This window comes from Macaca mulatta, chromosome 5 (genome assembly GCF_049350105.2).
Source record: "Macaca mulatta isolate MMU2019108-1 chromosome 5, T2T-MMU8v2.0, whole genome shotgun sequence".
In the NCBI taxonomy this organism is placed as follows: Eukaryota; Metazoa; Chordata; class Mammalia; order Primates; family Cercopithecidae; genus Macaca; species Macaca mulatta.
In genome coordinates this window covers 82096118-82157065 of record NC_133410.1, presented here as the reverse complement: position 1 = coordinate 82157065, position 60948 = coordinate 82096118, and the positions used below count along the sequence as shown (strand labels likewise).

At 40.2% G+C, this 60948-nt stretch overlaps 1 pseudogene; it reads left to right on the top strand.

Annotated features, from left to right (window-relative positions):
* Positions 1-819: 819 nt before the first annotated feature.
* Positions 820-42948, top strand: LOC144340950 (uncharacterized; annotated as a pseudogene).
* Positions 42949-60948: the final 18000 nt, after the last annotated feature.

The following is a 60948-nucleotide window of genomic DNA, read 5'->3' as shown; positions in this document are numbered from 1 at the left end:
CTCAGGGAAAAACTGGAAAGAAGCTTTCTGAGAAACTGCTTAGTGACGTGTTACTTCCACTCACAGAGTTACATCCGTATTTCGGGAATCTGTTTGCTAGACTTATTTCTGTGGAATCTGAGAACTTATATTTCGGATCCCTTTGAAGACTATAGGGCCAAAGGGAATGTCCTCCGATAACAAAGAGAAAGAAGCTTTCTGAGAGATTTCTTTTTGTTCTGTGAAATCATCTCACAGAGTTACAGCTGTACCCTAAAGAAGCCTTTCGCTAAGCCTGTTCTTGTGGAATTGGCAAAGTGATATTTCGATGCCCAAAGAGGGCTCCGGTGAAAAAGGAAATATCCTAAGATGAAATCTGGAAAAAAGCTTTCTGAGAAACTGCTTAGTGTTCTGGGAAATCATCTCACAGAGTTACAGCTTTCCCCTCAAGAAGCCGTTCGGTAAGCCTATTCTTGTGGAATTGGCAAAGAGATATTTGGAAGCCCTTGGAGGGCTATGGTCAAAAAGAAAATATCCTCAGAGAAAAACTGGAAAGAAGCTTTCTGAGAAACTGCTTAGTGATGTGTGAGTTCCACTGACAGAGTTACATCGATATTTCGTGAATCTGTTTGCTAGACTTATTTCTGTGGAATCTGAGAACTGATATTTCGGATCCCTTTGAAGACTATAGGGCCAAAGGAAATGTCCTCCGATAAGAAAGAGAAAGAAGCTTTCTGAGAAACTTCTTTGTGTTCTGTGAAATCATCTCACAGAGTCACAGCTTTCCCCTCAAGAATCCTTTCTCTAAGCCTGTTCTTGTGGTGGCAAAGTGATGTTTCGATGCCCGTGGAGGAGTACGGTGAAAATGGAAATATCCTCAGATGAAATATGGAAAGAAGCTTTCTGAGAAACTGTTTCGTTTTACGTTAATTCATTTCACAGAGTTACAGCTTTCCAATCAAGAAGCCATTCTCCAAGCCTGTTCTTGTGGAATTGGCAAAGTGATATTTGGAAGCCCATAGAAGGCTAAGGTGAAAAAGAAAATATCCTCAGAGAAAAACTGGAAAGAAGTTTCCAGAGAAACTGCTTAGTGATGTGTTACGTCCACTCACAGACTTACATCCGTATTTCGAGGATCTGCTTGCTAGACTTATTTCTTTGGAATCTGAGAACTTATATTTAGGATCCCTTTGAAGACTATAGGGCCAAAGGAAATGTCCTCCGATAACAAAGAGAAGGAAGCTTTCTGAGAAATTTTTTTTTGTTCTCTGAAATCATCTCACAGAGTTACAGCTTGCCCCTCAAGAAGCCTTTCGCTAATCCTGTTCTTGTGGAATTGGCAAAGTGATATTTGGAAGCACATAGAGGGCTACGGTGGAAAATGAAATATTCTCTGATGAAAACTCGAAAGAAGCTTTCTGAGAAACTGCTTAGTGTTCTGTTAATTCATCTCACAGAGTTACAGATTTCCCCTCAAGAAGCAGTTCGCTAAGCCTGTTCTTGTGGAAATGGCAAAGTGATATTTGGAAGCCCATAGGGGGCTATTGTGAAAAAGAAAATATCCTCAGAGAAAAACTGGAAACAAGCTTTCTGAGAAAGTGCTTTGTGATGTGTGACCTCCACTCACAACGTCACATCTGTATTTCGTGGATCTGTTTGCTAGCCTTATTTCTTTGGAATCTGAGAAGTGATATTTCGGATCCCTTTGAAGACTACAGGGCCAAAGGAAATGTCCTCTGATAACAAAGAGAAAGAAGCTTTCTGAGAACCTTCTTTGTGTTCGGTGAAATCATCTCACAGAGTTTCAGCTTTCCCCTCAAGAAGCCTTTCACTAAGCCTGTTCTTGTTGAATTAGCAAAGTGATATTTCGATGCCCTTAGAGGGCTACGGTGAAGAAGGAAATATCCTCAGATGAAATCTGGAGAGAAGCTTTATGAGAAACTGCTTAGTGTTCTGTTAATTCACCTCACAGAGTAACAGCTTTACCCTCAAGAAGCCGATCGCTAAGCCTGTTCTTGTGGAATTGGCAAAGTGATATTTGGAAGCCCATAGAGAGCTATGGTGAGAAAGAAAACATCCTCAGAGAAAAACTGGAAAGAAACTTTCTGAGAAACTGCTTTGTGATTTGTGTCTTCCACTCATAGAATTACATCCATAATTCGTGGATCTGTTTCCTAGCCTCATTTCTGTGGAATCTGAGAACTGATATTTCGGATCCCTTTGAAGACTATACGGCCAAAGGAAATGTCCACCGATAACAAAGAGAAAGAAACTTTCTGAGAAACTTCTTTGTGTTCATTGAAACCATCTCACAGAGTTACAGCTTTCCCCTCAAGAAGCCTTTCGCTAAGCCTGTTCTTGTGGAATTGGCAACGTGATATTTCGATGCCCATAGAGGACTACGGTGAAAGAGGAAATATACTCAGATCAAATCTGGAAAGAAGCATTCTGAGAAACTGCTTAATGTTCTGTTAATTCACCTCACAGAGTTACAGCTTTCCCCTCAAGAAGCCGTTCGCTAAGCCTGTTCTTGTGGAATTGGCAAAGAGACATTTGGAAGCCCATAGAGGGCTATGGTGAAAAAGAAAATATCCTCAGAGAAAAACTGGAAAGAAGCTTTCTGAGAAACTGCTTAGTGATGTGTGACTTCCACTCACAGAGTTACATCCTTATTTCGTGGATCTGTTTGCTAGACTTTTTTCTGTGGAATCTGAGAACTGATATTTCGAATCACTTTGAAGACTATAGGGCCAAAGGAAATGTCCTCCGATACAAAAAGAAAGAAGCTTTCTGAGAAATAACTTTATGTTCTGTGAAATCATCTCACAGAGTTACAACATTCTGCTCAAGAAGCCTTTCGCTAAGCCTGTTCTTGTGGAATTGGCAAAGTGATATTTGGAAGCCCATAGAGGGCTATGCTGAAAAAGAAAATATCCTCAGAGAAAAACTGGAAAGAAGCTTTCTGATAAACTGCTTTGTGATGTGTGACTTCCACTCACAGAGTCACATCCGTATTTCGTGGAACTTTTGCTAGCCTTATTTCTGTGGAATCTGAGAACTGATATTTGGGATCCCTTTGAAGACGACGGGGCCTAAGGAAATGTCCTCTGATAACAAAGAGAAAAAACCTTTCTGAGAAACTTCTTTGTGTTCTGTGAAATCATCTCACAGAGTCACAGCATTCCCCTCAACAAGCGTTTCGCTAAGCCTGTTCTTGTGGAATTGGCAAAGTGATATTTCGACGCCCATAGAGGGCTATGGTGAAAAAGGAAATATCCTCAGATGAAATGTGGAAAGAAGCTTTCTGAGAAACTGCTTAGTGTTCGGTTAATTCATCTCACAGAGTTACATCTGTATTTCGTGGATCTCTTTGCTAGCCTTATTTCTGTGGAATCTGAGAACAGATATTTCGGATCCCATTGAAGACTATAGGGCCAAAGGAAATATCCTCCGATAACAAAGAGAAAGAAGCTTTCTGAGAAACTGCTTAGTGTACTGTTAATTCATCTCACAGAGTTACAGCTTTCCCCTCAAGAAGCCGTTCGCTAAGCCTGTTCCTCTGGAATTGGCAAAGTGATATTTGGAAGTACATAGACGGCTATGGTGAAAAAGAAAATATCCTCAGAGAAAAACTGGAAAGAAGCTTTCTGAGAAACTGCTTAGTGATGTGTGACTTCCACTCACCGAGTTACAACTGAATTTCGTGGATCTGTCTGCTAGCCTTATTTCTGTGGAATCTAAGAACTGATATTTCGGATGTCTTTAAAGTATATATAGCCAAAGGAATTGTCCTCCGATAACAAAGAGAAAGAAGCTTTCTGAGAAACTTCTTTGTGTTCTGTGAAATCATCTCACAGAATTACAGCTTTCCCCTCAAGAAGCCTTTCGCTAAGCCTGTTCTTGTGGAATTGACAAAGAGACATTTGAAAGCCCATAGAGGGCAATGGTGAAAAAAAATATCCTCAGAGAAAAACTGGAAAGAAGCTTTCTTAGAAACAGCTTTGTGATGTGTGACTTCCACTCACAGAGTTACATCTGTATTTCGTGGATCTGTTTGCTAGCCTTATTTCTGTGGAATCTGAGAACTGATATTTCGGAAACCTTTAAAGACTATGGGGTCAAAGGAAATGTCTTCCGATAACAAAGAGAAAGAAGCTTTCTGAGAAACTTCTTTTGGTTCTGTGAAATCATCTCACAGAGTTACAGCTTTCCCCTCAAGAAGCCTTTCGCTGAGCCTGTTCTTGTGGAATTGGCAAAGTGATATTTCGATGCCCTTAGAGGGCTACGTTGAAAAAGGAAATATCCTCAGATGATATCTGGAAAGAAGCTTTCTGAGAAACTGTTTGTGTTCTCTTAATTCATCTCACAGAGTTACAGCTTTCCAATCAAGAAGCCGTTCGCTAACACTGTTCATGTGGAATTGGCAAAGTGATATTTGGAAGCCCATGGAGGGCTATGGTGAAAAAGAAAATATCCTCAGAGAAAAACTGGAAAGAAGCTTTCTGAGAAACTGCTTAGTGATGTGTGACTTCCACTAACAGAGTTACATCCGTATTTCGTGGATCTGTTTGCTAGACTTATTTCTGTGGAATCTGAGAACTGATATTTCGGATCCCTTTGAAGACTATAGGGCCAAAGGAAATGTCCTCCGATAACAAAGAGAAAGAAGCTTTCTGAGAAACTTCTTTGTTTTCTGTGAAATCATCTCATAGAGTTACAGCTTTCCCCTCATGAAGCCTTTCGCTAAGCCTGTTCTTGTGGAATTGGCAAAGTGATATTTCGATGCCCTTAGAGGGCTACGGTGAAAATGGAAATATCCTCAGATGAAATCTGGAAAGAAGCTTTCTGAGAAACTGTTTAGTGTTCTGTTAATTCATCTCACAGAGTTACAGCATTCCAATCAAGAAGCCGATCGCTAAGCCTGTTCTTGTGGAATTGGCAAAGTGATATTTGGAAGCCCTTAGAAGGCTACGGTGAAAAAGAAAAAATCCTCAGAGAAAAACTGGAAAGAAGCTTTCTGATAAACTGCTTAGTGATGTGTGACTTCCACTCCAGAGTTACATCCGTATTTCATGGATCTGTTTGCTAGCCTTATTGCTGTGGAATTCTGAGAACTGATATTTCGGATTCCTTTGAAGACGAGAGGGCCTAAGGACGTGTGCTCCGATAACAAAGAGAAAGAAGCTTTCTGAGAAATTTCCTTGTGTTCTGTGAAATCATCTCACAGAGTTACAGCTTTCCCGTCAAGAAGCCTTTCGCTAAGCCTGTTCTTGTGGAATTGGCAAAGTGATATTTCCATTCCCGTAGAGATCTACGGTGAAAAAGGAAATATCCTCAGATGAAATCTGGAAAGAAGCTTTCTGAGAAACTGCTTAGTGTTGTGTTAATTGATCTCACAGAGTTACAGCTTTCGCCTCAAGAAGCCGTTCGCTAAGCCTGTTCTTGTGGAATTGGCAAAGTGATATTTGGAAGCCCATAGAGGGCTATGGTGTAAAAGAAAATATTCTCACAGAAAAACTGGAAAGAAGCTTTCTTAGAAAGAGTTTTGTGATGTGTGACTTCCACTCACAGAGTTACATCTGTATTTCGTGGATCTGTTTGCTAGCCTTATTTCTGTTGGATCTGAGAACTGATATTTCGGAAACCTTTAAAGACTATGGGGCCAAAGGAAATGTCTTCCGATAACAAAGAGAAAGAAGCTTTCTTGGAAACTTCTTTGTGTTCTGTGAAATCATCTCACAGAGTTACAACTTTCCGTTCAAGAAGCCTTTCGCTAAGCCTGTTCTTGTGGAATTGGCAAAGTGATATTTGGAAGCCCTTAGAGGGCTATGCTGAAAAAGAAAATATCCTCAGAGGAAAACTGGAAAGAAGCTTTCTGATAAACTGCTTTGTGATGTGTGACCCACTCACAGGGTCACATCCGTATTTCATGGATCTGTTTGCTAGCCTTATTTCTGTGGAATCTGAGAACTCATATTTGGGATCCCTTTGAAGACGACAGGGCCTAAGGAAATGTCCTTTGATAACAAAGAGAAAAAACCTTTCTGAGAAACTTCTTTGTGTTCTGTGAAATCATCTCACAGATTCACAGCATTCCCCTCAAGAAGCCTTTCGCTAAGCCTGTTCTTGTGGAATTGGCAAAGTGATATTTCGATGCCCATAGAGGGCTACGGGGAAAAAGGAAATATCCTCAGATGAAATCTGGAAAGAAGCTTTCTGAGAAACTGCTTAGTGTACTGTTAATTCATCTCACAGAGTTACAGCTTTCCCCTCAAGAAGCCGTTCGCTAAGCCTGTTCCTGTGGAATTGGCAAAGTGATATTTGGAAGCCCATAGACGGCTATGGTGAAAAAGAAAATATCCTCAAAGAAAAACTGGAAAGAAGCTTTCTGAGAAACTGCTTTGTGATGTGTGACTTCCACTCACAGAGTTACATCTGAATTTCGTGGATCTGTCTGCTAGCCTTATTTCTGTGGAATCTAAGACCTGATATTTCGGATGCCTTTAAAGTATATAGAGCCAAAGGAATTGTCCTCCGATAACAAAGAGAAAGAAGCTTTCTGAGAAACTTCTTTGTGTTCTGTGAAATCATCTCACAGAGTTACAGCTTTCCCCTCAAGAAGCCTTTCACTAAGCCTGTTCTTGTGGAATTGGCAAAGAGACATTTGGAAGCCCAGAGAGGGCTATGGTGAAAAAGAAAATATCCTCAGAGAAAAACTGGAAAGAAGCTTTCTTAGAAACAGCTTTGTGATGTGTGACTTCCACTCACAGAGTTACATCTGTATTTCGTGTATCTGTTTGCTAGCCTTATTTCTGTGGAATCTGAGAACTGATATTTCGGAAACCTTTAAAGACTATGGGGCCAAAGGAAATGTCTTCTGATAACAAAGAGAAAGAAGCTTTCTGAGAAACTACTTTGTGTCCTGTGAAATCATCTCACAGAGTTACAGCTTTCCTCTCAAGAAGCCGTTCGCTAAGCCTGTTCTTGTAGAATTGGCAAAGTGATATTTGGAAGCCCATAGAGGGCTATGGTGAAAAAGAAAATATCCTCAGAGAAAAACTGGAAAGAATCTTTCTGAGAAACAGCTTTGTGATGTGTGACTTCCACTCAGAGAGTTACAGCTGTATTTCGTGGATCTGTTTGCTAGCCCTATTTCTGTGGAATCTGAGAGAAGATATTACGGATCCCTTTGAAGACTATAGGGCCAAAGGAAATATCCTCCCATAAGAAAGAGAAAGAAGCTTTCTGAGAAACTCCTTTGTGTTCTGTTAAATCATCTCACACAGTTAGAGCATTCCCCTCAAGAAGCCGAAAGCTAAGACTGTTCTGGTGGAATTTGCAAAGTGATATATGGAAGCCCAAGGGGGGCTATGGTGAAAAAGGAAATATCCTTAGAAGAAAACTGTAAAGAAGCTTTCTGAGAAACTGTTTAGTGTTCTGTTCATTCATCTCACAGAGTTGCACGTTTCCCCTCAAAAAGCCGTTTGCTAACCCTGTTCCTGTGGGACTTGAAAAGTGATATTTGAAGCCCATAGAGGGCTATGGTGAAAAAGAAAATATCCTCAGAGAAAAACTGGAAAGTAGTTTTCTGAGAAACTGCTTTGTGATGTGTGACTTAAACTCACAGAGTTACAGCTGTATTTCGTGAATCTGTTTTCTAGCCTTATATCTGTGGAATCTGAGAACGGATGTTTCGGATTCCTTTTAAGACTGTAGGGCCAAAGGAAATCTCCTCCAATAACAAAGAGAAAGAAACTTTCTGAGAAACTCCTTTGTGTTCTGTGTAATCATCTCAGAGAATTACTGCTTTCCTCTGAAGAAGCCTTTCGCTAAGACTGTTCTTGTTGAATTTCCAAAGGGATATTTGGAAGCCCATGGAGGGCTATGGTGAAAAAGGAAATATCCTGAGAAGAAAACTGGAAAGAAGCTTTCTGAGAAACTGCTTTGTGTTCTGATAATTCATCTCACAGAGTTACATCTTTCCCATCAAGAAGCCGTTCGCAAAGCCTGTTCTTCTGGAATTTGCAAAGTGATATTTAGAAGCCCATAGAGGGCTATGGTGTAAAGGAAAATATCCTCAGAGAAAAACTGGAAAGAAGCTATCTGAGAAACTGTTTTATAATATGTGACTTCCTCTCACAGATTTACAGCTGTATTTCGTGGAGCTCTTTGCTAGGCTTATTTCTGTGGAATCTGAGAAAGGATATTTCGGATCCCTTTGAAGACTATAGGGCCATATTAAATATCCTCCCATAACAAAGAGAAAGAATCTTTCTGAGAAACTCCTTTGTGTTCTGTGTAATCATCTCACAGGGTTACAGCTTTCCCCTCTAGAAGACGTTCGCTAAGACTGTTCTTGTGGAATTTGCAAGGTGATATTTGGAAGCCCATGGAGGGCTATGGTGAAAAAGGAAATATTCTTATATGAGAACTGGAAAGAAGATTTCAGAGAAACTGCTTAGTGTTCTGTTAATTCATCTACAGATATACAGCTTTCCCATCAAGAAGCCGTTCGATAAGCCTGAACTTGTGGAATTTGCAAAGTGATATTTGGAAGCCAACATAGGGCTATGATGAAAAACAAAATATCCTCAGAGAAAAACTGGAAAGAAGCTTCCTGAGTAACTGCTTTGTGATGTGTGACTTCCACTCACAGAGTTACAGCTGTATTTCGTGGTTCTGTTCGCTAGCCTTATTTCGGTGGAATCTGAGAACGGATAATTCGGATCCCGTTGAAGACATTAGGGCCAAAGGTAATATCCTCCGATAACAAAGAGAAAGGAACGCTCTGAGAAACTCCGTTGTGTTCTGTGAAATCATCTCACAGAGTTACAGCTTTCCCTTCAAGAAGACTTTCGCGAAACCTGTTCTTGTGGAATTTTCAAAGTGATATTTGGAAGCCCATGGACGGATACGGTGAAAAAGGAAATATCCTCAGATGAAGACTGGAAGTTAGCTTTCTGAGAAACTGCTTAGTGTTCTGATAATTAATCTCACAGAGTTGCAGATTTCCCTCTAGTAGTCGTTTGCCAAGCCTGTTCTTGTGGAATCTTCAAAGTGATATTTGGAAGCCCAAATAGGGCTAGTGTGAAAAAGAAATTACCCTTAGACAACAACTGGAAAGAAGCTTTCTGATAAACTGCTTTGTGATCTGTGACTGCCACTCACAGAGTTACATCTGTATTTCGTGGAGCTGTTTGCTAGCCTCATTTCTGTGGAATCTGAGAAAGGATATTTCGGATCTCTTTGTAGACTATAGGGCCATAGGAAGTATCCTCCCATAACAAAGAGAAAGAAGCTTTATCAGAAATTACTTTGTGTTCTCTGAAATCATCTCACAGAGTTACAGCATTTCCTTCAAGAAGCCTTTCGCTATGACTGTTCTTGTGGAATTTGTAAAGTGATATTTGGAAGCCCATGGAACGTGAAGGTAAAAAAGGAAATATCTTCAGATGAAAACTGGAAAGAAGCTTTCTGAGAAACTGATAAGTGTTCTGATAATTCATCTCACAGAGTTACAGCTTGCCCCTCAAGAAGCCGTTTGCTAAGCCTGTTCTTGTGGAATTTGAAAGGCGATATTTGGAAGGCCATAGAGGGCTATGGTGAAAACGAAAATATCCTCAGAGAAAAACTGGAAAGAAGCTTTCTGAGAAACTGCTTTGTGATGTGTGACTTCCACTCACAGAGTTACAGCTGTATTTTGTGAATCTGTTTGTTACCCTTATTTCTGTAGAATCTGAGAAAGGATATTTCAGATTCCTTTGAAGACTATAGGGCCAAAGGAAATATCCTCCGATAACAAAGAGAAAGAAACTCTCGGAGAAACTCCTTTGTGTTCTGTGAAATCATCTCACGGACTTACAGATTTCCCCTCAAGAAGCCTTTTGCTAAGACTGTTTGTGGAATTTGCAAAGTGATATTTGGAAGCTCATGGAGGGCTATCGTGAAAAAGGAAATATCCTCAGATGAAAACTGGAAAGAAGCTTTCTGAGAAACTGCTTAGTGTTCTGTTAATTCATCTCACAGAGTTAGAGCTTTCCCCTCCAGAAGCCGCTCGCTAAGCCTGTTCTTGTGGAATTTGCAAAGCGATATTTGGAAGCCCATAGAGGGCTATGGTGAAAAAGGAAATATTCTCAGAATAAATCTGGAAAGAAGCTTTCTGAGAAACTGCTTTGTGATGTGTGACTTCCACTCACGGAGTTACAGCAGTATTTCGTGGAGCTGTTTGCTAGCCTTATTTCTGTGGAATGTGAGAACTGATATTTCGGATCCCTTTGAAGACTATAGGGCCAACGGAAATATCCTCCGACAACAAAGAGAAAGAAGCTTTCTGAGAAACTCTTCTGTGTTCTGTGAAATCATCTCACAGAGTTACAGCTTTCCCTTCAAGAAGCCTTTCGCTAACACTGTTCTTGTGGAATTTGCAAAGTGATATTTGGAAGACAATGAAGGGCTATGGAGAAAAAGAAAATGTCCTCAGATGAAAACCGGAAAGAAGCTTTCTGAGAAGCTGCTTAGTGTTCTCTTAATTCATGTCATATAGTTACAGGTTTCCCCTCAAGAAGCCTTTCGCTAAGACTATTTTTCTGGAATTGGCAAAGTGATATTTGGAAGCCCATAGAGGGTTATGGTGAAAAAGAAAATATCCTCAGAGAAAAACTGGAAAGAAGCTTTCTGAGAAACTGCTTTCTGATGTGTGACTTCCTCTCACACACTTACAGCTGTATTTCGTGGATCTGTTTTATAGCCTTATTTCTGTGGAATTTGAGAACGGATATTTCGGATCCCTTTTAAGGCTATAGGGCCAAAGGAAATACCCTCCGATAAAAAAGAAACAGACGCTTTCAGAGAAACTCCTTTGGGTTCTGTGAAATCATCTCACACAGTTACAGATTTCCCTTCAAAAAGCCTTTTACTAGGTCTGTTCTTGGGGAATTTGCAAAGTGATATTTGGAAACCCATGGAGGGCTATGGTGAAAAAGGAAATATCCTCAGATGAAAACTGGAAGGAAGCTTTCTGAGAAACTGCTTAGTGTTCCATTAACTCATCTCACAGAGTTACAGCTTTCCCCTCAAGAAGCCGTACGCTAAGCCTGTTCTTGTAGAATTAGCAAAGTGATATTTGGAAACCCATAGAGGGCTATGGTGAAAAAGAACATATCCTCAAAGAAAAACTGGAAAGAAGCTTTCTGAGAAACTGATTTGTGGTGTGTGACTGTCACTCACAGAGTTACAGCTGTATTTCTAGGGTCTGTTTGCTAGCCTTATTTCTGTGGAAACTGAGAAAGGATATTTCGGATCCCTTTGAAGACTATAGGGCCAAAGGAAATATCCTCCGATAACAAAGATAAAGCAGCTTTCTGAGAAATTCCTTTGGGTTTTGTGAAATCATCTCACTGAGTTACAGCTTTCCCCTGTAGAATCCGTTCGCTAAGACTGTTCTTGTGTAATTTGCAAAGTGATATTTGGAAGCCCATGGAGGGCTAGGGTGAAAAAGGAAATATCCTCAGATGAATACAGGAAAGAAGCTTTCTGAGAAAGTGCTTAGTGTTCTGTTAATTCATCTCACAGATTTAGAGTGTTCCCCTCAAGAAGCCGTTTGTTAAGCCTGTTCTTGTCGAATTTGCAAAGTGATATTTTTAAGCATATAGAGGGGTGTGGTGATAAAGAAAATATCCTCAGAGAAAAACTTGAAAGAAGCTTTCTGAGAAACTGCTTTGTGATGTGTGACTTCCACTCACAGAGTTACAACTGTATTTCGTGGATCTGTTTGCTCGCCCTATTTCTGTGGAGTCTGAGAACGGATATTTCAGATCCCTTTGAAGACTATAGGGCCATAGGAAATATCCAGACATAACAAAGAGAAAGAAGCTTTCTGAGAAACTCCCTTGTGTTTTCTGAAATCATCCGACAGAGTTACAGCTTTCCCCTCAAAAAGCCTTTCACGAAGACTATTCTTGTGCAATTAGCAAGGTGATATTTGAAAGCCCATGTAGGGCTACGGTGAAAAAGGAAGTATCCTCTGATAAAAACTGGAAAGAAGATCTCTGAGAAACTGCTTGGTGTTCTGTTAATTCATCTCGCAGAGTTGCAGGTTTCCCTCAAGAAGCCGTTCACTAAGACAGTCCTTGTGAAATATGCAAAGTGATATTTGTAAGCTAGTAGAGGGCTATGGTGAACAAGAAGAAATCCTCGGAGAAAAACTGGGAGGACGCTTTGCGAAAAACTGCTTTGTGATGTGGGACATCCACTCACAGAGTTACAGCTGTATTTCGAGGACCTGTTTGGTAGCATCATTTCTGTGCAATCTGAGAAGTGATATTTCGCATCCTTTGAACACTACAGGGCGAAAGGAAATATCCTCCGATAGTAAAGAGAAAGAAGTTTTCTGAGAGACTTCTTTGTTTTCTGTGAAATCATCTCACAGGGTTGCACCTTGTCCCTAAAGAAGCCTTTCGCTAAGACTGTTCTTGTGGAATTGGCAAAGTGATATTTGGAAGTCCACGGAGGGCTATGTTGAAAAAGGAAATATCCTCAGATGAAAACTGGAAAGAAGCTTTCTGAGAAACTGCTTAGTGTTCTCTTAATTCATCTCACAGACTTACAACTTTCCCCTCAAGAAGCCGTTCGCTAAGCCTGTTCTTGTGGAATTGGCAAAGTGATATTAGGAAGCCCTTAGAGGGCTATGGTAAAAAAGAAAACATCCTCAGAGAAAAACTGGAAAGAAGCATTCTGAGAAACTGCTTTGTGATGTGTGACTTCCACTCACAGAGATACAGCTGTATTTCATTGAGCTGTTTGCTAGACTTATTTCTGTGGAATCTGAGAACTGATATTTCGGTACCCTTGGAATATTATAGAGCCAATGGAAATAACCTCCGATAGAAAAGAGAAGGAAGCTTTCTGAGAAACTTCTTTATGTTCTGTGAAATCATCTCACAGAGTTACAGCTTGTCCCTCTAGAAGACTTTTGCTAAGAGTGTTCTAGAGAAAGTTGCAAAGTGATATTTGGAAGCCCATGGTGGGCTATGGTGAAAAAGAAAGTATCCTATGATAGAAACTGGAAAGAAGCTTTCTGAGAAACTGCTTAATGTTCTGTTAATTCATCTCACAGTGTTACAGCTTTCTCCTCTAGAACCCTTTCGCTAAGACTGTTCTTGTGGAATTTGCACAATGATATATGGAAGCCCTTAGAGAGCTATGGTGAAAAAGGAAATATCTTCAGATAGAAACTGAAGGAAGCTTTCAGAGAAACTGCTTAGTGTTCTGTTAATTCATCTCAGAAATTTACAGCTTTCCCCTCAAGAAGCCGTTCGCTAAGCCTGTTCTTGTGGAATCTGCAAAGCGATATTTGGAAGCCCGTAGAAGGCTATGGTGAAAAACAAAATATCCTCGCAGAAAAACTGGAAAGAAGCTTTCTGAGAAACTGCTTTGTGATGTGTGACTTCCTATCACAGAGTTACACCGGTATTTCATGGATCTGTTTGCTAGTCTTATTTCTGTGGAATCTGAGAACTGATATTTCGGATCCCTTTGAAGACTCTAGAGCCAAACGAAATATCCTCCGATAACAAAGAGAAAGAAGCTTTCTGAGAAACTTTTTTTGTGTTTTGCGAAATAATCTCACACAGTTACAGCTTTCCCCTCAAAACGGCGTTCACTAAGCCTGTTCCTGGAGAATTTACAAAGTGATATTTGGAACACATAGAGGGCTATGGTCAACAAGAAAATATTCTCAGAGATAAACTGGAAAGATGCTTTCTGATAAACTACATTGTGATGAGTGATTTCCACTCACAGATTTACAGCTGTATTTCGTGGATGTGTTTCCTAGCCTTATTTCTGTGGTATCTGAGAACGGATATTTCGGATCCCTTTGAAGACTATAGGGCCAAAGGAAATCTCCTCTGATAACAAAGAGAAAGAAGCTTTCTGAGAAACTCCTTTGGGTTCTGTGAAAACATCTCACAGAGTTACAGCTTTCCAGTCAAGAAACCGTTCGCTAAGACAGTTCTTGTGGAATTGACAAAGTGATATTTGGAAGCCCATGGAGGGCTATGGTGAAAAAGGAAAGATCCTCAGATGAAAACTGGAAAGAAGCTTTCGGAGAAACTGCTTAGTGTTCCGTTAACTCATCTCACAGAGTTACAGCGTTCCCCTCAAGAAGCCGATCGTGAAGCCTGTTCTTGTAGAAGTTGAAAAGTGATATTTGGAAACCCATAGAGGGCTATGTTGAAAAAGAACATATCCTCAAAGAAAAACTGGAAAGAAGCTTTCTGAGAAACTGATTTGTGGTGTGTGACTGTCACTCACAGAGTTACAGCTGTATTTCGTGGATCTGTTTGCTAGCCTTATTTCTGTGGAAACTGAGAACGGATATTTCGGATCCCTTGGAAGACTATAGGGCCAAAGGAAATATCCTCCCATAACAAATAGAAAGAAGCTTTCTGAGAAAGTACTTTGTGTTCTGTGAAATCATCTCACAGAGTTACAGCTTTCCCCTCAAGAAGCCTTTTGCTAAGACTGTTCTTGTGGAATTTGCAAAGAGATATTGGGAGCCCATGGAGGGCTATGATGAAAAACGAAATATCCTCAGATGAAAACTGAAAAGAAGATTTCTGAGAAACTGCTTAGTGTTCTGTTAATTCATGTCACAGAGTACAGATTTCCCCTAAAGAAGCCGTTCCCTAAGCCTGTTCCTGTCTAATTTTCAAAGTGATATTTGGAATCCCATAGAGGGCTATGGTGAAAAAGAAAATATCGTCAGAGAAAAAATATTAAGAAGTTTTCTGAGAAACTGCTTTGTGCTGTGCGACTTCCACTCACAGACTTACAGCTGTATTTCGTGGATCTGTTTGCTGGCCCTATTTCTGTGGAATCTGAGAACGGATATTTCGGATCCCTTTGAAGACTGTAGGGCCAAAGGAAATACGCTCCGATAACAAAGAGAAAGAAGCTTTCTGAGGAACTCCTTTGTGTTCTGTGAAATCATCTCACAGAGTTACAGCTCTCTCCTCAAGAAGCCTTTTGCTAAGACAGTTCTTCTGGAATTTGCAAAGAGATATTGGGAGCCCATTGAGGGCTATGATGAAAAAGGAAATATGTTCAGATGAAATGTGGAAAGAAGCTTTCTGAGAAACTGCTTTGTGATGTTTGATTTCCACTAACAGAGTTACATCTGTATTTCGTGGATCTCTTTGCTAGCCTTATTTCTGTGGAATCAGAGAACAGATATTTCGGATCCCTTTGAAGACTATAGGGCCAAAGGAAATATCCTCCGATAACAAAGAGAAGAAGCTTTCTGAGAAAATTCCTTGTGTTCTATGAAATCATCTCACAGAGTTGCAGCTTTCCCCTCAGGAAGCCTTTCGCTAAGACAGTTCTTGTGGAATTTGCAGGGTGATATTTGGTAACCCATAGAGGGCTATGGTGAAAAAGGAAATATCCTCAGATGAAACCTGGAAAGAAGCTTTCTGAGAAACTGCTTAGTGTTCTGTTAATTCATCTCACAGAGTTACAGCTTTCCCCTCAACAAGCCGCTCGGTAAGCCCGTTCTTGTGGAATTCGCAAAGTGTTATTTGGAAGCCCATAGAGGGCTACGGTGAAAAAGAAAATATCCTCAGAGAAAACCTGGAAAGAAGTTTTCTGAGAAACTGCTTTGTGATGTGTGGCTTCCTCTCACACACTTACAGCTGTATTTCGTGGATCTGTTTTATAGCCTTACTTCTGTGGAATTTCAGAACGGATAATTCTGATCCCTTTTAAGACTTTAGGGCCAAAGGAAATACCCTCCGATAAAAAAGAAACAGACGCTTTCAGAGAAACTCCTTTGGGTTCTGTGAAATCATCTCACAGAGTTACAGATTTCCCTCCAAAAAGCCTTTTGCTAGGTCTGTTCTTGGGGAATTTGCAAAGTGATATTTGGAAGCCCATGGAAGGCTATGGTGAAAAAGGAAATATCCTCAGATGAATACCGGAAGGAAGCTTTCTGAGAAACTGCTTAGTGTTCCGTTAACTCATCTCACAGAGTTACAGCTTTCCCCTCAAGAAGCCGTTGGCTAAGCCTGTTCTAGTAGAATTTGCAAAGTGATATTTGGAAACCCATAGAGGGCTATGGTGAAAAAGAACATATCCTCAAAGAAAAACTGGAAAGAAGCTTTCTGAGAAACTGATTTGTGGTGTGTGACTGTCACTCACAGAGTTACAGCTGTATTTCGTGGATCTGTTTGCTAGCCTTATTTCTGTGGAATCTGAGAACAGATATTTCCGATCCCTTTGAAGACTATAGGGCCAAAGGACATATCCTCCGATAACAAGGAGACAGAAGCTTTCTGAGAAACTCCTTTGTGTTCTGTGAAATCATCTCACAGAGTTACAGTTTTCCCCTCAAGGAGCCTTTCGCTAGGTCTGTTCTTGTTGAATTTGCAAAGTGATATTTTTAAGCCCATGGAGGGCTACGGTGAAAAAGGAAGTATCTTCGGAGTAAACTGGAAAGAAGCTTTCTGAAAAACTGCTTAGTGTTCTGTTAATTCATCTCACAGAGTTGGAGCTTTCCCCTTAAGATGCCGTTCGCTAAGCCTGTTCTTGTGGAATTAGCAAAGTGATAATGGAAGCCTATCGAGGACTCTGGTGAAAAACAAAATATCCTCAGAGAAAAACTGGAAAGAAGCTTTCTCAGAAACTGCCTTGTGATGTGTGACTTCGACTCACAGAGTTACAGCTGTATTTCGTGGACCTATTTGCAAGCCTTATTTATGTGGAATCTGAGAACGGATATTTCGGATCCCTTTGAAGACTATAGAGCCAAAGAAATATTCTCCGATAACAAAGAGAAAGAAGCTTTCTGAGAAACTCCTTTGTGTTCTGTGAAATCATCTTACAGAGTTACAGCTTTCCCCTCAAGAAGCATTCAGCTAGGTCTGTTCTTGTTGATTTTACAAAGTGATATTTGGAAGCCCATGAGGGCTATAGTGAAAAAGGAAATATCCTCAGATGAAAAGTGGAAAGAAGCTTTCAGAGAAACTGCTAAGTGTTCTGTTAATTCATCTCACAGAGTTACAGCTTTCCCCTCAAGGAGCCTTTCGCTAAGACTGTTTTTGTGGGATTTGCAAAGTGACATTTGGAAGCCCATGGAGGGCTATGGGGAAAAAGAAAATACCCTCATACAAAAACTGGAAAGAAATTTTCTGAGAAGCTGCTTTGTGTTCTGTGAATTCATCTGACGGAGTTACATCTTTCCCCTCAAGGAGCCTTTCGGTAAGACTGTTCTCCTTGGATTTGCAAAGTGATATTTGGAAGCCCATTTAGGACTATGGGGAAAAAGGAAAATATCCTCAGACAAAAACTGGAAAGAAGCTCTCTGAGAAACTTCTTTGTGTTCTGTGAATTCATCTCAGAGAGTTACATCTTTCCCCTAAAGGAGCCTTTTGATACGTCTGTTCTTGTCAATTTGCAAAGTGATATTTGGAAGCCCTTAGAGGGCTATGGGGAAAAAGGAAAATATCGTCAGATAAAAATTGGAAAGAAGCTTTCTGAGAAACTACTTTTTGTTTCGTGAATTCATCTCACAGAGTTACAGCTTTCGCCTCAAGAAGCCATTCGCTTAGACTGTTCTTGTGGAATTTGCAAAGTGATATTTGGAAGACCGTAGTGGACTATGGTTAGAAAGAAAATATCCTCAGATAAAAACTGGAAAGAAGCTTTCTGAGAAACTGCTTTGTGATGTGTGACTTCCACTCACTGACTTACCACTGTATTTCGTGAGCTGCTGGCTAGCCTTATTTCTGTGGAATCTGAGATCTGGTATTTCTCATCCCTTGAAAGACTATAGGGCCAAAGGAAATATCCTCCAATAGAAATGAGAAATAAGCTTTCTGAGAAACTTCTTTGTGATCTGTGAATTCATCTCACAGAGTTACAGCTTTCCCCTGAAGAAGTCTTTCGCTTAGACTGTTCTTGTGGAATTTGCAAAGTGATACTTGGAAGCCCATACATGTCTATGGGGATAAAGAAAATATCATCAGACAAAAACTGGAAAGAAGCTCTCTTAGAAACTGCTTTTTGTTCTGTGAATTCATCTCACAGAGTTCCATCTTTCCCCTCAAGGAGCCTTTCGCTAAGAATGTTCTTGTCGAATTTGCAAAGTGATATTTGGAAGCCCATATAGGGCTATGGTGAACACGAAAATATCCTCAGATAAAAACGGGAAAGAAGCTTTGTGATAAACTGCTTTGTGATGTGTGACTTCCACTCACTGAGTTATAGCTGTATTTCGTGGAGCTGTTTGCTAGCTTTATTTCTGTGGTATCTGAGAACTGATATTTCGGATCTCTTGGAAGTCTATAGGGCCAAAGGAAATATCCTCCGATAGAAATGAGAAAGAAGCTTTCTGTGAAACTGCTTTGTGTTATGTGAATTCATCTCACAGAGTTACATCTCTCCCCACAAGGAGCCTTTCGCTAAGACTTTTCTTGTGGAATTTGCAAAGTGATATTTGGAAGCCCATAGACGGCTATGGGGAAAAAGAAATAATCCACAGACAAAAACTGAAAAGAAGCTTCCTAAGAAATTGCTTTGTGTTCTGTGAATTCATCTCACAGAGTTTCAACTTTCCCCTCAAGAAGTCTTTCGCTAAGACTGTTCTTGTGCAATTTGCAAAGTGATATTTTGAAGCCCACTGAGGGCTATAGAAAAAGAAAATATCCTTAGACAAAAATTGGAAAGAAGCTCTCTGAGAAACTGCTTTGTGTTCTGTGAATTCATCTCACAGAGTTACATCTTTCCCTGCTAGAAGCCTTTCGCTAAGACTGTTCTTGTGGAGTTTGCAAAGTGATATTTGGAAGCACACGGAGGACTATGGGGAAAAAGGAAAATATCCTCAGATAATAACTAGAAAGAAGCTTTCTCACCAACTGCTTGGTGATGTGTGACTTCAACTAACTGAGTTAGAGCTGTATTTCTTGGAGCTGTGTGCCAGCCTTATTTCTGTGGAATCTGAAAACTGATGTTTCGGATCCCTTGGTCGACTATAGGACCAAAGGAAATATCCTCCGATAGAAATGAGAAAGAAGCTTTCAGAGAAACTTCTTTGTGGTCTGTGAATTCATCTCACAGAGTTACAGCTTTACATTCAAGATGCCTTTCGCTAAGACTGTTCTTGTGGATTTTGCAAAGTGATATTTGGAAGCCCATATAGGGCTACGGGGAAAAAGAAAATATCCTCAGACAAAAACTGGAAAGAAGCTTTCTGAGAAACTGTTTTGTGTTCTGTGAATTCATCTCACAGAGTTACGGCTTTCCCCTCAAGACGTCTTTCGCAAAGACTGTTCTTGTGGAATTTCCAAGTGATATTTGGAAGCCCATGGAGGCTATGGGGAAAAAGGAAAATATCCTCAGATAAAAAAGGGAAGAAGCTTTCTGAGAAACTGCTTTGTGTTCTGTGAATTCATCTTACAGAGTTACAGCTTTCCCCTCAGGGAGCCGTTCCCTAAGACTGTTCTTGTGGAATTTGCACAGTGATATTTGGAAGCCCATTGTGGGCTATGGATAAAAAGAAAATATCCTCAGAAAAAAACTAAAAAGAAGCTTTCTGAGAAACTGCTTTGTGATGTGTGACTTCCACTCACTGAGTTACAGCTGTATTTCGTGGAGTTGCTTGCTAGCCTTATTTTTGTGGAATCTGAGAACTGATATTTCGGATCCCTTGGAAGTCTATAGAGCCAAAGGAAATATCCTCTGATAGAAATGAGAAAGAAGCTTTCAGAGAAACTTCTTTGTGACCTGTGAATTCATCTCACAGAGTTACAGCTTCCCCCTCAAGAAGCCCTTCCCTAAGACTGTTCTTGTGGAATTTGCAAAGTGATATTTGGAAGCCCATAGAACGCTATGGTAAAAAAAGAAAATATCCTCAGATAAAAACTGGAAAGAAGCTTTCTGACAAACTGCTTTGTGATGTGTGACTTCCACTCACTGAGTTACAGCTGTAATTCCTGGAGCTGTTTGCTAGCCTAATTTGTGTGGAATCAGAGAACAGATATTTCGGATCCCTTGGAAGACTACAGGGCCAAAGGATATATCCTCCGACAGAAATGAGAAAGAAGCTTTCTGAGAAACTTCTTTGTGATCTGTGAAATCATCTCACAGAGTTACAGCTTTCCCCTCAAGAAGACCTTCGCTAAGACTGTTCTTATGGAATTTGTGAAGTGATAGTTGGAAGCCCGTAGAGAGCTATGGGGAAAAGGAAATTATCTTCAGACAAAAACTGGAAAGAAGCTTTCTGAGAAACTGCTTTGTGACATGTGACTTCCACTCACGAGTTAGTGCTGTATTTCGTGGAGCTTTTTACTAGTCTTATTTCTGAGGAATCTGAGAACTGGTGTTTCGAATCCCTTGGAGGGGTATAGGGCAAAATAAATATCCTCCGATGGAAATGAGAAAGAAGCTTTCCGAGAAACTTTTTGTGATCTGTGAATTCAGGTCACATATTTACAGACTTCCCCTGAAGAAGCTTTTTGCTAAGACTGTTCTTATAGAATTTGCAAAGTGATATTTGGAAGCCCAAGGAGGGCTATGGGGAAAAAGGGAAATATCCTCACATAAAAACTGGAAAGAAGCTTTCTGAGAATCTGCTTTGTGTTCTGGGAATTCATTTCACAAAGTTACAGCTTTCCCCTCAAGAAGCCGTTCGCTAAGACTCTTCTTGTGGAATTTGCAAAGTGATACTTGGAAGCCCATAGAGGGCTATGTTGAAAAAGAAAACATCCTCAGATAAAAACTGGAAGGAAGATTTCTGAGAAACTGCTTTGTGATGTGTGACTTCCACTCACTGAGTTACTGCTGTATTTCGTGGAGCTGTTTCCTAGCCTTATTTCTGTGGAATCACACAACTGATGTTTCGGATCTCTTGGAAGGCTATAGGGACAAAGGAAATATCCTCCCATAGAAATGAGAAATAAGCTTTCTGAGAAACTTCTTTGTGATCTGTGAATTCATCTCACAGAGTTACAGCTTTCCCCACAAGAAGCCTGTCGCTAAGACTGTTATTGTGGAATTTGCAAAGTGATATTTGGAAACCCATAGAGGGCTATGGGCAAAAAGAAAATATCCTCATACAAAAAGTGGAAAGAAGCTTTCTGAGAAACTCCTTTGTGTTCTGTGAATTTATCTCACAGAGTTACATCTTTCCCCTCAAGGAGCCTTCTGCCAAGACTGTTCTTGTGGAAATTGCAAAGTGATATTTGGAAGCCCATGGAGGGCTATGGGGAAAAAGGAAAATATCCTCAGATGAAAACTGGAAACAAGCTTTCTGAGAAACTGTTTTGTGTTCCATGAATTCAACTCACAGTGTTACAGCTTTCCCTTCAAGAAGCCGTTCGCTAAGACTCTTCTTGTGGAATTTGCAAAGTGATATTTGGAAGCCCATAGTGGGCTATGGTTAAAGAGAATATATCCTCAGATAAAAACTGGATAGAAGCTTTCTGAGAAACTTCCTTGTGATGTGTGACTTCCACTCACTGAGTTACAGCTGTATTTGGTGGAGCCTGTTGCTAGCCTTATTAATGTGGAATCTGAGAACTGATATTTCGGATCCCTTGGAAGACTATAGGTCGAAAGGAAATATCCTCCGATAGAAATGAGAAAGAAACTTTCTGAGAAACTTCTTTGTGATCTGGGGATATGGGGAAAAAGAAAATATGCTCTGAAAAAAACTGGAATGAAACTTTCTGAGAAACTACTTTGTGTTCTGTGAATTCATCTCACAGAGTTACATCTTTCCCCTCAAGGAGCCTTTCGCTAAGACTGTTCTTGTGGAAGTTGCAAAGTGATATTTGAAAGCCCATGGAGGGCTATGGGAAAAAGGAAAATATCCTAGGATAAGAAATGGAAAGAAGCTTTCTGAGAAACTGCTTTGTAAAGTGTGACTTCCAATCACTGAGTTACAGCTGTGTTTCTTGGAGCTGTTTGTTAGCCTTATTTTTGTGGAATCTGAGACCTGATGTTTCGGATCCCTTGGAAGACTACAATGCCAAAGGAAATATCCTCTGGTAAAAAGGAGAAAGAAGTTTTCTGAGAAACTTCCAGAATAAAACTGGAAAGAAGCTTTCTGAGAAAATTCTTCTTGATCTGTGAATTCATCTCACAGAGCTACAGCTTTCCCCTCAAGAAGCCTTTCGCTAAGACTGTTCTTGTGGAATTTGCAAAGTGATATTTGGAAGCCCATAGAGGGCTTTGGGGAGAAAGGAAAATATCCTAAGATATAAACTTTAAAGAAGCATTCAGAGAAACTGCTTTGTGTTCTGTGAATTCATCTCTCAGAGTTACAGCTTTCCCCTCAAGAAACTGTTCGCTAAGACTGTTCTTGTGGAATTTGCAAAGTGACATTTGGAAGCCCATGGAGGGCTATGGGGAAAAAGGAAAATATCCTCAGATTAAAACTAGAAAGCAGCTTGGTGACAAACTGCTTTGAGATGTTTGACATCCACTCACTGAGTTACAGCTGTATTTTATGGAGTTCTTTGCCAGCCTTATTTCTGTGGAATCTGAGCACTGATATTTCTTATCCCTTGGAAGACTATAGGGCCAAAGGGAATATCCTCCAATAGAAATGAGAAAGAAGCTTTCTGAGAAACTTCTTTGTGATCTGTGAATTCATCTCACAGAGTTACAGCTTTCCCTTCAAGAAGCCTTTCGCTAAGATTGTTCTGGTGGATTTGCACAATGATATTTGGAAGCCCATAGTGGGCTATGGGGAAAAAGAAAATATTCTCAGACAAAAACTGGAAAGAAGATCTATGAGAAACTGCTTTGTGTTCTGTGAATTCATCTCACAGAGTTAAATCTTTCCCCTCAAGGAGCCTTTCGCTAAGACTGTTCTTGTGGAATTAGCAAAGTGATATTTGGAAGCTTGTGGAGGGCAATGGGGAAAAACGAAAATATCCTCAGATAAAAACTGGAAAGACGGTTTCTGAGAAAGTGCTTTGCATTCTGTGAATTCATCTCACAGAGTTACAGCTTTCCCCTCAAGAAGCCGTTCGCTAAGCCTGTTCTTGTGGAATTTGCAGTGTGATATTTGTAAGCCCCTGCAGGTCTATGTGGAAAAAGGAAAATATCCTCAGATATAAACTGGAAAGAAGCTTTCTGAGAAGCTACTTTGTGTACCGTGAATTCGTCTCACAGAGGTACAGATTTCTCCTCAAGAAGCCATTCGCTAAGACTGTTCTTGTGGAATTTGCAGTCATATTTGGAAGCCCATAGAGGGCTATGGTGAAAAAGGAAATATCCTCAGATAAAAACTGGAAAGAAAGTTTTTGAGAAACTGCTTTGTGATATGTGACTTCCACTCACTGAGTTTCAGCTGTATATCGGGGAGATGTTTGCCAGCCTTATTTCTGTGGAATCTGAGAACTGATGCTTCGGATAGCTTGTAAGACTATAGGGCCAAAGGAAATATCCTCCGATAGAAATGAGAAAGAAGCTTCTTGAGAAACTGCTTTGTGTTCTGTCAATTCATCTCACAGAGTTACAGCTTTCCCCTCAGGAAGCCTTTCGCTAAGACTGTTCTTGTGGAATTTGCAAAGTGATATATTGAAGCCCATTGAGGGCTATGGAGAAAGAGAAAATATCCTCAGACAAAAACTGGAAAGAAGCTCTCTGAGAAACTGCTTCGTGTTCTGTGAATTCAACTCGCAGAGTTACATCTTTCCCCTCTAGGAGACTTTCGCTAATACTGTTCTTGTGGAATTTGCAATGTGTTATTTGGAAACCCATGGAGGGCTATGGAGAAAAAGGAAATAACCTCAGATAAAAACTGGAAAGAATCTTTCTGAGAAAATGCTTTGTGATGTGTGACTTCCATTCAATGAGTTACAGCTGTATTTCGGAGAGCTGTTTGCTAGCATTATTTCTAAGGAATCTGTAAACAGATGTTTCGGATCCCTTGGAAAAGTATAGGGCCAAAGAAATATTCTCCGATAGAAATGAGAAAGAAGCTTTTGGAGAAAATTCTTTGTGATCTGTGAATTCATCTCACAGAGTTACAGCTTTCCCCTCAAGAAGCTTTTCGCTAAGACTGTTCTTGTGGAATTTTCAAAGTGACATTAGGAAGCTAATAGAGGGCTATGGGGAAAAAGAAAATATGCTCATACAAAAACTGGAAAGAAACTTTCTGAGAAACTGCTTTGTGTTGTGTGAATTCATCTCACAGAGTTACATCTTTCCCCTCAAGGAGCCTTTCTCTAAGACTGTACTTGTGGAATTTGCAAAGTGATATTTCTAAGCCCATTTAGTTCTATGGGGAAAAAGGAAAATATCCTCAGACAAAAACTGGAAAGAACCTCTCTGAGAAACTGCTTCGTGTTTTGTCAATTTATCTCACAGAGTTATTTCTTTCCCCTGAAAGAACCTTTCGCTAAGCCTGTTCTTGTGGAATTTGCAAAGTGATATTTGGAAGCCCATGGAGGTCTATGGGGAAAAAGGTAAATATCCTCAGATAAAAATTGGAAAGAAGCTTTCTGAGAAACAGCTTTGTGATGTGTGGCTTCCACTCTGTGACTTACAGCTGCATTTCGGAGAGCTGTTGGCTAGCCTTATTTCTAAGGAATCTGAAAACTGATGTTTCGGATCCCTTGGAAGAATACAGGGCCAAAGGAAATATCCTCCGATAACAAAGAGAAAGAAGCTTTCTCAGAAACTCCTTTGTGTTCTGTGAAATCATCTCACAGAGTTACAGATTCCCCTCAAGAAGCCTTTCGCTAAGACTGTTCTTTTGGAATTTACAAAGTGATAGGAGAAGCCCATGGAGGGCTATGGTGAAAAAGGAAATATCCTCGGAGTAAAACTGGAAAGAAGCTTTCTTAGAAACTGCTTAGTGTTCTGTTAATTCATTTCACAGAGTTACAGCTTCCCCTCAAGGAGCCGTTCGCTAAGCCTGTTCTTGTGGAATATGCAAAGTAATATTTCAAAGCCCATTGAGGGCTACGGTGAAAAAGAAAATATCCTCAGAGAAAAACTGGATAGAAGCTTTTGGAGAAACTACTTTGTGATGTGTGACTTCCACTCACAGAGTTTCAGCTGTAGTTCGTGGAGGTGTTTGCTACTCTTATTTCTGTGGAATCTGAGAACGGATAATTAGGATGACTTTGAAGACTATAGGGCCAAAGGAAATATCTACCGATAACAAAGAGAAAGAAGCTTTCTGAAAAACTCGTTTGTGTTCTGTGAAATCATCTCACAGAGTTACAGGTTTTCCCTCAAGAAGCGTCTCGCTATGACTGTTCTTGTGGAATTTGCAAAGTGATATTTGGAAGCCCATGGAGGGCTACGGTGAAAAAGGAAATATCCTCAGATGAAAACTGGAAAGAGGCTTTCTGAGAAACTGCTTAGTGTTCTGTTAATTCATCGCACAGGGTTACACCTTTCGCCTCAAAAAGGCGTTCTCTAAGCCTGTTCTTGTGGAATTTGCAACGTGATACTTAGAAGTCCATGGAGGGCTATGGTGAAAAAGGAAATATCCTCAGATGAAAACTGGAAAGAAACTTTCTGAGAATCTGCTTAGTGTTCTGATAATTCATCTCACAGAGTTACAGCCTTCTCCTCAAGAAGCCGTTCACTAAGCCTGTTCTTGTGAAATTTACAAAGTGATATTTGGAAGCCATTTCAGGGCTATGGTGAAAAAAAAAATATCCTCAGAGAAAAACTGGAAAGAAGCTTTCTGAGAAACTGCTTTGTGATGTGCGACTTCCACTCACAGAGTTACAGCTGTATTTCGTGGAGCTGTTTCCTAGCCTTAATTCTGTGGAATCTGAGAACTGATATTTCAGATCCCTTTGAAGGCTATAGGGCCAAAGGAAATATCTTCCGATAACAAAGACAAAGAAGCTTTCGGAGAAACTCCTTTGTGTTCTGTGAAATCATCTCACAGAGTTACAGCTTTCCCCTCAAGAAGCCTTTCGCTAAGACTATTCTTGAGGAATTTGCAAAGTGATATTTGGAAGCCCTTGGAAGGCTATGGTGAAAAAGGAAATATCCTCGGAGTAAAACTGGGAAGAAGCTTTCTGAGAAACTGCTTAGTGTTCTGTTAATTCATCTCACAGAGTTACAGCTTCCCCTCAAGGAGCCGTACGGTAAGCCTGTTCTTGTGGAATATACAAAGTAATATATGGAAGCCCATTGAGGGCTCCGGTGAAAAAGAAAATATCCTCAGAGAAAAACTTGTTAGAAGCTTTGTGAGAAACTACTTTGTGATGTGTGACTTCCACTCACAGAGTTTCAGCTATAGTTCGTGGAGCTGTTTGCTAGTCTTATTTCTGTGGAATCTGAGAACGGACAATTCGGATGCCTTTGAAGACTATAGGGCCAAAGGAAATATCTTCCGATAACAAAGAGAAAGAAACTTTCTGAGAAACTCCTTTGTGTTCTGTGAAATCATCTCACTGAGTTACAGCTTTCCCCTCAAGAAGCGTCTCGCTATGACTGTTCTTATGGAATTTGCAAAGTGATCTTTGGAAGCCCATGGAGGGCTATGGTGAAAAAGGAAATATCCTCAGATGAAACCTGGAAAGAAGCTTTCTGAGAAACTGCTTAGTGTTCTCTTAATTCGTCTCACAGTGTTACAGGTTTCGCCTCAAGAAGGCCTTCTGTAAGCCTGTTCTTGTGGAATTGACAAAGTGATATTTGGAAGCACATGGAGGACTATGGTGAAAAAGGAAATATCCTCAGAGTAAAACTGGAAAAAAGCCCTCCAAGAGACTGCTTACTGTTCTGTTAATTCATCTCACAGAGTTACAGCTTTCCCCTCAAAAAGTAGTTTGCTAAGACTGTTCTTGTGGAATTTGCAAAGTGATATTTGGAAGCCCTTGGAAGGCTATGGTGAAAAAGGAAATATCCTCAGCTGAAAACTGGAAGGAAGCTTTCAGAGAAACTGCTTTGTGTTCTGTTAATTCATCCCACAGAGTTACAGCTTTCCCTTTAAGAAGCCATTCGTTAAGCCTGTTCTTGTGGAATTTGCAAAGAGATATTTGGAAGCCTTTAGAGGGCTAAGGTGAAAAAGAAAATAACCTCAGAGAAAAACTGGAAAGAAGCTTTCTGAGAAACTTCCTTGTGATGTGTGACTCCCACTCACCGAATTAAAGCTGTATTTCGAGGATCTGTTTGCTTGCCTTATTTCTGTGGAATCTGAGAACAAATATTTCGGATCCCTTGGAAGACTATAGTGCCAAAGTAAATATCCACCCACAACAAAGAGAAAGAAGCTTTCACAAAAAATCCTTTGGGTTCTGTGAAATCATCACACAGAGTTACAGCTGTATTTTGTGGAGCTGTTTGCTAGCCTTATTTCTGTTGAATCTGAGAACGCATATTTCGGATCCCTTTGAAGACTATAGGGCCAAAGGAAATATCCTCCCATAACAAAGAGAAAGAAGCTTTCTGAGAAACTCCTTTGTGTTCTGTGAAATCATCTCACAGAGTTACAGCTTTCCCCTCAAGAAGCCTTTCGCTAAGACTGTTCTTCTGGAAGGTGTAAAGTGATATTTGGAGGCCCATGGAGGGCTATGATGAAAAAGGAAATATCCTCAGATGAAAACTGGAAAGAAGCTTTGTGAGAAACTGCTTAGTGTTCGGTTAATTCATCTCACAGAGTTACAGCTTTCCCCTCAGGAAGACGTTAGCTAGGCCTCTTCTTGTGGAATTTGCAAAGTGATATTTGGAAGCCCATAGAGGGCTATGGTTAAAAAAGAAAATATCCTCAGAGAAAAACTGCAAAGAAGCTTTCTACGAAACTGCTTTGTGATGTGTGACTTCCACTCACATAATGACAGCTGTATTTCATGGATCTCTTTGCTAGCCTTATTTCTGTAGAATCTGCGAACGGATATTTCGGATCCCTTTGAAGGCTATAGGGCCAAAGGAAATATCCTCCGATAAAAAAGAGAAAGAAGCTTTCTGAGAAACTCCTTTGTGTTCTGTAAAATCATCTCACAGAGTTACAGCTTTCCCTCAAGAAGCCGTTCGCTAAGACTGTTCCTGTTTAATTTGCAAAGTGATATTTGGAAGCCCATAGGGGGCTACGGTGAAAAGGGAATATGCTCAGATGAAAACTGGAAAGAACCTTTCTGAGAAATTGCTTAGTGTTTTGTTAATTCATGTCACAGGGTTACAGCTTTCCCCTCAAGAAGCCGTTTGCTAAGCCTGTTCTTGTGGAATTTGCAAAGTGATATTTGGAAGCCCATAGGGGGCTACGGTGAAAAAGAAAATATCCTCGGAGAAAAACTGGAAAGAAGCTTTCTGAGAAACTGCTTTGAGATGTGTGACTTCCACTCACAGAGTTACAACTGTATTTCGTGGATCTGTTTGCTAGTCTTATTTCTTTGGAATCTGAGAACGGATATTTCGGATCCCTTTGAAGACTATAGGGCCAAAGGAAATATCCTCCCATAACAAAGAGAAAGAAGCTTACTGAGAAACTCCTTTGTGTTCTGTGAAATCATGTCACGGAGTTACAACTTTCCCCTCAAGAAGCCGTTGGTTAAGCCTGTTTATGTGGAATTTGCAAATTGATATTTGGAAGCCCATAGAGGGCTATCGTGAAGAAGGAAATATCTTCAGATGAAAACTGGAAAGAAGTTTTCTGAGAAAGTCCTTTGTCTTCTGTGAAATCATCTCACAGAGTTACAGCTTTCCCCTCAAGAAGCCTTTCGCTAAGACTGTTCTTGTTGAATTGGAAAGTGATATGTGTAAGCCCTTGGAGGGCTATGGTGGAAAAGTAATATCCTCACAAAAAAACTGGAAATAAGCATTCTGAGAAACCGCTTGGTGTTCTGTTAATTCATCTCACAGATTTACAGCTTTCCCCTCTAGAAGCCATTTGCTAAACCTGTTCTTGTGGAATTGGCAAAGTGATATTTGGAAGCCCATAGAGGGCTATGGTAAAAAAAAAAAAAAAAAAATCCTCACAGAAAAACTGGAAAGAAGTTTTTTGGGAAACTGTTTTGTGATGTGTGACTTCCACTCACAGAGTTACACTGTATTTCGTGGAGCTGTTTGCTAGCCTATATCTGTGTAGTCTGAGACGGGATATTTCTGATCGCTTTGAAGACTATAGGGCCAAAGGAAATATCCTCCAAAGAAGCCTTTCGCTTAGACTGTTCTTGTGGAATTTGAAAAGTGATACTTGGAAGCCCATGTAGGGCTATGTTGAAAAAGGAAATATCCTCAGATGAAAACTGGAAAGAAGCTCTCTGAGAAACTGCTTAGTGTTCTGTTTATTCATCTCAGAGAGATACAGCTTTCCCCTCAAGAAGCCGTTCGCTAAGACTGTTCTGGTGGCATTTGCAAAGTGATATTTAGAAGAACATAGAGATCTATGGTGAAAAAGAAATTATCCTCAGAGAAAAACTGGAGAGAAGCTTTCGGAGAAACTGCTTTGTGATGTGTGACTTCCATTCACAGATTTACATCTGTATTTCGTGGATCTCTTTGCTTGCCTTATTTCTGTGGAATCTGACAACGGATATTTTGGATCCCTTTGAAGAGTATAGGGCCAAAGGAAAAATCCTCCGATAACAAAGAGAAAGAAACTTTCTGAGAAACTGATTTGTGTAATGTGAAATCATCTCACAGAGCTACAGCTTTCCCCTCAAGAAGCCTTTCGCTAAGACTGTTCTTTTGGAATTTGCAAAGTGATATTTGGAAGCCCATGGAGGACTATGGTGAAAAAGACAATATCCTCAGATGAAAACTGGAAAGAAGCTTTCTGAAAAACTGCTTTGTGATGTGTGACTTGTACTCACAGTGTTACAGCTGTATTTCGTGGGTCTGTTGCCACCCTTATTTCTGTGAAATCTGAGAATAGATATTTCGGATCCCTTTGAGGACTAGAGGGCCAAAAGAAATATCCTCCGATAAAAAAGAGAAAGAAGCTTTCTGGGAAACTCCTTTGTGTTCTGTGAAATCATCTCAGAGAGTTACAGCTTTGACCTCAAGAAGCCGTTCGCTTAGTCTGTTCTTGTGGAATTTACAAACTGATATTTGAATCCCGTAGAGGGCTATGGTGAAAAAGAAAATATCCTCAGAGAAAAAGTGTAAAGAAACTTTCTGAGAAACTGCTTTGTGATGTGTCACTTCCATTCACAGAGTTACAGCTATATTTCGTGGAGCTGTTTGCTAGCCTTATTTCTGTGGAGTCTGAGAACGGATATTTCGGATTCCTATGAAGACCATAGGGCCCAAGGAAATATCCTCCGATAACAAAGAGAAAGAAGCTTTCTGAGAAACTCCTTTGTGTTCTGTGAAATCATCTCACAGAGTTACAGCTTTCCCGTCAAGAAGCCTTTCACTAAGACTGCTCTTCTGGAATTTACAAAGTGATATTTGGAAGCCCATGGAGGGCTATGATGAAAAAGGAAATATCCTCCGATGAAAACTGGAAAGAAGCTATCTGAGAAACTCCTTAGTGTTCTTTTAATTCATGTCACAGAGTTACAACTATCCCCTCAACAAGCCGTTTGCTAAACCTGTTCTTGTGGAATTTGCAAAGTGATATTTGGAAGCCCATAGAGGGCTATGGTGAAAAAGAAAATATCCTCAGAGATAAACTGCAAAGAAGCTTTCTGAGAAACTGCTTTTTGATGTGTGACTTCAACTCACAGAGTTACAGCTGTATTTCGTGGAGCTGTTTGCTAGCCTTATTTCTGTGGAATCTGAGAACAGATATTTCGGATCCCTTTGAAGACTACAGGGCCAAAGTAAATATCCTGCGATGACAAAGGGAAAGAAGCTTTCTGAGAACCTCCTTTGTGTTCTGTGAAATCATCTCACAGAGTTACAGCTTTACCCTCAAGTAGCATTTCCCTAAGACTGTTCTTGTGGAATTTGCAAAGTGATATTTTGAAGCCCATGGAGGGCTATGGCGAAAAAGGAAATATCCTCCGATGAAAACTGGAAAGAAGCTTTCTGAGAAACTACTTAGTGTTCTGTTAATTCATATCACAGAGTTACAGCTTTCCCCTCAAGAAGCCGTTTGCTAAGCCTGTTCTTGTGGAATTTGCAAAGTGATATTTGGAAGCCCAGAAAGGGCTATGGTGAAAAAGAAAATAACCTCGGAGAAAAACTGGAAAGAACCTTTCTGAGAAACTGCTTTGTGATGTGTGACTTCCACTCACAGTGTTACAGCTGTATTTCATGTATCAGTATCCTAGCCTTATTTCTGAGGAATCTGAGAACGGATATTTCGGATCCCTTTGAAGACTACAGGCTAAACGAAATATCCTCCGATCAGAAAGAGAAAGAAGCTTTCTGAGAAACTCCTTTGTGTTCTGTGAAATCATCTCACTGAGTTACAGGTTTCCCCCTCAAGAAGCCATTCGCTAAGACTCTTCTTGTGGAGTTTGCAAAGTGATACTTGGAAGCCCTTGGGAGGCTATGGTGAAAAAGTAAATATCCTCAGATGAAAACTGGAGAGAAGGTTTCTGAGAAACTGTTTAGTGTTTTGTTATTTCATCTCACAGAGTTACAGCTTTACTTCGTGGAGCTGTTGACTAGCCTTATTTCTGTGGTATCTGATAATGGATATTTCTGATCCCTTTGAAGACTATAGGGCCAAAGGAAATATCCTACCCTAAGAAAGAGAAAGAAGCTTTCAGAGAAACTGCGTTGTGTTATGTGAAATCATCTCACAGATTTACAGCTTTCCCCTCCAGACACCGTTCGCTAAGACTGTTCTAGTGGAATTTGCAAAATGACATTTGGAAGCCCAAGGAGGGCTATGATGAAAAAGGAAATATCCTCAGAGGAAAACTGAAAAGAAGCTTTCTGAATAACTGCTTAGTGTTCTGTTAATTCATCTCACAGAGTCACAGCTTTACCGTCAAGAAGCCATTCGCTAAGCCTGTTCTTGTGGAATTGGCAAAGTGATATTTGGAAGCCCATAGTGGGCTACGGTGAAAAAGAAGATATTCTCAGAGAAAAACTGGAAAGAAGGTTTCTGAGAAACTGCTTTGTGATGTGTTACTTCCCCTCACATAATGACAGCTGTATTTCGTGGATCTGTTTGCTAGCCTTATTTAAGTGGAATCTGAAAAGAGATATTTCTAATCCCTTTGAAGACTATAGAGCCTAAGGAAATACACTCTGATAACAAAGAGAAAGAAGCTTTCTGAGAAACTCCTTTGTGTTCTGTGAAGTCATCTCACAGAGTTACAGCTTTCCCCCCACAGAAGCCCTTCTTTAAGACTGTTCTTGTGGAATTTGCAAAGTGATATTTGGAAGCCCATGGAGGGTTATGGTGAAAAAGGAAATATCCTCAGATGAAAACTGGAAAGAAGCTTTCTGAGAAATTGCTTAGTGTTCTGTTAATTCGTCTCACAGAGTTTCACCTTTCCCCTCATGTAGCCGTTCGCTAAGCCTGTTCTTGTGGAATTTGTAAAGTGATATTTGGAAGCCCATAGAGGGCTAAGGTGAAAAAGAAAATATCGTCAGAGAAAAACTGGAAAGAAGCTTTCTGAAAAAATGCTTTTTGATGTGTGACTTTCACTCACAGAGTTACAGCTGTATTTCGTGGAGCTGTTTGATAGCCTTATTTCTGTGGAATCTGAGAACTGATTTTTAAGATCCCTTTGAAGACTATAGGGCCAAAGGAAATATCCTCCGAGAGCAAAGAGAAAGAGGCTTTCTGGGAAACTCCTTTGTGTTCTGTGAAATCATCTCACTAAGTTACAGCTTTCCCCTCAAGAGGCCTTTCGCTAAGTCTGTTCTTGTGGAAATTGCAAAGTGATATTTGGAAGCTCATGGAGGGCTATGGTGATAAAGGAAGTATCCTCAGATGCAAAACTGGAAAGAAGCTTTCTGAGAAACTGCTTAGTGTTCCATTAATTCATATCACAGTGTTTCAACTTTGGCCTCAAGAAGCCGTTGGCTAAGCCTGTTCTTGTGGAATTTGCAAAGTGATATTTGGAAGCCCTTGGAGGGCTATGGTGAAAAGGAAATATCCTGAGATGAAAACTGGAAAGAAGCTTTCTGAGAAACGGCTTAGTGTTCTGTTAATACATCTCACAGAGTTTTAGCTTTCGCCTCAAGAAGCCTTTTGCTAAAGCTGTTTTTGTGGAATTTGCAAAGTGATATTTGGAAGCCCATGGAGGGCTATGGTGAAAAAGAAAATATCCTCAGAGAAAAACTGGAAAGAATCTTTTTGAGAAACGTTTTCTGATGTGTGACTTCCACTCACAGAGTTACAGCTGTATTTCGTGGAGCTGTCTGCTAGCCTTATTTCTGTGGAATCTGAGAACGGATATTTCGTATCCCTTTGAAGACTATAGGGCCAAAGGAAATATCCTGCCATAAAAAAGAGAAAGAAGCTTTCTGAGAAACTCCTTTGTGTTCTGTGAAATCATCTCACAGAGTTACAACTATCCCCTCAAGAAGCAGTTCGCTAAACCTGTTCTTGTGGAATTTGCAAAGTGATATTTGAAGCCCATAGAGGGCTATGGTGAAAAAGAAAATATCCTCAGAGATAAACTGCAAAGAAGCTTTCTGAGAAACTGCTTTGTGATGTGTCACTTCCACTCACAGAGTTACAGTTGTATTTCGTGGAGCTGTTTGCTAGCCTTATTTCTGTGGAATCTGAGAACGGATATTTCGGATCCCTTTGAAGACTACAGGGCCAAATGAAATATCCTCCGATGACAAAGAGAAAGAAGCTTTCTGAGAAACTCCTTTGTGTTCTGTGAAATCATCTCGCAGAGTTACAACTTTACCCTCAAGTAGCCTTTCGCTAAGACTGTTCTTGTGGAATTTGCAAAGTGATATTTTGAAGCCCATGGAGGGCTATGGTGAAAAAGGAAATATCCTCAGATGAAAACTGGAAAGAAGCTCTCTGAGAAACTTCTTAGTCTTCTCATAATTCATCTCACAGAGTTACAGCTTTGCCCTCAAGAAGCCGTTCGCTAAGCCTGTTCTTGTGGAATTTGCAAAGTGATATTTGGAAGCCCTTAGAGGGCTATGGTGAAAAAGAAAATATAATCAGAGAAAAAATGGAAAGACGCTTTCTGAGAAACTGTTTTGTGATGTGTGACATCCACTCACAGAGTTACAGCTGTATTTCCTGTATCTGTTTGCTAGCCTTATTTCTGTGGAATCTGAGAACCGATATTTTGGATCACTTTGAAGACTATAGGGCCAAATTAAATATCCTCGGATAAGAAAGAGAAAGAAGCTTTCTGAGAAACTCCTTTGTGTTCTGTGAAATCATCTCACAGAGTTACAGCTTTCCCGTACAGAGGCCTTTCGCTAAGACTGTTCTTCTGGAATTTGCAAAGTGACATTTGGAAGCCCATGGAGGGCTATGGTGAAAAAGGAAAGATCCTCAGATGAAAACTGGAAAGGAGTTTTCTGAGAAATTGCTTAGTGTTCTATTAATTCATCACACAAAGTTACAGCTTTCGTGTCAAGAAGTCATTCGCTAAGCCTGTTCTTGTGGAATTTGCAAAGTGATATTTGGAAGCCCTTAGAGGGCTATGGTGAAAAAGAAAATATCCTCAGAGAAAAACTGGATAGAAGATTTCTGAGAAACTGCTTTGTGATGTATGTCTTCCACTCACAGAGTTACAGCTATATTTCGTGGAGCTGTTTGCTAGCCATATTTCTGTGGAATCTGAGAACGGATATTTCGGATCCCTTTGAAGTCTATAGGGCCAAAGGAAATATCCTCTGATAACAAAGAGAAAGATGCTTTCTGAGAAACTTCTTTGTGTTCTGTGAAATCATCTCACAGAGTTACAGCTTTCCCCTCAAGAAGCCTTTCGCTAAGACTGTTCTTCTGGAATTTGCAAAGGGATACTTGGAAGCCCATGTTGGGCAACGGTGAAAAAGGAAATATCCTCAGATGAAAACTGGAAAGAAGTTTTCTGAGAAACTGCTTAGTGTTCTCTTAATTCATCTCAGAGAGATTTGGCTTTCCGCTAAAGAAGCCGTTCGCTAAGCCTGTTTTGTGGAATTTGCAAAGTGATATTTGGAAGCCCATAGAGGGCTATTGTGGGAAAGAAAAAATCCTCAGAGGGAAACTGGAAAGAAGCTTTCTGAGAAACTGCTTTGTGATGTGTGACTTCCACTCACAGAGTTACAGCTGTATTTCGTGGTGCTGTTTTCTAGCCTTATTTCTGTGGAATCTGAGAACTGATATTTCGGATCCCTTTGAAGACTATAGGGCCAAAGGAAATATCCTCCGATAACAAACAGAAAGAAACTTTCTGAGAAACTCCTTTGTGTTCTGTGAAATCATCTCACAGAGTTACAGCTTTCCCCTCAAGAAGCCTTTGGCTAAGACTGTTCCTGTGGAATTTGCAAAGTGATATTTGGAAGCCCTTGGAGGGCTATGGTTGAAAAAGAAATATCCTCAGATAAAAATTGGAAATAAGCATTCTGAGATACTGCTTAGTGTTCTGCTAATTCATCTCACAGATTTACATCCTTTCCCTCAAGAAGCCATTTGCTAAGCCTGTTCTTGTGTAATTGGCAAAGTGATATTTGGAAGCCCATAGAGGGCTAAGGTGAAAAAGAAAATATCCTCAGAGAAAAACTGGAAAGAAGCTTTCTAAGAAACTGCTTTGTGATGTGTGACGTCCACTCACAGAGTTACAGCTTTCCCCTGAAGAGGCCTTTCGCTAAGACTGTTCTTCTGGAATGTGCAAAGTGATATTTGGAGGCCCATGGACGGCTATGTTGAAAAAGGAAATATCGTCAGATGAAAACTGGAAAGAAGCTTTCTGAGAAACTGCTTAGGGTTCTGTTAATTTGTCTCACAGAGTTACAGCTTTCCCCTCAAGAAGCCGTTCGCTAAGCCTGTTCTTGTGGAATTTGCTAAGTGCTATTTGGAAGCCCTTAGAGGGCTCCGGTGAAAAAGAAAATATCCTCAGAGAAAAACTGAAACGAAGCTTTACGAGAAACTCTTTTGTGATATGTGACTTCCACTCACACAGTTACAGCTGTATTTCTTGGATCTGTTTGCTAGCCTTATTTCTGTGGAATCTGAGAACGGATATTTCGGATCCCTTTGAAGACTATATGGCCAAAAGAAATATCCTCTGATAACAAAGAGAAAGAAGCTTTCTGAGAAACTGTTTTGTGTTATGTGAAATCATCTCACAGAGTTACAGCTTTCCCCTCAAGAAGCCTTTCGCTAAGGCTGTTCTTGTGGAATTTCCAAAGTGATATTTGGAAGGCCATGGATGGCTATGGTGAAAAAGAAAATATCCTCAAAGAAAAATTGGAAAGAAGATTTCTAAGAAACTGCTTTGTGGTGTGTGACTTCCAATCACAGAGTTAAAGCTGTATTTCGTGGATATGTATGCCAGCCTTATTTCTGTGGAATCTGAGAACGGATATTTCGGATCCCTTAGAGGACTATAGGGCCAAATGAAATATCCTCCGATAACAAAGAGAAAGAAGCTTTTGGAGAAACTCCTTTGTGTTCTATGAAATCATCTCACAGAGTTACAGCTTTGCCCTCAAGAACCCGTTCGCTTAGCCTGTTCTTGTGGAATTTTCAAAGTGATATTTGAAGCCCATAGAGGGCTATGGTGAAAAAGAAAATATCCTCAGAGAAAAAGTGGAAAGAAACTTTCTGAGAAACTACTTTGTGATGAATGACTTCCACTCACAGAGTTACAGCTGTATTTCGTAGATCTGTTTGCTACCTTATTTCTGTGGAATCTGAGAACGGATATTTCGGATCCCTTTGAAGTCTATAGGGCCAAAGGAAATATCCTCTGATAACAAAGAGAAAGATGCTTTCTGAGAAACTCCTTTGTGTTCTGTGAAATCATCTCACAGAGTTACAGCTTTCCCCTCAAGAAGCCTTTCGCTAAGACTGTTCTTCTGGAATTTGCAAAGGGATACTTGGAAGCCCATGTTGGGCAACGGTGAAAATGGAAATATCCTCAGATGAAAACTGGAAAGAAGTTTTCTGAGAAACTGCTTAGTGTTCTCTTAATTCATCTCAGAGAGATTTGGCTTTCCGCTAAAGAAGCCGTTCGCTAAGCCTGTTTTGTGGAATTTGCAAAGTGATATTTGGAAGCCCATAGAGGGCTATTGTGGGAAAGAAAAAATCCTCAGAGGGAAACTGGAAAGAAGCTTTCTGAGAAACTGCTTTGTGATGTGTGACTTCCACTCACAGAGTTACAGCTGTATTTCGTGGTGCTGTTTTCTAGCCTTATTTCTGTGGAATCTGAGAACTGATATTTCGGATCCCTTTGAAGACTATAGGGCCAAAGGAAATATCCTCCGATAACAAACAGAAAGAAACTTTCTGAGAAACTCCTTTGTGTTCTGTGAAATCATCTCACAGAGTTACAGCTTTCCCCTCAAGAAGCCTTTGGCTAAGACTGTTCCTGTGGAATTTGCAAAGTGATATTTGGAAGCCCTTGGAGGGCTATGGTTGAAAAAGAAATATCCTCAGATAAAAATTGGAAATAAGCATTCTGAGATACTGCTTAGTGTTCTGCTAATTCATCTCACAGATTTACATCCTTTCCCTCAAGAAGCCATTTGCTAAGCCTGTTCTTGTGTAATTGGCAAAGTGATATTTGGAAGCCCATAGAGGGCTAAGGTGAAAAAGAAAATATCCTCAGAGAAAAACTGGAAAGAAGCTTTCTAAGAAACTGCTTTGTGATGTGTGACGTCCACTCACAGAGTTACAGCTTTCCCCTGAAGAGGCCTTTCGCTAAGACTGTTCTTCTGGAATGTGCAAAGTGATATTTGGAGGCCCATGGACGGCTATGTTGAAAAAGGAAATATCGTCAGATGAAAACTGGAAAGAAGCTTTCTGAGAAACTGCTTAGGGTTCTGTTAATTTGTCTCACAGAGTTACAGCTTTCCCCTCAAGAAGCCGTTCGCTAAGCCTGTTCTTGTGGAATTTGCTAAGTGCTATTTGGAAGCCCTTAGAGGGCTCCGGTGAAAAAGAAAATATCCTCAGAGAAAAACTGAAACGAAGCTTTACGAGAAACTCTTTTGTGATATGTGACTTCCACTCACACAGTTACAGCTGTATTTCTTGGATCTGTTTGCTAGCCTTATTTCTGTGGAATCTGAGAACGGATATTTCGGATCCCTTTGAAGACTATATGGCCAAAAGAAATATCCTCTGATAACAAAGAGAAAGAAGCTTTCTGAGAAACTGTTTTGTGTTATGTGAAATCATCTCACAGAGTTACAGCTTTCCCCTCAAGAAGCCTTTCGCTAAGGCTGTTCTTGTGGAATTTCCAAAGTGATATTTCCAAAGTGATATCCATCCAAAGCCATGGATGGCTATGGTGAAAAAGAAAATATCCTCAAAGAAAAATTGGAAAGAAGATTTCTAAGAAACTGCTTTGTGGTGTGTGACTTCCAATCACAGAGTTAAAGCTGTATTTCGTGGATATGTATGCCAGCCTTATTTCTGTGGAATCTGAGAACGGATATTTCGGATCCCTTAGAGGACTATAGGGCCAAATGAAATATCCTCCGATAACAAAGAGAAAGAAGCTTTTGGAGAAACTCCTTTGTGTTCTATGAAATCATCTCACAGAGTTACAGCTTTGCCCTCAAGAACCCGTTCGCTTAGCCTGTTCTTGTGGAATTTTCAAAGTGATATTTGAAGCCCATAGAGGGCTATGGTGAAAAAGAAAATATCCTCAGAGAAAAAGTGGAAAGAAACTTTCTGAGAAACTACTTTGTGATGAATGACTTCCACTCACAGAGTTACAGCTGTATTTCGTAGATCTGTTTGCTACCTTATTTCTGTGGAATCTGAGAACGGATATTTCGGATCCCTTTGAAGTCTATAGGGCCAAAGGAAATATCCTCTGATAACAAAGAGAAAGATGCTTTCTGAGAAACTCCTTTGTGTTCTGTGAAATCATCTCACAGAGTTACAGCTTTCCCCTCAAGAAGCCTTTCGCTAAGACTGTTCTTCTGGAATTTGCAAAGGGATACTTGGAAGCCCATGTTGGGCAACGGTGAAAATGGAAATATCCTCAGATGAAAACTGGAAAGAAGTTTTCTGAGAAACTGCTTAGTGTTCTCTTAATTCATCTCAGAGAGATTTGGCTTTCCGCTAAAGAAGCCGTTCGCTAAGCCTGTTTTGTGGAATTTGCAAAGTGATATTTGGAAGCCCATAGAGGGCTATTGTGGGAAAGAAAAAATCCTCAGAGGGAAACTGGAAAGAAGCTTTCTGAGAAACTGCTTTGTGATGTGTGACTTCCACTCACAGAGTTACAGCTGTATTTCGTGGTGCTGTTTTCTAGCCTTATTTCTGTGGAATCTGAGAACTGATATTTCGGATCCCTTTGAAGACTATAGGGCCAAAGGAAATATCCTCCGATAACAAACAGAAAGAAACTTTCTGAGAAACTCCTTTGTGTTCTGTGAAATCATCTCACAGAGTTACAGCTTTCCCCTCAAGAAGCCTTTGGCTAAGACTGTTCCTGTGGAATTTGCAAAGTGATATTTGGAAGCCCTTGGAGGGCTATGGTTGAAAAAGAAATATCCTCAGATAAAAATTGGAAATAAGCATTCTGAGATACTGCTTAGTGTTCTGCTAATTCATCTCACAGATTTACATCCTTTCCCTCAAGAAGCCATTTGCTAAGCCTGTTCTTGTGTAATTGGCAAAGTGATATTTGGAAGCCCATAGAGGGCTAAGGTGAAAAAGAAAATATCCTCAGAGAAAAACTGGAAAGAAGCTTTCTAAGAAACTGCTTTGTGATGTGTGACGTCCACTCACAGAGTTACAGCTTTCCCCTGAAGAGGCCTTTCGCTAAGACTGTTCTTCTGGAATGTGCAAAGTGATATTTGGAGGCCCATGGACGGCTATGTTGAAAAAGGAAATATCGTCAGATGAAAACTGGAAAGAAGCTTTCTGAGAAACTGCTTAGGGTTCTGTTAATTTGTCTCACAGAGTTACAGCTTTCCCCTCAAGAAGCCGTTCGCTAAGCCTGTTCTTGTGGAATTTGCTAAGTGCTATTTGGAAGCCCTTAGAGGGCTCCGGTGAAAAAGAAAATATCCTCAGAGAAAAACTGAAACGAAGCTTTACGAGAAACTCTTTTGTGATATGTGACTTCCACTCACACAGTTACAGCTGTATTTCTTGGATCTGTTTGCTAGCCTTATTTCTGTGGAATCTGAGAACGGATATTTCGGATCCCTTTGAAGACTATATGGCCAAAAGAAATATCCTCTGATAACAAAGAGAAAGAAGCTTTCTGAGAAACTGTTTTGTGTTATGTGAAATCATCTCACAGAGTTACAGCTTTCCCCTCAAGAAGCCTTTCGCTAAGGCTGTTCTTGTGGAATTTCCAAAGTGATATTTCCAAAGTGATATCCATCCAAAGCCATGGATGGCTATGGTGAAAAAGAAAATATCCTCAAAGAAAAATTGGAAAGAAGATTTCTAAGAAACTGCTTTGTGGTGTGTGACTTCCAATCACAGAGTTAAAGCTGTATTTCGTGGATATGTATGCCAGCCTTATTTCTGTGGAATCTGAGAACGGATATTTCGGATCCCTTAGAGGACTATAGGGCCAAATGAAATATCCTCCGATAACAAAGAGAAAGAAGCTTTTGGAGAAACTCCTTTGTGTTCTATGAAATCATCTCACAGAGTTACAGCTTTGCCCTCAAGAACCCGTTCGCTTAGCCTGTTCTTGTGGAATTTTCAAAGTGATATTTGAAGCCCATAGAGGGCTATGGTGAAAAAGAAAATATCCTCAGAGAAAAAGTGGAAAGAAACTTTCTGAGAAACTACTTTGTGATGAATGACTTCCACTCACAGAGTTACAGCTGTATTTCGTAGATCTGTTTGCTACCTTATTTCTGTGGAATCTGAGAACGGATATTTCGGATCCCTTTGAAGACTATAGGGTCAAAGGAAATATCCTCACATAACAAAGGGAAAGAAGCAATCTGAGACACTCCTTTGGGTTCTCTGAAATCATCTCACAGATTTACAGCTTTCCCCTCAAAAACCCTTTCGCTAAGACCATTCTTCTGTAATGTGCAATGTAAAATTTGGAGGCCCATGGAGGGCTATGGAGAAAAAGGAAATATCCTCAGATGAAAAATGCAAAGAAGCTTTCTGAGAAACTGCTTAGTGTTCTGTTAATTCATCTATCAGAGTTACAGCTTTCCCCTCAAGAAGCCGTTCGCTAAGCCTGTTCTTCTGGAATTTGCAAAGTGATATTTGGAAGCCCATAGAGGGCTACGGTGAAAAAAAAAATCTCCTCAGAGAAAAATTGGAAAGAAGCTTTCTGAGAAACTGCTTTGTGATGTGTGACTTCCACTCACAGAGTTACAGCAGTATTTCGTGGATCTGTTTGCTAGCCTTATTTCTGTGGAATCTGAGAACGGATATTTCGGATCCCTTTGAAGACTATAGGGCCAAAGGAAATATCCTCCAATAACAAAGAGAAAGAATCTTTCTGAGAAACTGCTTTGTATTATGTGAAATCATCTCACTGAGTTACAGCTTTCCCCTCAAGAAGCCGTTCGCTAAACCTGTTCTGGTGGAATTTGGAAAGTGATATTTGGAAGCAAATAGAAGGCTATGGTGAAAAAGAAAATATCCTCAGAGAAAAACTGGAAAGAAGCTTTCTTGGAAACTTCTTTGTGATGTGTGACTTCCACTCACTGAGTTACAGCTCTGTTTCGTGGATCTGTTTGCTAGCCTTATTTCTGTGGAATCTGAGAACGGATATTTCGGATCCCTTTGAAGACTATAGGGCCAAAGGAAATATCCTAAGATAGAAATGAGAAACAAGCTTTCTGAGAAACTGCTTTGTGTTCTGTGAAATCATCTCAATGAGTTGCAAGTTTCCTCTCAAGGAGCCGTTCTCTAAGACTGTTCTTGTGGAATTTGCAAAGTGATATTTGGAAGCCCATGGAGGGCTACGGTAAAAAAGGAAATATCCTCAGATGAAAACTGGAAAGACGCTTTCTGAGAAACTGCTTAGTGTTCTGTTAATTCATCTCACAGAGATACAGCTTTCCCCTCAAGAAGCCGTTCGCTAAGCCTGTTCTTCGGGAATTTGCAAAGTGATATTTCGTGGCCCATAGAGGGCTATGGTGAAAATGAAAATCTCCTCAGAGAAAAATTGGAAAGAAGCTTTCTGAGAAACTGCTTTGTGATGTGTGACTTCCACTCACAGAGTTACAGCTGTATTTCGTGGAGCTGTTTGCTAGCCCTATTTCTGTGGAATCTGAGAACAGATATTTCGGATACCTTTGATGACTATAGGGCCAGAGGAAATATCCTCCCATAACAAAGAGAAAGAAGCTTTCTGAGAAACTTCTTTGTGTTCTGTGAAATAATCTCACAGAGTTACAGCTTTCCCTTCAAGAAGCCTTTCACTAAGCCTGTTCATGTGGAATTGGCAAAGTAATATTTCGATGCCCATAGAGCGCTATGGTGAAAAAGGAAATATCCTCAGATGAAATCTGGAAAGAAGCTTTCGGAGAAACTGCTTAGTGTTCTGTTAATACATCTCACAGAGTTACAGCTTTTCTCTCAAGAAGCCGGTTCGCTCAGCCTGTTCCTGTGGAATTTACAAAGTGTTATTTGGAAGCCCATAGAGTGCTATGGTGAAAAGGAATATAACGTCAGAGAAAAACTGGAAATAAGCTTTCTGAAAAACTGCTTTTTGATGTGTGACTTCCTCTCACAGCGTTACAGCTGTATTTCGTGGAACTGTTTGCTAGCCTTATTTCTGTGGAATCTGAGAACGGATATTTCACATCACTTTAAACACTATAGGGCCAAAGGAAATATCCTCCCACAACAAATAGAAAGAATCTTTCTGAGAAACTCCTTTGTGTTCTGTGAACTCATCCCACAGAGTTACAGCTTTCCCCTCAACAAGCCTTTTGCTAATGCTGCTCTTGTGGAATTTCCAAAGTGATATTAAGAAGCCCTTGGAGGGTTATGGTGAAAAAGGAAATATCCTCAGATGAAAACTGGAAAGAAGCTTTCTGAGAAACTGCTTAGTGTTCTGTTAATTCATCTCAAAGAGTTACACCTTTCCCCTCTAGAAGCCGTTCGCTAAGCCTGTTCTTGTGGAATTTGCCAAGTGATATTTGGAAGCCCATAATGGTCTATGGTGAAAAAGAAAATATCCTCAAAGAAAAACTGGAAAGAAGCTTTCTGAGAAACTGCTTTATGATGTGTGACTTCCAATCACAGAGTTACAGCTGTATTTCATGGATCTGTTTGTTAGCATTATTTCTGTGGAATCTGAGAACGGATATTTCGGATCCCTTTGAAGACTACAGGGCCAAAGGAATCATCCTCCGCTAAGAAAGAGAAAGAAGTTTTCAGAGAAACTGCTTAGTGTTCTGTGAAACCATCTCACAAAGTTACAGCTTTCTCCTCCAGAAGCCATTTGCTAAGATTGTTCTTGTGGAATTTGCAAAGTGATCTTTGCAAGCAAATGGAGGGCTATGGTGAAAAAGGAAATATCCGCAGACGAATACTGGAAAGAGGCTTTCTGAGAAACTGCTTAGTGTTCTGTTACTTCATCTCACAGAGTTCCAGCTTTAGCCTCAAAACGGCGTTCACTAAGCCTGTCCATGTGGAACTTGCCAAGTAATATTTGGAAGCACATGGAGGGCTATGGTGAAAAACGAAATATCCTCGGAGTAAAACCAGAAAGAACCTTTCTGAGAAACTGCTTAGTGTTCTGTTAATTCATTTCACAGAGTTACAACATTCCCCTCAAGAAGCCGTTCGCTAAGACTGTTCTTGTGGAAGTTGCAAAGTGATATTTGGAAGCCCTTGGAGGGCTACGGTGGAAAAGGAAATAACCTCACATAAAAACTGGAAATAAGCATTCTGAGAAACTGCTTAGTGTTCTGTTAATTCATCTCACAGAGTTACAGCTTTCCCCTCAAGAAGCCATTCGCTAAGCCTTTTCTGGTGGAATTTGCCAAGTGATATTTGGAAGCCCATAGAGGGCTCTGGTGAAAAAGAAATTATCCTCAGAGAAAAACCGGAAAGAAGCTTTCTGAGAAACTGCTTTGTGATGTTTGACTTCCACTCACAGAGTTACAGCTGTATTTCATGGATCTGTTTGCTAGCCTTATTTCTGTGGAATCTGAGAACGTATATTTCGGATCCCTTTAAAGTCGCTAGGGCCAATGAAATATCTTCCGATAACAAAGAGAAAGAAGCTTTCTGAGAAACTGCTTTGTGTTATGTGAAATCATGTCAGAGAGTTACAGCTTTCCCCTCAAGAAGCCTTTCACTAAGACTGTGCTTGTGGAAATTGTAAAGTGATATTTGGAAGCCCATGGTAGGCTATGGTGAAAAAGGAAATATCATCAGATGAAAACTCTAAAGAAGCTTTCTGAGAAACTGCTTAGTGTTCTGTTAATTCATCTCACAGAGTTACATCTGTATTTCGTGGATCTCTTTGCTAGCCTTATTTCTGTGGAATCTGAGAACAGATATTTCGGATCCCTTTGAAGACTATAGGGCCAAAGGAAATATCCTCCGATCACAAAGAGAAAGAAGCTTTCTGAGAAACTTCTTTGTGTTCTGTGAAATCATCTCTCAGAGTTACAGCTTTCCCCTCAAGAAGCCTTTCGCTAAGACAGTTATTGTGAATTGGCAAAGTGATATTTCGAAGCCCATAGAGGGCCATGGTGAAAAAGGAAATATCCTCAGATGAAATCTGGAAAGAAGCTTTCTGAGAAACTGCTTAGTGTTCTGTTAATTCATCTCATATAGTTACATCTGTATTTCGGGTATCTCTTTGCAAGCCTTACTTCTGTGGAATCTGAGAACAGATATTTCGGATCCCTTTGAAGACTATAGGGCCAAAGGAAATATCCTCTGATAGCAAAGGGAAAGAAGCTTGCTGAGAAACTTCTTCGTGTTCTGTGAAACCATCTCACAGAGTTACAGCTTTCCCCTCACGAAGCCTTTCGCTAAGACAGTTCTTGTGGAATTGCAAAGTGATATTTGGAAGCCCATAGAGGGCTAAGGTGAAAAAGGAAATATCCTCAGATGAAATCTGGAAAGAAGCTTTATGAGAAACTGCTCTGTGATGTGTTACTTCCACTCACAGAGTTACATCTGTATTTCGGGGATCTCTTTGCTAGCCTTATTTCTGAGGAATCTGAGAACAATTATTTCGGATCCCTTTGAAGACTACACGGCCAAAGGAAATATCCTCCGAAAACAAAGAGAAAGAATTTTTTCTGAGGAACTTCTTTGTGTTCTGTGAAATCATTTCCCGAGTTACAGCTTTCCCCTCAAGAAGCCTTTCGCTAAGACAGTTCCTGTGGAATTGGCAAAGTGATATTTGGAAACCCATAGAGGGCCAAGGTGAAAAAGGAAATATCCTCAGATGAAATCTGGAAAGAAGCTTTCTGAGAAACTGCTTAGTGTTCCGTTAATTCATCTCACAGAGTTACATGTGTATTTCGTGGATCTCTTTGCTAGCCTTATTTCTGTGGAATCTGAGAACAGATATTTCGGATCCCTTTGAAGACTATAGTGCCTAAGGAAATATCCTCCGATCACAAAGAGAAGGAAGCTTTCTGAGAAACTTCTTTGTGTTCTGTGAAAACATCTCACAGAGTTACAGCTTTCCCCTCAAGAAGCCGTTCGCTAGACAGGTCTTGTGGAATTGGCAAAGTGATATTTGGAAGCCCTTAGAGGGCCATGGTGAAAAAGGAAATATCCTCAGATGAAAACTGGAAAGAAGCTTTCTGAGAAACTGCTTAGTGTTCTGTTAATTCATCTCACAGACTTACATCTGTATTTCGGGGATCTCTTTGCTAGCCTTATTTCTGTGGAATGTGAGAACAGATATTTCGGATCAATTTGAAGACTATAGGGACAAAGGAAATATCCTCCGATCACAAAGAGAAAGAAGCTTTCTGAGAAACTTCGTTGTGTTCTGTGAAATCATCTCACAGAGTTACAGCTTTCCCCTCAAGAAGCCTATCGCTAAGACAGTTCTTGTGGAATTTGCAAAGTGATATTTTGAAGCCCAGAGAGCGCCATGGTGAAAAAGGAAATAATCTCAGATGAAATCTGGAAAGAAGCTTTCTGCGAAACTGCTCTGTGATGTGTGACTTCCACTCACAGAGTTACATCTGTATTTCGTGGATCTCTTTGCTAGCCTTATTTCTGTGGAATCTGTGAACAGATATTTCGGATCCCTTTGAAGACTATAGGGCCAAAGGGAATATCCTCAGTTCACAAACACAAAGAAGCTTTCTGAGAAACTTCTTTTTGTTCTGAGAAATCATCTCACAGAGTTACAGCTTTCCCCGCGAGAAGCCTTTCGCTAAGACAGTTCTCGTGGAATTGGCAAAGTGATATTTGGAAGCCCATAGAGGGCTACGGTGAAAAAGGAAATATCCTCAGATGAAATCTGGAAAGAAGCTTTCTGAGAAACTGCTAAGTGTTCTGTTCATTCATCTCACAGAGTTACATCTGTATTTCGGGGATTTCTTTGCTAGCCTTATTTCTGTGGAACCTGAGAACAGATATTTCGGATCCCTTTGAAGACTAGAGGGCCAAAGGAAATATCCTCAGATCACAAAGAGAAAGAAGGTTTCTGAGAAACTTCTTTGTGTTCTGTGAAATCATCTCACAGATTACAGCTTTCCCCTCAAGAAGCCTTTCGCTAAGACAGTTCTTCTGGATTTGGCATAGAGATATTTCGAAGCCCTTAGAGGGCAATGGAGAAAAAGGAAATATCCTCAGATGAAATCTGGAAAGAAGCTTTCTGAGAAACTGCTTAGTGTTCTGTTAATTCATCTCACAGAGTTACATCTGTATTTCGTGGATCTCTTTGCTAGCCTTATTTCTGTGGAATCTGAGAACAGATATTTCGGATCCCTTTGAAGACTATAGTGCCAAAGGAAATATCCTCCGATCACAAAGAGAAGGAAGCTTTCTGTGAAACTTCTTTGTGTTCTGTGAAATCATCTCACAGAGTTACAGCTTTCCCCTCAAGAAGCCTTTCGCTAGGAGAGTTCTTGTGGAATTGGCAAAGTGATATTTGGAAGCCCATAGAGGGCTATGGTGAAAAAGGAAATATCCTCAGATGAAATCTGGAAAGAAGCTTTCTGAGAAACTGCTCTGTGATGTGTGACTTCCACTCACAGAGTTACATCTGTATTTCTGGGATCTCTTTGATAGCCTTATTTCTGAGGAATCTGAGAAAAAGTATTTCGGATCCCTTTGAAGCCTATACGGCCAAAGGAAATATCCTCCGAAAAAAAAGAGAAAGAATCTTTCTGAGGATCTTCTTTGTGTTCTGTGAAATCATCTCACAGAGTTACAGCTTTCCCCTCATGAAGCCTTTCGCTAAGACAGTTCTTGTGGAATTGGCAAAGTGATATTTGGAAGCCCATAGAGGGCCATGGTAAAAAAGGAAACATCCTCATGAAATCTGGAAAGAAGCTTTCTGAGAAACTGCTCAGTGTTCTGTTAATTCATGTCACAGAGTTACATCTGTATTTCGGGGATCTCTTTACTAGCCTTATTTCTGTGGAATCTGAGAATAGATATTTCAGATCCCTTTGAAGACTATAGGGCCAAAGGAAATATCCTGCGATAACAAGAGAAGGAAGTTTTCTGAGAAACTTCTTTGTATTCTGTGAAATCATCTCACAGAGTTACAGCTTTCCCCTCAAGAAGCTTTTCGCTAAGACAGTTCTTGTGGAATTGGCAAAGTGATGTTTGGAAGCCTATAGAGGGCTATGGTGAAAAAGAAAATATCCTCAGATGAAATCTGGAAAGAAGCTTTCTGAGAAACTGCTCTGTGATGTGTGACTTCCACTCCAGAGTTACATCTGTATTTCGTGGATCTCTTTGCTAGCCTTTTTTTCTGTGGAATCTTTGAACAGATATTTCGGATCCCTTTGAAGACTATAGGGCCAAAGGAAATATCCTCCGATCACAAAGAGAAAGAAGCTTTCTGAGAATCTTCTTTGTGTTCTGAGAAATCATCTCACAGAGTTACAGCTTTCCCCTCAAGAAGCCTTTCGCTAAGACAGTTCTTCTGTATTTGGCAAAGTGATATTTGGAAGCCCATGGAGTGTCATGGTGAAAAAGGAAATGTCCTCAGATGAAATATGGAAAGAAGCTTTCTGAGAAACTGCTTAGTGTTCTGTTAATTCATCTCAAAGAGTTACATCTGTATTTCGGGGATCTCTTTGCTAGCCTTATTTCTGTGGAATCTGAGAACAGATATTTCGGATCCCGTTGAAGACTATAGGGCCAAGGGAAATATACTCTGATCACAAAGAGAAAGAAGCTTTCTGAGAAACTTGTTTGTGTTCTGTGAAATCATCTCACAGAGTTACAGCATTCCCCTCACGAAGCCTTTCGCTATGACAGTTCTTGTGGAATTGCAAAGTGATATTTGGAAGCCCATAGAGGGCTAAGGTGAAAAAGGAAATATCCTCAGATGAAATCTGGAAAGAAGCTTTCTGAGAAACTGCTTAGTGTTCTGTTAATTCATCTCACAGAGTTATATCTGTATTTCGTGGATCTCTCTGCTAGCCTTATTTCTGTGGAATCTGAGAACAGATATTTCGGATCCCTTTTAAGACTATAGGGCCAAAGGAAATATCCTCCGATCACAAAGAGAAAGAAGCTTTCAGATGCTTCTTTGTGTTCTGTGAAATCATCTCACAGAATTACAGCTTTCCCCTCAAGAAGCCTTTCGCTAAGAGAGTTCTTGTGGAATTGGCAAAGTGATATTTGGAAGCCCATAGAGGGCTATGGTCAAAAAGGAAGTATCCTCAGATGAAATCTGGAAAGAAGTTTTCTGAGAAACTGCTCTGTGATGTGTGACTTCCACTAACAGAGTTACATCTGTATTTCGGGGATCTCTTTGATAGCCTTCTTTCTGAGGCATCTGAGAACAAGTATTTCGGACCCCTTTGAAGCCTATACGGCCAAAGGAAATATCCTCCGATCACAAAGAGAAAGAAGCTCTCTGAGAAACTTCTTTGTGTTCTGTGAAATCATCTCACAGAGTTACAGCTTTCCCATCAAGAAGCCTTTCGCTAAGACAGTTCTTGTGGAATTGGGAAAGTGATATTTTGAAGCCCATAGAGGGCTATGGTGAAAAAGGAAATATCCTCAGATGAAATCTGGAAAGAAGCTTTCTGAGAAACTGCTTAGTGTTCTGTTAATTCATCTCACAGAGTTACATCTGTATTTCGTGGATCTCTTTGCTAGCCTTATTTCTGTGGAATCTGAGAACAGATATTTCGGATCACTTTGAAGACTATAGTACCAAAGGAAATATCCTCCGATCACAAAGAAAAGGAAACTTTCTGATAAACTTCTTTGTGTTCCGTGAAATCATCTCACAGAGTTACAGCTTTCCCCTCAAGAAGCCTTTCGCTAAGACAGTTCTTGTGGAATTGGCAAAGTGATATTTGGAAGCCCTTAGAGGGCCATGGTGAAAAAGGAAATATCCTCAGATAAAATCTGGAAAGAAGCTTTCTGAGAAACTGCTTAGTGTTCTGTTAATTCATCTCACAGAGTTACTTCTGTATTTCGTGGATCTCTTTGCTAGCCTTATTTCTGTGGATTCTGAGAACAGATATTTCGGATCCCTTGGAAGCATATAGGGCCAAAGGAAATATCCTACGATCACAAGAGTAAGAAACTTTCAGAAGCTTCTTTGTGTTCTTTGAAAACATCTCACAGAGTTACAGCTTTCCCCTCAGGAAGCCTTTCGCTAAGACACTTCTTGTGGAATTGGCAAAGTAATATTTGGAAGCCGGTAGAGGGCTATGGTGAAAAAGGAAATATCCTCAGATGAAATCTGGAAAGAAGCTTTCGAAGAAACTGCTCTGTGATGTGTTACTTCCACTCACAGAGTTACATCTGTATTTCGTGGATCTCTTTGCTAGCCTTATTTCTGTGGAATCTGTGAACAGATATTTCGGATCCCTTTGAAGACTATAGGGCCAAAGGAAATATCCTCAGTTCACAAAGAGAAAGAAGCTTTCTGAGAAACTTCTTTGTGTTCTGAGAAATCATCTCACAGAGTTACAACTTTCCCCTCAAGAAGCCTTTCGCTAAGACAGTTCTTGTGGAATTGGCAAAGTGATGTTTGGAAGCCCATAGAGGGCTACGGTGAAAAAGGAAATATCCTCAGATGAAATCTGGAAGGAAGATTTCTGAGAAACTGCTTAGTGTTCTGTTAATTCATCTCACAGCGTTACATCTGTATTTCGGGGATCTCTTTGCTAGCCTTATTTCTGTGGAATCTGAGAACAGATATTTCGGATCAATTTGAAGAGTAAAGCGACAAAGGAAATATCCTACGATCACAAAGAGAAAGAAGCTTTCTGAGAAACTTCGTTCTGTTCTGTGAAATCATCTCACAGAGTTACAGCTTTCCGCTCAAGAAGCCTTTCGCTAAGACAGTTCTTGTGGAATTGGCAAAGTGATTTTTGGAAGCCCAGAGAGAGCTATGGTGAAATAGGAAATATCCTCAGATGAAATCTGGAAAGAAGCTTTCTGAGAAACTGCTCTGTGATGTGTTACTTCCACTCACAGAGTTACATCTGTATTTCGGGGATCTCTTTGATAGCCTTATTTCTGAGGAATCTGAGAACAAGTATTTCGGATCCCTTTGAAGACTATACGGCCAAAGGAAATATCCTCCGAAAAAAAAGAGAAAGAATCTTTCTGAGGAACTTCTTTGTGTTCTGTGAAATCATCTCACAGAGTTACAGCTTTCCCCTCAAGAAGCCTTTCGCTAAGACAGTTCTTCTGGATTTGGCAAAGTGATATTTGGAAGCCGATAGAGGGCCATGGTGAAAAAGGAAATATCCTCAGATGAAATCTGGAAAGAAGCTTTCTGAGAAACTGCATAGTGTGCCGTTAATTCATCTCACAGAGTTACATCTGTATTTCGGGGATCTCTTTGCTAGCCTTATTTCTGTGGAATCTGAGAACAGATATTTCGGATCCCTTTGAAGACTATAGTGCAAAAGGAACTATCCTCCGATCACAAAGAGAAGGAAACTTTCTGTGAAACTTCCTGTGTTCTGTGAAATCATCTCACAGAGTTACAGCTTTCCCCTCAAGAAGCTTTTCGCTAGGAGAGTTCTTGTGGAATTGGCAAAGTGATATTTGGAAGCCCATAGAGGGCAATGGTGAAAAAGGAAATATCCTCAGATGAAATCTGGAAAGAGCTTTCTGAGAAACTGCTCTCTGATGTGTGACTTCCACTCACAGAGTTACATCTGTATTTCGGGGATCTCTTTGATAGCCTTATTTCTGAGGAATCTGAGATCAAGTATTTCAGATCCCTTTGAAGACTATACGGCCAAAGGAAATATCCTCCGAAAACAAAGAGAAAGAATCTTTCTGAGGATCTTCTTTGTGTTCTGTGAAATCATCTCACAGAGTTACAGCTTTCCCCTCAAGTAGCCTTTCGCTAAGAAAGTTCTTGTGGAATTGGCAAAGTGATATTTTTGAAGCCCATAGAGTGTCATGGTGAAAAAGGAAATGTCCTCAGATGAAATCTGGAAAGAAGCTTTCTGAGAAACTGCTTAGTGTTCTGTTAATTCATCTCATAGAGTTACATCTGTATTTCGGGGATCACTTTGCAAGCCTTATTTCTGTGGAATCTGAGAACAGATATTTCGGATCCCTTTGAAGACTATAGGGCCAAAAGAAATATCCTCTGATAGCAAAGGGAAAGAAGCTTGCTGAGAAACTTCTTTGTGTTCTGAGAAATCATCTCACAGAGTTACAGCTTTCCCCTCAAGAAGCCTTTCGCTAAGACAGTTCTTCTGTATTTGGCAAAGTGATATTTGGAAGCCCAGAGAGTGTCATGGTGAAAAAGGAAATGTCCTCAGATGAAATCTGGAAAGAAGCTTTCTGAGAAACTGCTTAGTGTTCTGTTAATTCATCTCATAGAGTTACATCTGTATTTCGGGGATCTCTTTGCAAGCCTTATTTCTGTGGAATCTGAGAACAGATATTTCGGATCCCTTTGAAGACTATAGGGCCAAAGGAAATATCCTCCGATCACAAAGAGAAAGAAGCTTTCTGAGAAACTTCTTTGTGTTCTGTGAAATCATCTCACAGAGTTACACGTTTCCCCTCATGAAGCCTCTCGCTAAGACAGTTCTTGTGGAATTGGCAAAGTGATATTTGGAAGCCCTTAGAGGGCAAGGGTGAAAAAGAAAATATCCTCAGATGAAATCTGGAAAGATGCTTTCTGAGAAACTGCTTAGTGTTCTGTCAATTCATCTCACAGAGTTACATCTGTATTTCGTGTATCTCTTTGCTAGCCTTATTTCTGTGGAATCTGAGAACAGATATTTCGGATCCCTTTGAAGACTATAGGGCCAAAGGAAATATCCTCCGATTACAAAGAGAAAGAAGCATTCTGAGAAACTTCTTTGTGATCTGTGAAATCATCTCACAGAGTTACAGCTTTCCCCTCAAGAAGCCTTTCGCTAAGACTTGTCTTGTGGAATCCGCAAAGTGATATTTGGAAGCCCACAGAGGGCTATGGTGAAAAAGGAAATATCCTCAGATGAAATCTGGAAAGAAGCTTTCTGAGAAACTGCTTAGTGTTCTGTTAATTCATCTCACAGAGTTACATCTGTATATCGTGGATCTATTTGCTAGCCTTATTTCTGTGGATTCTGAGAACAGATATTTCGGATCCCTTTGAAGACTATAGGGCCTAAGGAAATATCCTCCGATCACAAAGAGAAAGAAGCTTTTTGAGAAACTTCTTTGTGTTCTGTGAAATCAACTCACAGAGTTACAGCTTTCCCCTCAAGAAGCCTTTCGCTAAGACAGTTCTTGTGGAATTGGCAAAGTGATATTTGGAAGCCCATAGAGGACCATGGTGAAAAAGGAAATATCCTCAGATGAAATCCGGAAAGAAGCTTTCTGAGAAACTGCTTAGTGTTCTGTTAATTCATCTCACAGAGTTACATCTCTATTTCGTGGACCTCTTTGGTAGCCTTATTTCTGTGGATTCTGAGAAGAGATATTTCGGATCCCTTTGAAGACTACAGGGCCAAAGGAAATATCCTCAGATCACAAAGAGAAAGAAGCTTTCTGAGAAACTTCTTTGTGTTCTGTGAAATCATCTCACAGAGATACAGCTTTCCCCTAAACAGGCCTTTCGCTAAGACAGTTCTTGTGGAATTGGCAAAGTGATATTTGGAAGCCCATAGAGGGCTTTGGTGAAAAAGGAAATATCCTCCGATGAAATCTGGAAAGAAGCTTTCTGAGAAACTGCTCTGTGATGTGTGACTTCCATTCACAGAGTTACATCTGTACTTCGTGGATCTCTTTGCTAGCCTTATTTCTGTGGAATCTGTGAACAGATATTTCGGATCCCTTTGAAGACTATAGGGCCAAAGGAAATATCCTCAGATCACAAAGAGGAAGAATCTTTCTGAGGAACTGCTTTGTGTTCTGTGAAATCATCTCACAGAGTTACAGCTTTCCCCTCAAGAAGCCTTTCGCTAAGACAGTTCTTGTGGAATTGGCAAAGTGATATTTGGAAACCCATTGAGGGCTATGTTGAAAAAAGAAATATCCTGAGATGAAATCTGGAAAGAAGCTTTCTGAGAAATTGCTCAGTGTTCTGTTAATTCATCTCACAAAGTTACATCTGTGTTTCGGGGATCTCTTGGCTAGCCTTGTTTCTGTGGAATCTGAGAACAGATATTTCGGATCCCTTTGAAGTCTATAGGGCGAAAGGAAATATCCTCAGATCACAAAGAGAAAGAAGCTTTCTGAGAAAGTTTTTTGTGTTCTGTGAAATCATCTCACAGAGATACAGCTTTCCCCTCAAGAAGCCTTTCGCTATGACAGTTCTTCTGGATTTGGCAAAGTGATATTTGGAAGCCCATAGAGGGCCATGGTGAAAAAGGAAATATCCTCAGATGAAATCTGGAAAGAAACTTTCTGAGAAACTGCTAAGTGTTCTGTTAATTCATCTCACAGTTACATCTGTATTTCGTGGATCTCTTGGCTAGCCTTATTTCTGTGGAATCTGAGAACAGATATTTCGGATCCCTTTGAAGACTATAGGGCCAAAGGAAATATCCTCCGATCACAAAGAGAAAGAAGCTTTCTGAGAAATTTCTTTGTGTTCTGTGAAATCATCTCACAGAGTTACAGCTTCCCCTCAAGGAGCCTTTCAGTAAGACAGTTCTTGTGGAATTGGCAAAGTGATATTTGGAAGCCCATAGAGGGCTATGGTGAAAAAGGAAATATCCTCAGATGAATTCTGGAAAGAAGCATTCTGAGAAACTGCTTACTGTTCTGTTAATTCATCTCACAGAGTTACATCTGTATTTCGGGGATCTCTTTGCTAGCCTTATTTCTGTGGAATCTGAGAACAGATATTTCGGATCCCTTTGAAGACCAAAGGTCAAAGAAAATACCCTCCGATCACAAAGAGAAAGACGCCTTCTGAGAAACTTCTTTGTGTTCTGTGAAATCATCTCACAGAGTTAGAGCTTTCCCCTCAAGAAGCCTTTCGCTAAGACAGTTCTTGTGGAATTGGCAAAGTGATATTTGGGAGCCCATAGAGGGCCACGGTGAAAAAGGAAATATCCTCAGATGAAATCTGGAAAGAAGGTTTCTGAGAAAGTGCTTACTGTTCTGTTAAATCATCTCATAGAGTTACATCTGTATTTCGTGGATCTATTTGCTAGCCTTATTTCTGTGGAATCTGAGAACAGATATTTCGGATCCCTTTGAAGACTATAGGGCCAAAGGAAATATCCTCGGATCACAAAGAGAAAGAAGCTTCCTGAGAAACTTCTTTGTGTTCTGTGAAATCATCTCACAGAGTTACAGCTTTCCCCTCAAGAAGCCTTTCGCTAAGACAGTACTTGTGGAATTGGCAAAGTGATATTTGGAAGACCATAGAGGGCTATGTTGAAAAAGGAAATATCCTCTGATGAAATCTGGAAAGAAGCTTTCTGAGAAACTGCTTAGTGTTCTGTTAATTCATCTCACAGTTACATCTGTATTTCGCGGATCTCTTTGCTAGCCTTATTTCTGTCGATTCTGAGAACAAGTATTTAGATCCCTATGAAGACTATACGGCCAAAGGAAATATCCTCGGAAAACAAAGAGAAAGAATCTTTCTGAGGAACTTCTTTGTGTTCTGTGAAATCATCTCACAGAGTTACAGCTTTCCCCTCAAGAAGTCTTTCGCTAAGACAGTTCTTGTGGAATTGGCAAAGTGATATTTGGAAGACCATTGAGGGCTATGGTGAAAAAGCAAATATCCTCAGATGAATTCTGGAAAGAAGCATTCTGAGAAACCGCTTACTGTTCTGTTAATTCATCTCACAGAGTTACATCTGTATTTCGGGGATCTCTTTGCTAGCCTTATTTCTGTGGAATCTGAGAACAGATATTTCGGATCCCTTTGAAGACCAAAGGTCAAAGAAAATACCCTCCGATCACAAAGAGAAAGACGCCTTCTGAGAAACTTCTTTGTGTTCTGTGAAATCATCTCACAGAGTTAGAGCTTTCCCCTCAAGAAGCCTTTCGCTAAGACAGTTCTTGGGGAATTGGCAAAGTGATATTTGGAAGCCCATAGAGGGCCATGGTGAAAAAGGAAATATCCTCAGATGAAATCTGGAAAGAAGGTTTCTGAGAAAGTGCTTACTGTTCTGTTAAATCATCTCATAGAGTTACATCTGTATTTCGTGGTTCTCTTTGCTAGCCTTATTTCTGTGGAATCTGAGAACAGATATTTCGGATCCCTTTGAAGACTATAGGGCCAAAGGAAATATCCTCGGATCACAAAGAGAAAGAAGCTTCCTGAGAAACTTCTTTGTGTTCTGTGAAATCATCTCACAGAGTTACAGCTTTCCCCTCAAGAAGTCTTTCGCTAAGACAGTACTTGTGGAATTGGCAAAGTGATATTTGGAAGACCATAGAGGGCTATGTTGAAAAAGGAAATATCCTCTGATGAAATCTGGAAAGAAGCTTTCTGAGAAACTGCTTAGCGTTCTGTTAATTCATCTCACAGTTACATCTGTATTTCACGGATCTCTTTGCTAGCCTTATTTCTGTCGATTCTGAGAACAAGTATTTAGATCCCTATGAAGACTATACGGCCAAAGGAAATATCCTCGGAAAACAAAGAGAAAGAATCTTTCTGAGGAACTTCTTTGTGTTCTGTGAAATCATCTCACAGAGTTACAGCTTTCCCCTCAAGAAGTCTTTCGCTAAGACAGTTCTTGTGGAATTGGCAAAGTGATATTTGGAAGACCATAGAGGGCTATGGTGAAAAAGGAAATATCCTCAGATGAAATCTGGAAAGAAGCTTTCTGAGAAACTGCTTAGTGTTCTGTTAATTCATCTCAGAGAGTTAAATCTGTATTTCGGGGATCTCCTTGCTAGCCTTATTTCTGTGGAATCTGAGAACAGATATTTCGGATCCCTTTGAAGACTATAGGGCCAAAGGAAATATCCTCCGATCACAAAGAGAAAGAAGCTTTCTGAGAAACTTCTTTGTGTTCTGTGAAATCATCTCACAGAGTTACAGCTTTCCCCTCAAGAAGCCTTTCGCTAAGACAGTTCTTGTGGAATTGGCAAAGTGATATTTGGAAGCCCATAGAGGGCCATGGTGAAAAAGGAAATATCCTCAGATGAAATCTGGAAAGAAGCTTTATGAGAAACTGCTCTGTGATGTGAGACTTCCACTCACAGAGTTACATCTGTATTTCGTGGATCTCTTTGCTAGCCTTATTTCTGTGGAATCTGAGAACAGTTATTTCGGATCCCTTTGAAGACTATAGGGCCAAAGGAAATATCCCCTGAAAACAAAGAGAAACAAGTTTTCTGAGAAACTTCCTTGTGTTCTGTGAAATCACCTCACAGAGTTACAGCTTTCCCCTCAAGAAGTCTTTCGCTAAGACTCTTCTTGTGGAATTGGTAATGTGATATTTGGAAGCCCATGGAGCGCTATGGATAAAAAGGAAATATCCTCAGATGAAATCTGCAAAAAAGCGTTCTGAGAAACTGCTTAGTGTTCTGTTAATTGACCTCACAGAGTTACATCTGTATTTCCTGGATCTCTTTGCTAGCCTTATTTCTGTGGAATCTGAGAATAGATATTTCGGATCCCTCTGAAGACTATAGGGCCAAAGGAAATATCCTCCGTTTACAAAGAGAAAGAAGCTTTCTAGAAAACTTCTTTGTGTTCTGTGAAATCATCTCACGGAGTTACGGCTTTCCCCTCAGAAGTCTTTCGCTAAGACAGTTCTTGTGGAATTGGCAAAGTGATATTTGGAAGCCCTAGAGGGCTATGGTGAAAAAGGAAACATCCTCAGATGAAATCTGGAAAGAAGATTTCTGAGAAACTGCTCTGTGATGTTTCACTTCCACTCAGAGAGTTACACCTGTATTTCGGGGATCTCTTTGATAGCCTTATTGCTGTGGAATCTGAGAACAGATATTTCGGATCCCTTGGAAGACTATAGGGCCAAAGTAAATATCCTCCAATAACAAACAGAAACAAGTTTTCTGAGAAACTACTTTGTGTTCTGTGAAATCATGTCACAGAGATACAGCTTTCCCCTCGAGAAGCCTTTCGCTAAGACAGTTCTTGTGGAATTGGTAATGTGATATTTGGAAGCCCATGGAGTGCTAAGGTTAAAAAGGAAATATCCTCAGATGAAATCTGGAAAGAAGCTTTCTGAGAAACTGCTTAGTGTTCTGTTAATTCATTTCACAGATTTACATCTGTATTTCGTGGATCTCTTTGCTAGCCTTATTTCTGGGAAATCTGAGAACAGATATTTGGGATCCCTTCGAAGACTATAGGGCCAAAGGAAATATCCTGCGATAACAAAGAGAAACAAGTTTTCTGAGAATCTTCTTTGTGTTCTGTGAAATCATCTCACAGAGTTACAGCTTTCCCCTCAAGAAACCTTTCGCTAAGACAGGTCATGTGGAATTTGTAATGTGATATTTGGAAGCCCATGGAGCGCTATGGTTAAAAAGGAAATATCCTCAGATGAAATCTGGAAAGAAGCTTTCTGGGAAACTGCTTAGTGTTCCTTTAATTCATCTCACAGAGTTACATCTGTATTTCGTGGATCTCTTTGCTAGCTTTATTTCTCTGGAATCTGAGAACAGATATTTCGGATCAATTTGAAGACTATAGGGCCAAAGGAAATATCCTCCGATAACAAAGAGAAAGGACATTTCTGAGAAACTTCTTTGTGTTCTGTGAAACCACATCACAGAGTTACAGCTTTCCCCTCAAGAAGCCTTTCGATAAGACAGTTCTTGTGGAATTGGCAAAGTGATAATTGGAAGCCCATAGAGGGCTATGGTCAAAAAGGAAATATCCTCAGATGAAATGTGGAAGGAAGCTTTTTGAGAAACTGCTTAGTGTTCTATTAATTCATCTCACAGAGTTACATCTGTATTTCGTGGATCTCTTTGGTAGCCTTATTTCTGTGGTATCTGAGAACACATATTTCGGATCCCTTTGAAGACTGTAGGGCCAAAGGAAATATCTTCGCATAACAAAGAGAAACAAGCTTTCTGAGAAACTTCTTTGTGTTCTGTGAAATCATCTCACATAGTTACAGCCTCCCCCTCAAGAAGCCTTTCGCTAAGACAGTTATTGTGGAATTGGCAAAGTGATATTTGGAAGCCAATAGAGGGCTATGGTGAGAAAGGAAAAATCCTCAGATGAAATGTGGAAAGAAGCTTTCTGAGAAACTGCTCTGTGATGTGTGACTTCCACTCACAGAGTTACATCTGTATTTCGTGGATCTCTTTTCTAGCCTTATTTCTGTGGAACCTGAGAACAGATATTTCGATCCCTTTGAAGACTATAGGGCCAAAGGAAATATCCTCCGATCACAAAGACAAAGATACTTTCTAAGAAACTTCTTTGTGTTCTGTGAAATCATCTCACAGAGTTTCAGCTTTCCCCTCAAGAAGCCTTTCTCTAAGACAGGTCGTCTGGAATTGGCAAAGTGATATTTGGAAGCCCATAGCGAGCTACGGTGAAAAAGGAAATATCCTCATATCAAATCTGGAAAGAAGCTTTCTGAGAAACTGCTCTGTGATGTGTGAGTTCCACTCACAGAGTTACATCTGTATTTCGTGGATCTCTTTGCTAGCCTTATTACTGTGGAATCTGAGAACAGATATTTCGGATCCCTTTGAAGACTATAGGGCCAAAGGAAATATCCTCCGATCACAAAGAGAAAGAAGCTTTCTGAGAAACTTCTTCGTGTTCGGTGAAATCATCCCACAGAGTTACAGCTTTCCCCTTCAGAAGCCTTTCGCTATGAGAGTTCTTGTGGAATTGGCAAAGGGATATTTGGAAGACCATAGAGGGCTATGGTGAAAAAGGAAATATCCTCAGATGAAATCTGGAAAGAAGCTTTCTGAGAAACTGCTCTGTGATGTGTGACTTCCACTCACAGAGTTACATCTGTATTTCGTGGATCTCTTTGCTAGCCTTATTTCTGTGGACTCTGTGAACAGATATTTCGGATACCTTTGAAGACTATAGGGCCAAAGGAAATATCCTCAGATCACAAAGAGGAAGAATCTTTCTGAGGAACTTCTTTGTGTTCTGTGAAATCACCTCACAGTGTTACAGCTTTGCCCTCAAGAAGCCTTTCGCTAAGACAGTTCTTGTGGACTTGGGAAAGTGATATTTGGAAGCCCATAGAGGGCTATGTTGAAAAAAGAAATATCCTCAGATGAAATCTGGAAAGAAGCTTTCTGAGAAACTGCTTAGTGTTCTGTTAATTCATCTCACAGAGTTACATCTGTGTTTCGGGGATCTCTTTGCTAGTCTTATTTCTGTGGAATCTGAGAACAGATATTTCGGATCCCTTTGAAGACTATAGGGCGAAAGGAAATATCCTCAGATCACAAAGAGAAAGAAGCTTTCTGAGAAACTTCTTTGTGTTCTGTGAAATCATCTCACAGAGATACAGATTTCCCCTCAAGAAGCCTTTCGCTAAGACAGTTCTTGTGGAATTGGCAAAGTGATATTTGGAAGCCCTTAGAGGGCTATGGTGAAAAAGGAAATATCCTCAGATGAAATCTGGAAAGAAGCTTTCTGAGAAACTGCTTAGTGTTCTTTTAATTCATCTCACAGTTACATCTGTATTTCGTGGATCTCTTTGCTAGCTTTATTTCTGTGGATTCTGAGAACAGATATTTCGGATCCCTTTGAAGACTATAAGGCCAAAGGAAATATCCTCGGATCACAAAGAGAAAGAAGCTTTCTGAGAAACTTCTTTGTGTTCTGTGAAATCATCTCACCGAGTTACAGCTTTCCCCTCAAGAAGTCTTTCGTTAAGACAGTTCTTGTGTAATTGGCAAAGTGATATTTGGAAGCCCATAGAGGGCTATGGTGAAAAAGGAAATATCCTCAAATGAAATCTGGAAAGAAGCTTTCTGAGAAACTTCTTTTTGTTCTGTGAAACCATCTCACAGAATTACAGCTTTCCCCTCAAGAAGCCTTTCGCTAAGACAGTTCTTGTGGAATTGGCACAGTGATATTTGGAAGTCCATAGAGGGCCATGGTGAAAAAGGAAATATCCTCAGATGAAATCTGTAAAGAAGCTTTCTGAGAAACTTCTTAGTGTTCTTTTAATTCATCTCACAGAGTTACATCTGTATTTCGTGGATCTCTTTGCTAGCCTTATTTCTGTGGAATCTGAGAACAGATATTTCGGATCCCTTTGAAGACTATACTGCCAAAGGAAATATCCACTGATAGCAAAGGGAAAGAAGCTTTCTGGGAAACTTCTTTGTGTTCTGTGAAATCATCTCACAGAGTTACAGCTTTCCCCTCAAGAAGCCTTTCGCTAGGACAGTTCTTGTGGAATTGGCAAAGTGATATTTGGAAGCGCATAGAGGGCCATGGTGAAAAAGGAAATATCCTTAGATGAAAACTGGAAAGAAGCTTTCAG